We start from the raw sequence: 72,089 nt of genomic DNA, 5'->3' as shown, positions 1-72,089 counted from the left end.
TCTCTCCACATGCTCAAGAACTGTGTACAACTGGAATATGACTGGCTGGGGTTTTGGGGGAGTGTTAAATGATTCAGAGCAGTTTTAGCTCCCATCAGCAAACTTTCTATATTTTTGGCAGGCTAAACATCTTTAAAAATACTCTTTGGAAGAACACATTGCTGAGCAACCTCTAAAACTTACCACTAAGCAAGTGATTCAGTGGACTACTTCCATCGAGGTGCTTTACCTGCAAGAGAGAGTTTCTAGGCTTGTCCTTGTGCTTTGTAACTGAATGTCTTTTCTTGCGCAGATGATTGTTTCACATTTCTAATACCGCTCTCACAAATCTGTGTGTAAGCAAGAGTAGAGATATGAAACATTAAAATCAATATTTGACCACCAAGCAATGGGTTATTTTGAATGTGGGTTGCAGCTGTCCTTCATCTACAAGGGTACATGAACAAAGAATAACTACCAGTAACAATACATAATAGTTGCTGCCATGGAAAGTTTTCTGACAGCATAGAGATCCAACTGATAGTGCTGGTTTAAGTCTCTTTTTATTTGCCCTACTGTCATATAAGAAATGTGATTTTAAAAGGTAAAATCTTACCTTTACTCACCTTTACTTCAACCAAAGACTCTGTGAAGGTAATACTGGAAGGCAACTACTGAGCACAAAAAGAGGAAGCTAGAATTTATTTTTTTAAGTGACTGCATTATATTATATTTAAATTATATTGACTGTCTCAATATAATCTATGAATTGAGTGAACATGATGGTACAGGAGCATCTTGCATGATTCAAGTACTAAGAATTGTGTAAATTCAAACATGCTCGATGTTTTGAAAGTTATAAAAAGCTGTGAAAAAAATGGCAAAAAGCATGCTTTAATATTTTAAATAAATAAATTCAGGTGATTAGAGATTTTACTTTAAAATACAAATTTAAAGTGAAGAAAGCATCACATGAGCAAAAAAACCAGTATAAGCTAGACTAAAAAACTTGCATCTTCTAAACTCTCACATTTCAGAAGTGCTTAATTTAAAGCAGGACCTTAAAAATTGTCAAGCTTAGCTCAACAAATCTAATTATATCACAGAGAAGTGTGGTGCAATGTATAGTCAACATCAGATACTCTACATATCAGACCTGGAGACTGGATGCAAAGGGAACTGACTGGAAAAACAATAACCCTGTACTGTGTGTATGTATTGTTACAGTAAATAAAAACAGGAAGTGGAACAAATTCCAAAACCTGTAATAGAAGATACTTTGGTTCTGAACAATACACACAAAAAAAGAAATTTCTATTTAAGTGTAAATATAATGAAAAAATATTCATCTTGATATCAAGCTATTTGATCCATTAAAAGATGCACTGGAAAGTGAAACCCTTGAAGCATCAGAAAGGTTTTAGTTTGGTACACATCAGCAAAAGTCTCATCAAGCTGTGTTGTTTGTGCAAACCCACGCTTTTAAGGATGCACCTGCTGGACTTTCTAAAATTTCAGCAGCTCATGCTTCTAATGAACTATCTCCATGCAATCCACGCGTGGGCGTAAGGACTGACAGGAAATACCTGACCACCCCTAATATTTCTTCACGTTGTTACAATTCTTCTGCCTTCCCAACATCAAACTGTGACATCCTCCTGCTGCTGCTGAAGCCAGGATTCCTCTGACAACAAACTTTCATGTTTAAATACCACAGCAGCAGTGCTCTGCCAGATTATCAGATAGGAGGTATATCACAATCTTTTTTTTCCAGGATTATTTGCTTAGAGTTGTTTCACATACAAGGTGGGTGGGAGCTGTAGCTTACCCAAGTCCTGCAACACAGACAAATTTCTGTTCTCCAGTTTCTTTTATCAGCTCTTAGGCACCGGATCCTTGATATTTTTTTCAAGATATTTTACTGGGTTTTGGCTATCTTGGACCAACTTATATGCGGGTAATGTGATAGAACCATCATGTCATCTTGTCACCAAAATAAGAATACTTTTCAATGGTGGTAAATATTTTAAGCTTATTTTCATCCAGTGTTCCAACGCTTTGAAAGTCATATTGTTTATGTAAGAAGTTACATTGCCTCTTAATGTGCAACATGCACCACCTTTCCTCATAGTTTTTAAGAAGATCTGCAAACAATTGAAGTTCATGCAGCAATGATTTCCCCACATGAAACTCTGCACCTCTATGAGTGTAAAAATCCAAAAAGAGGACGCCAAACATGTTGGTCCACCCTCTGAAATCCTCTGTGGGACACAGGCCACCAGACCTGCTCTGTGGCTTTTGATTTTGTGTAAAAGGTACTCCAATTTCCACACATCAAAAAATATATCAGAATGTGGTCAAGCGAGTCTGTCAGCTCCCTTTCAACATGCCAAATTTTGCATACAATTCTGCTGAGTTCAACCCATGTTTACTGAAATAATCATTAATACAATGGAAGTAGTGACCGGAACTAAATGGAACACTTCGGCTGAACTTCCATTCAGCAAAGGCAAGGCAGGACTCCTGGCAACGCACCTCTCCTTAAAGTCACCTAGCCCAACTGTTGCAAAATGTTGAATATATAAAAATTTTCTTAAGAAAATATGTTCTTTGATGTTTGATTTTTGTATACTTTTAAGCCTAATCAACAAGAAGGAAGATTTAATCTGTGAAGCAGGGAGCAGCTAACAAGCAAGCTCTAAGTGATATCCACGAGTTAGACAAACAAATTACTCGTTGGTAGAATTGCCTTGTTAAGATTTAGGACTGGACACGTTTCAGTGGTCTCAGACCTAAGTGGAGGTTAACAAAACTTGGGAAGGATGTACCGCTGACAGAGGACACAAGGAATGCAGGATTTATGGACCACAAGGACAGTCGGCAGAACTCCCGAGATAAGGGAAGAAACTAATTAACGCAGCTCAGCAACTGTGCTGGAATCAGCTCCGACTGGGTAAAAGGTAATTCCGGCAGGGGGAGATGGGAACCACCGACTCACGAACCCCCGACCCAAGAAACCCACCCACCCGAGAGAAGAGAAAGACTGAACATGAGGACTAATTAGTATGAGGGGCAATCATTAACCAACAGTAGAACACTAATTATTAATAAGCGAACTGCTTATGCAACTTGTAGCCGGTGAACACTAACTCCTTTGTTTGCTAAAACGTACGACCAGCGAAAAGTTTTGCGAGTCGAGGCGCTCGGTTTGCGGAATTCCACCGGGCGCCCAGGGTCGGACTAAGCAACCAGCGCCCCTCTGGAGCGTGTAACCCTTGGCTTGCTGCGCGCCGAACCCGACTTCTGCCGACAACGGGACAGCAGCCCCGGGACGGGTGACCGCCCCGGGGCCGACAGGGAACCACCTTCCCGACCGGCACTTCCGCCTCGCGATCACTTCCAGGTCGAGAGGGCGGGTTCCGGCCGGGAATGCGGGGGCCGGCCGGGCGTCGCTGGGTCCCCGCCGCGCCGTGAGGGGCCCGCAGCGGCCCGGCCGCGAGGGGGCGCCGGGCGGGCTGAGGGGCCCCGGGCAGCGGCTCCCCGGGCACGGCGCTCTCGGCCCCCCCCCCTCCGCCACACGCGGGGCTGCCCGCCCGCGCAAGATGTGGGGGCGCCTCTGGGGGTTCCTGTACGACAAGTACTTTCGGTTCTGGCTGAAGTGGGTCCTGCGGCTGCTGACCGGGAAGTGCGAGCTGCAGCGCGTCCTGGGCGGCGCCGCGGCGGGGGCGCGGCGGACGCTGAGCGTAGGTAAATGGAGGGGCCGGGGCCGGGGCCGGGCTGGAGCTGGAGCTGCGGGAGCGCCGCGGGCAGCAGCGGAACCACGGAGTCGCTCAGGGTGGAAGAGACCTCCGAGCCCGAGCACTAAACCCCACCGCCGAACCGTGTCCCCAAGCGCCACGTCTGCAGCACGTCATGCAAAAATAGCACCGGGGATGGCGACTCAGCCGCTTCCCTGGGCAACCTGTCCCAGTGCCTGGCAACCCTTTCAGTGAAGGCGTTTTCTCCCAATGTCCAACCTAAGCCTACTCTAGGGTCGAATATAACGACCTGAGGCCGTTTCCTCTCGTCCTGTCTCGTTCCCTGGGAGGAGAGACCGGCCCTCACCTGGCCACAACCTCCTTCCAAGGGGGTCACAGAGGTCTCCCCTCCCAGGTTTCTGGTCTCCAGTAGGTGGGAACCAAGGCCTGTCCCGAGTGCTCTGTGCGTCTCCTGCACCGTGTGTTCACTCCTCCCTTCATTTTAAATCGGAATTTTAAATCAGAACGGCAGGGCTAGCTTCCTTCTCTGTTCGCTAAGGTGATTCCAGTGTCTTGCAAAAAATGAATGGGAAATCGTATCTTTTCCCCCAGGCTCTTCCCATCGCTTCGTGTATGTTTTTACTTACTAAAAAAATTCATACAGACATAAATGAATTTTTTGGGGGTGTGAGAGAGGAAGAGTGATTTAACTTACAATTCTGCTTATGCAGAATTTTGATCTGAAATAGCAATGGCAGTTTATGAAAGTACTTAACATTTCTCTGGTTTCACAATAGCTTGCAGAGGTGACATTTACACTTCCTTATTATTTGGTAATAAACACAAAACAATTTCTGAAAATAGAAACACATTGAGACATATTTCTGTTTCTACACCTTTTCAAATTTGTCTTTGTTTTGTACACTTAATTGATGTTTTAAAAAAAATCCAAGTCTATTTTCAGCGTTGTACTCGAGGGTTATAAAAACAACCTATGTAAATTAAGACCTTCAGTTACCTCATAAGCTGTTCATTTTAAGATTGAGTAATTTTTTATTATATGTTTTAAAGGGATGCAAAATCTTATAGTACTTATATGCTGCAAGAACACCTATTATCAATTATTTAAAACACTTCAATTTAAATGTGACTTTTTTTTGTATTGCAGAACATTCACTGGAATCATCAAAGAATAAGGTAAGAGATTCTAGGGATGAAACCTTAATAAAACCTTATTTCAGAGAGAGATCCCTGGAAAAGAACATGTGCATTTACTTTTTGAGAGTGGAGCGCTGTAGAGGAATAAAAGGCAGAGAGGAAAGAACAGCATTTTGGATTGTATGCTGGGGTTAGTTAAGGTTTCTCCAAAATAACCCCATGTCCCTTCAAATGTTTATTTCCATTGAAACCTCAGCTTGGTTAGCTCTGTCTCCTAATTCCAAAGCATTATTTCCTTGGCTGCATTTGTTTCGATTGGATTAGGAAGAACGTGTTTCAGTTCAGCAGTTGAAAGCAAAAAGAACCTAGACCAAGCAACTCTCCAGCTTTTCATTTATTCTTTATGGAACTCCTGGATAAACGTTGTTTACAGTCTGAAAAATGTATCGATTATGCTTTTATGTAATTATTGCAGATCTTTTATATGCAATCTGAGCCAGTTTATTGTAAACAATTGCAATGAATTGACTCTTCTCCTTTTATAGTAAATAACATATACAAGGCAGGGATACAGAAGATGAGAAATAATAATGAATTAGATGATTTCTGCATTCCTTGTGAAGTCATTTGCTGTGTTTGCTTCCTAGGTTTTAAGAAATGCTGTACATGTTGAAGAAGCTGAAGTTGAGAAGTGTGTCAGAGATGTAATGAAAGAAAAGAGAATTGAACAGAGAGATACAGGGTATGTTTGGAAACCAAACAAGTTCTTCGTGGCAGATAACTCTCCCTTCTTAGCATATTCTTGCAGTTGCTTAATCTTATGCAATATTTAAGGCATTCAACATGAATGTTTAGATTGAAACTAGAAAATAAAGTGTGGTTGCGTCCTCACCAGTTCTGAAAAATAAATTGCAAAGTTTTAATTGACATGGATTTGGAATTACTGCATCTCTGTTTTGCAAGCCCCTTCTGTTACTCCATATTTGTAACTAATACGATTATTGCATAGATTGATTACAAGAACTGTGCAGTTGCTTAGATACTTTTGAGAGACCACAGTGAGGCCTGATTAATGTTTGCATTCATTGGCATAATTAATTAGCAAATGAGAGGGGAAAATTGTGAGCAGTCAAAATTTTAAAGTTTAACGAAGTGCTTCTTTGAAAGTTTGACTTTAGGACTTAGAGAATATTTAGGGGTACGAGAAGATACAGGGGTCAGGATGATATATGGGGTCTTCTTGTGTCGTAGCAGATTTTAGCTACGTTTTGTGGGGGTTTTTTCCATAATTTAAGCTAAGAGATTGCAGCACAGGAATGGGCTAGAGATTTTTAAAGTATGTGAGATCCACGTGGCAGTGTACTTAATGAATATGCTGTAGTCTGAAGGATAAACATTAAGCACTTCCTAATTCTAGTGTTTACATTGCATTAACATAAGAAAGGTCTTATCTGGTAGTTCAAGCTGGAATTTATGGTTAATTTGGCCTGTTTAATAGCTTCTTTATGGTGTTTTGTTATTATTTCAGGTTTAAGGCAAATCTGCATATATCCTTATTGCAGATATCAGGTTATAAAAAACTGTATTTGAATGTGGAAAACCTAAGGAAGGTCCCATATGATTCGGAAAACGAAGAACACGAGGAACAGTTAATTGAGGTGAAATAATTTTAAAAATACAAAAGCTGTTTGTTTGGGTTTTTTTCCCCTCCAAGTCCAACACCTTGAATGAACTTGTTTGTAGTATTCTTAGCAACTGGCCTATTTAAAGCTCTTTTCTACTTAAAAACTGCTAAGCCATTATAGAAGTAACACATTAAAATACAACTTCAAAGCAAGACAGATTAGTAAACTAGAGTTGCTTGCACTGGAACTATTTTATGTGAAATCAGACAACAACAGCAACATGTAAGTAGCAAAATAGGTTTTTAATGGGTCACTGAATGCTACTTAAAAGATATTCAGCCTTATGCATGTGTCTAACTTTGTAAACCAGTAATTACTAAATTTAAAAAAAGTATTTTCTTGTTACTGCATCCCAGTCAATGTCAAAGACAATGATTTGATGCTGGAAGATAAAAATTATCAGTAATGTATTTTAGGTAACAATAAATAATAGCAACCAAATAACATAATACTGCTTGCGGGTTTATAAAATAGCTTCTGCTGTGCAAATATATTAGCATGTTATTTTCTTAGCACTTCTTAATTATCTCAACTTGCTATGCAAGTCCCGACATTGACAAGTTATGGATTCACTGAGCATTTGTATTTCAGTTTATAGCTGTCCTATCACAAAATGATGCATGAATTAATTTCTAAGGCGAAACAAGTATTTGTTTCTTTAGTGTTGTTACAGTGTCTTTGTCTGTGAAGGGAAAATATCACATTTAATGTTAAATGCAGTAATTTTCATGATTTCTGAAGTAAGCCTTTTGTGGCATGACTCCAGATCGCTGCTAACAGAAAAGAACAGCGTGCAGATTGTATCCTGGTCCTTGGGGAGGGGATTCTAACATGCAGCAGCAAGTGTTCTGAATTATGTGACTTGGAATGCTGTAGCAGCTGTGTGTAACATGGAAGCATATTTGTGCAGCTCTGGAATTTGCTGATGCCTCACGAGAATCTGAAGGCCAGAATCAGCAAGCAGTGGTGTGACATCGGCTTCCAAGGCGATGATCCCAAAACAGACTTCAGGGGAATGGGTCTGCTGGGCTTAGTGAATCTGGTGTAAGTGAAAAGAAGTATCTAATTTCTTTTGTAACTAATTTTCAGTATCCGAGTATTTTCTCTAGTTACTATTATCTCTAATAAAAACTGAATAGAAGCAAATAGAAACCATTATATTGTAAATAAACCAACATTTCTAGTGACTGAACATCTGTAATCATGGTTGGGTAAAATCAATAAGTGAGGGAAGGGACAAAAATTTGCCCAAGACACCTTATCTTTTGTTGTCATATGATAGATTTGGTTGGTTGTAACTAACTTGCTTTAAAATTTCACAAATAATCATTGCAAAGAAAAACAGCTAAATTTACATATCTTTGCTAAGCTAATTTGGATTATGGTGAATTTCATATTTGATGCTCAGATCACAATGATTTATTTTTTTTACAGTATTAGTTCATGCTGAGTATAAGTTAATTTACTGCCTTTTCCTTGCCTTTCATTTAGTGCCATTTTTCAGTACAGAGTACTATTCAGCTTTAGTTTAGAGCTACATATTTTAATGTTGAACACAATGGGTTTTTTATATGAACTTAAACCAATGGAAGATCCTGTTTTGCACTGACAGGTATTTCAGTAAGCATTACACCCACGAAGCTCGTCAGATCCTTTCTCGTTCAAATCACCCAAAGCTGGGGTAAGTCACTGTATGATTTTTTTCTGGCTTGTTCTGTGTAAGAGCTTATGTGAAGACTGCCAAATATGTGTCCAGAAAATCAGGAGGAAAATATTTTTTGTTTGTTTTTTTTTTTTTTTATTAAAGAATGAAAAAAGGGCCAAAATAGAAAGATGTAAGAAACCGAACACTGGAATCAATTTTGGGGTGGGAAACTGTGTGCAGTTTTATTTTTTTTTTCAGAATGGATTTGCTGGGACAAAAATGTTGCAAAATACTGTCTTTGGTTAACACAGTGAATGCCTTTAACGTCATAGTTTGCTTTATTTCTAATAGGCTTAGATTAGATTTAGAAATAAATACTTATTTTTGCCTTTTTACTGATTACGTGTTGGGATGGCAGAGATTCTTAATGTCCTCTTTTTTGCTAGGTTTCTGTACTGTAATAAGTATATACAAATGTTTTGTTCACCTTTAACTTTGTTTTTGAAAACTTGGCATATTTAAGCATTTAGCTAATTTTACATGTAAATTTACTCTCAGACCAGTCAGATAAAATAATCTGATCCATAACTAGTCCCCGGTTAACTCAGTGACCTACCAAGAACAGGAGTCCTTCGTGACTGTAAGTAGTATTACCCTGTGCAACTAGGTCCTGAATAGGATATCTGAGACTTCTTGCTCAATTAAATAACCACACAATTTACACAAATGAACTCATTTTTATTTTTCCTTCCTCCAAAACCACTTGAACTGTTCTTTAAGAATTTCTGTTATGTTTTCTCTACCATGCAACAAAAAACCAGATTTTTTTCAGCTTGAAGAGCAAGTTGCAACAGCCATTCCATTTATACTGTAACTACATTTTTGACATGCAATTTTTAATATCCCAGCAGATCTAAGGATTTCAAATGAGCAAGTTGAGGTCAACGTTGATGGCCTTACCATCTCAATACTGCCCCAAAATTGACTCTTACAGGTATCCTAAAGCAGACTGTTTCAGGGGACCTTTTAAGACTACCAATGCATAAGGTAATACGAGCCCCATGATTTCTGTTGCAGGTATTCCTATGCAATAGTTGGGATCAATCTGACAGAAATGGCATACAGCTTGCTCAAGAACGGTGCTTTAAAGTCTCATCTGTACAACATGGTCGCTGGATTGCCACAGATGGAGCACTTCCATCAGTTTTACTGTAAGTATCCGCAGCTCCTTTAGTACAGACTACCAAGGGCAGGCCTAGAGTTTAGGGGGTTTGGAGTGCACTTCCACCTTTTTCCCATTAGCCAGAGCAAGCTGTGTGTCTTCTTATTCTTGCATGGATATTGGAAATGCACCTGATGCTTAAACATTTTACTGTGGAAATGTACATTTAAGGGATAATTTGTGTGGCTTTTTATATATTAAAGACTGCAGTCCAAAACTTCAATATTTGCAGATTTAATTTTTTTATTTATTATTATAGCATCCAAAAGCTTGCTGTAACTCAGGATGGGACAGTCCTTGTTTTAAGGGATTGAAGAATATCTAAGGGATCATTCTAGGACTAGCTAGACCAAGGCAGGAAATTGTGGAGGTAATTTTTGCAGGTCTGTATTTTATTTTCTTCACAGGTTATTTAGTTTATGAGTTTGACAAGTTCTGGTTTGAAGAAGAACCAGAAAGCATTATGCACTTCAACCAATACAGAGAGAAATTCCATGAAAAAGTTAAGGGACTTCTACTGGATTGCAACGTGATACTCACCTTACAAAATACAACGAAACCATAACTCCTCTGCAGAACATGAGATTCTGCATCAAAAATTGAATGATGCATTTGGATTGAAGTCTTGTGTGTTTCACCAAAAACTGTTTAACAATAGAAATTTTTTTTACATTAAAAAAAAAGCAAAATTCAGTTAAGAAAGCTTGTACAATCAACCTCTGTTTACAGGTATTTATATGCTATTCTCCAAAGGGCAGCTTTTTAAGAAGAAAGTTAAACAAAAACCAGCCAACAAACCAACACAGAAAACAACCCACAAATCTCAAGAGCCTCTGGATCGCTTGCTTTCACATTTTATTTTTTAATTTCTTGATGCAGGAACATGAAGCAGGTATTTAAGCTGCATCATGTTTTCTATGAATGGGTTTCACAGTTAATTGTCTTTTAAAAGAGAGTTTAAGTTCAACTTTTCAACTTAGAACTTAAATTCCAACTTCTTAACGTAATAGTTGAAGTTCAGTTTGATTTTTAGATGAAATTACCCTGGTTTTAGACTTCTTGTGTTCTTGTTCAATTACATGTCATTATCATTCACTTGTCAATGTTAAATTTCTCTGTAATTAAGAGGTCCATGGAGGGGATGTATTTATAATTTTGGAGAAGAGGCTTAATCCATCACCATACTGATGTACTTCCTAGAAGTTACTTCTGGCTAAGGAAGTTTTTTATCTGTGGATTTGTACCAGCCAATTCCTGTGCTTGGCAGAAGTTTAGTTTGCAAAACAAACAAAAAGAACCACAAGTCATCAGCATGAGGATAAGATTCTCAGGCTAAAGCTACTCTTTCTAAAAGTATTCGTACTGTAAAAATTTTTGATTCTTTATAATCTGACTTCAGATGCTCAGGATGATTGTATCTGTTGTCAGCCCTTTCTTCTAGCAGCTAATGGGGTATTCTTAGTGGGAAGTACAAGAGATCTAGTTTAGCCCTTTTATAAATTTTAAAGAAAAACCTTTATTGCAGCTGCAGTCCTTATTTTGTGAAATTAAATTCACATCTGAGTACTAGCCTCTAACAAAGATGTGTTTTCCATGAAAGGGATGCAACTTTGGTGTGTTCCTTAACTTTTCCGTCCTCAGACAATCTAGTCAATAGGACTTCATGTCTATATTGTGACTAATTATTGCTTAGAGCAACTTTAAATGGATTTGACATGACCATCACTTCATTTTCTAAGAACTACTATTTAATAAGTGCCTTCTGCTTTTTTCAATCAGTCTTTTATTTTGATTCTGTAACCAAATCAGAGCCTTAGAAACTCGATTTATTTGAGAAAAAGTCTTTCACCACATACCTAAATAGCTCACAGCGGCACAAAATTTGTATGCTAATACAAGCTTTCATGACTTTATTTTTTTTTTTAAATCATCTCAGGTAAACTAGTTCTAGTCAATGACTAGTCATGAAGAGATTCCTGAAGAATACAAGCATTGAACACGAGAAGGGAAGAAAAAAAAAAAAAGAGACATATCCCTTTTTCTAATGAGTATTGTTACACTACATAAGTATGAAATATATTATAATATGTAGTACTGCATCTCTTGGAGATCATCAAAACCCAGTTGGATGTGGCCCTAAGCAGCCTGTTCTGAGGGACCCTGCTTTGGGCAGGAGATTGGATTGCATCAAAACCCAGTTGGATGTGGCCCTAAGCAGCCTGTTCTGAGGGACCCTGCTTTGGGCAGGAGATTGGATTGAGTGATCTCCTGGGTGTGCCTTCCCACCTCAGCAATTCTGTGAGTCTGTATTGTGTAACTAGTGACTTGTTGCACTGCCTCCACCCATGTGCTCTTGATCCCTTAAATGTTGGTCATCTCTTGCTTGTGGGAAAGCTCCTGGATCAGGGTAGACAGTACATGTGTAGGAGGTAACACAGTTCTGTTTTCTTTTTATGGTACTTTAGGTGTAGGAGAGAGTGGAGAGCGGCCTCATCTCACCTGTGTTGGGTTGGATGCTGTTCCACTTAAAAAAAAAAAAAAAAAAAAAAAAAGCACTGTGAAGACGCTCACAGGGAGAGTATTTACGGTTATGCCCTGGCTTGCAAACCGAACAGTTAAACTGACCAGATTAGATACAAAATTGACCGTGGGAAGCCCAGTTCTTTTGCTGCTTCCAGGTACATGGATCCTGTAATTCTCACCACTGAAAAGCTGAGATCCTGTGGAGAGCATTCTGCGATTCAGGTCCTGCAGTGAAGCTCTGTTTCTCTGACCCTTGCAGACATTGGACATGCCTAAAATCTGAGAAGGGAAGCGGAAAGTGGACTCTTTCCAAGTATGCTTTCTAGCCTCAGCTTCTGTCAAGTTTGTATTCATTAATAACTTCTGCCACTGCTTGTAGATCTCCTTTGCAAGCAACACGAGACTGAGTTTCAATTTCAGAAGTGACCCCAGTATGTTTAGCAGCAGCAGGAAAGGAGATCCTATTCTTTATTTTCATCTACTGCTTTCCAGCTAGTGAAAAGTTGCTTGAGCCATCTCTGAACACTCCCTGGAGCTAGGTTTGCAAGTTCTGGGTTTTTTTGGCAACAGTTGCAAAAATAATCTACACCCTTGTCTGTCCAGCATTGAAACTTTAACTGGGCTCCTTGTTCGCTGGGAGACTGACATTTAACTATTGCCGAGGCTTCTAAAGCCCAAGCACCAAGTTTCAGATTTCCTATCACACAGCTGAGATGTTTTAGTGTAGAATGTAGATAGAGCTTAGTGTGAGATGCATCTCTGTTAGCTTTTTTTTTTTCTTCTTAAATCAATGAGTGACCTGGGACTAAACTGTGGCAGTATACAAGGGGAAAAAGTAAACCCAACCATCATCAGTGAGTGAGACATACGGGAATACAATAGCTTGCATGTAGTAATTAGGGTGAATGTCTATGTTAGGCTCCAGTACACCTTCCCCGTAAAGAGTTAGAATTTGCATGCCCAGTAATTCTGTCTAGGAGTCACTCACTATATGTAGACTAGTACTGGGTGTCCCTGTTTGCACCAGTGGTAGGCTAATGGTATTATGGTGGTAGGTAGAAGATATAGGGGAAAAGGTAAAATTGTGTTTAGGGAAGGGAAGAGCGATGCTTTACTAGTCAGCGTTAATTTATGCTAACTCTGTAGTAGGGTGACAATCCTGAGGTTATGGAAGATGGGAAATGGAGGCAGGCCACCTTTACGCAAGGTTGATATAATCAATTTGTTCAGCATCAGAATTTGTTGCTCACAGGTTATTCTGAGAGCCTTAAAAACTCGCTAAATTCTCTTATTATTTATTAACCATCACGCTTTAAAGTACATACTGTCTTTAGAATTTGGAACTGCTGTTGGTTTTCTAACTTGCTGCCTCTTTAAAAGCATTCACTATGTGAGAGCTTGTACGCAATTTAAGAAAAAAATTCTAAAACTTAAGACAAGGTGGTTCTCTAAATCTTTTGGTGTTCCTGTAGCAACTGTTTAACAAACTACCTCCACTTTTGTTGTTCAAAATGTTTGTATGCTTGAAACGTGGTGCCACTCTGAACAAAATAATCTGAAGATAAGTAGTTTACCACAAGCAAAAGTAAAATCTAGTTTTTCACTAAGTAAACACCTTGCTTCATAAATAACCAACATGACTGGAAAGTGATCTGAAGACAGTGCTACTTAGAAAAGAAAATGAGAATGTTTTTAAACTGGTTGTGCTTCTGATACAGCCGTGTAAAGGATAGGCCGTTTTGTCCTAAAGGACAATTGGAAAAGGGGCCAATTTAAACACCTCAGATAAACAGTTGTGCATTTTCACTCTTTGAAAAACAAAACACGCAAACATCGATTAGACACACACGAAGCCCCAAGCAGTGGTTTTCCAGACTTTCCATCCCACTTTAAATAAAATTTTATGAAAAAAATTACTTAGCCTTGTTTTAGGTATTATCATAATGAAAAAGTTTGTATTTAGTTAGGTGGGCAGTCAGTATTCTTGAAAATACTGCTAGTGAACGCGTGGCGAAGATGTAACCTGTGATTTCTTTCTGTCATATTTGTGTTGCTGTAGTACAATGTTGACCAATTTTTGGACTGATGTTTCATGTATCAGTCTAGATACTGTCTGTCTTTCTCTAGGAAATTAAAAACAACCCAGCCCAAGACAGCTTGTGGGTAGTTTCTTCTTATCACACTGTGCTTAGATAGCTGCATACTAATAGGAATCCCTGTTTACCATGATACAAAAGCAATAATGTAAACTGTGATGTCTGTGTAATAGAGATGTTTACAATGGTAGCAAATAAAGAACGGGTTATTCCAAAATATTGTCAGCATTAGTGTGTTTGGCCTGCTAAAAAATGTAAGTTCTCACTTAGCTGTGCTCTCTGTTTGTGCACCTGCACTGGGTGGTGCAGGTTTTTCTCTAGTTTTTTCCTAGCTTTTTTTTCTTTCCTCTTCTCTCCCCTCCAGCTCCAAGAACTTGTTTAGAGGTCTCTGGTTCTTGTACGGGGCTTGCCTTTGTGCCTAGGAAAGTAGGCATTGTTAGGAAATAATACTACAGCACCAACTGTTGAAATGGGGGGCAGCAGAACATCTGTGTGCATGGAAGCTGAACTGGAAAATGCAGCAACAGTGGGAACAAAGGCCAGCTAGTTTTTAGATCAGCATCCAAGATACACACCTTAAGTCAAACACAAGAAGAAAGGAGTAAGATTTAAATCTGACTGTGAGATCTACACAAAAAGTGTTTGGTTTAACCTCTCAAGATCAGTCTGATACCACAGAGAAACATGCTTGCACGCAAGTCCACTTGGTATCCTACATCTAAGAGGAAATCCTGCAGTGGGAAAGTCTGAGTTTGACACATCTTGTGGATTTGGGACTATTACAGCCTGGAACTCCCCCGCATTCCTGGGAGACCAGAGGAGATGCTTCCTGCTTGGCTTAGCAGAGGGGCTTCCCAGCCCTCAGCTCACTTTGTTCTATACCCGAGTGGAAAGGTGGCAGCATCCCTTCTGTCACATCGTTTTGGTCCAGGCCACAGAAAGCATTGATTTTGCAATGTAAGAGAAAATAACACAGATAGGCTGCTGCAAGTGGTAGAGGTTTATTACTGCTTTTTTTCCCCAGTTCCTTTTAAAATCCTTACTTGAAAAGCTCTGTTTTGGGCTTTTAAAGAAAACCAAAAACCAAACTGACACACACCAAAAAAACCCAAAAAACCTCACAAGAGCAATTTTGTTTGAAGGACCGAAAAGTTAACTCTCAGAGGCAACTTGAAAAGTAGTTTTGTTCAGGGAAGCAAAACTCCAAGAACAAAATTTGCAAGCTGGAGAACAACTCTGGAGAACATTTTAAAGGAGAAACTCTCAAAACCCTGAAACATCTCAGTCCTACTAACCCCAAATGTCAGGTTGGTCACTTATGCAAATGGGACGAGGAAACAGTTATTCAGGAGATTTAAACTGACATATTGAGATACTACAGAAAAGAACCAGAATTAAACTATCTTCTGAAGTGAGGTGCCTTGAGATGTTATCTGCCACCATTTATCAGGAGCATCTTGCACTGCAGTTAAGACTAACTTCCTGCATTTCACCCCTTATATTCCCAGGTCTAAATCATGCTTGCACAGCAATGCTGCCATATCAGCCTGTTGCAGTTTTCTATTATTAGCTATTTTCCACTGCCACATTTTTGTTCTTATTATGTGCTCTCAGGCTGCCTTCTGGTTTTGCTATTGAATAAATCAGCATTTTAAATTGTGCTGGTTTTGGCTGGGGTAGAGTTAATTTTGTTCGCAGTGGCTGCTGTGGGGCTGTCTTTTGGATCTGTGCTGAAGGATCTGTGCTACAGGGTTGATAATACAGAAATGTTTTTGTTATTGCTGAGCAGGGCTCACACAGAGCCAAGGCCCTTTCTGCTTTTCACACTGCCACGCTGGTGAGGAAGTTGGGGGTGCAGGGATGGTTGGGAGGAGACACAGCTGGGACAGGTGACCCAACTGACCAAAGGGATATTCCAGATCATATGGCATCATGCTCTGTATATAAAGTGGAGGGAAGAAGAAGGAAGGGAGGGACCTCTGGAGTTAAGGTGTTCGTCTTCCCAAATAACCTGTGTTCGATGGGGCCCTGCTCTCTTGGAGATGGCTGAACACACCTGTCTGCCCATGGGAAGCAGTGAATTAATTCCTTGTTTTGCTTTGCTTGTGTGCGTGGCTTTTGATTTCCCTATTAAACTGTCTTTATCTCCACCTATGAGCTTTCTGGCTTTTACCCTTCTAATTCTCTCCCCCATCCCACTGGTGAGGGACTGAGTGAGCGGCTGTGTGGGGCTTGGTGGCTGCCTGGGGTTGAACCACGACATTGGAAGTCTCAATTGCCACTTGAACTAAGTAACACTTGACTCGAGACTATCTTCTAGTGGAAAGAAACAGAAATAGCAGAGGATAAGGCTCAGTAATAAACACAATTGCTTCACTTTCATTCTCACTATAATATGTCTGCATGTGCCTAATCTGGTGAGCTCTTGTCACAGACCAGCTTCTTCCACAGCACCAGCTGCTGACATCAGGATTCAAAGAAAGGCCCCAGACACTGGAACCTCATACTCTAGCTAAGCAAAAGGCCAGGATACTACAGCATGCTCTGCCATAGGCTGTGTTAACCCACCAGCTCATACACAATTCCTCAGTGTTTCCTCATTTTTTCCAGATGTTTTACTCTAAGCCCAACTAGTCCGTGTTTTTTACTAAAGTGGATACAACAGCATCAACTATCTTTTACTGTTAAATACTTAATTTCTGATAAAAGGCATCTTCTACTAGCATACCTTGTTATCACAGAATTACCAGTAACTGGAACAGACTCACGGCATCATGGTTGTCACTCACAGGGATGCCACAAGTTTGCAGAATAACAGCACTGGAACTCACCAAGGCACGTACAACCCAAACTGGCAGGGACTTGGTGAGCCGCATTCCCTACCTATTATACACTGGGACAGCCTCAGGTGCCTCCCCTAACCTACTGCTTTCCCATTTAGGCAGGTTGTAGGTTTACAGTGCTTATGCACCAGCTTCAGTTTGTTGCTCTGCGCATTCTGATGGAATTGAAAACTCTTCCCAACAGTTTCTTTTTGGTTACTGTATTGCACCTACTGTTGACATCCAAGTACCAGTTTCAATATGATGCTACAAGATTACAGATTAGTAGCACAGGCCCTCTGACAGGAGGAATGCAGAGGCTTGCAGAGTACCCAGCAGAGGAACCAGACCCGGCTGCAAAACCTTCCACGCAAAAAGCACTGCCTCTTTGCTTGTCCAACTGCTTTAATGACGCTGCCTTTCTCTGCCACAGTCCCTTACATGTCACACCATATATACCACACCAGCCTCTGCCATCTAAAGTTATGACACAACACCTGACATCTATTATAAAAGTAGCTAGCCCCAGCATCACTGTATAAGAACTCATCAAGTGTTTTTCTCTTTACAACAGATTTTATGTTAATTTTTTGCTAAGTTTAATACATCACATAATGACCTTCCTGTCTGCATAACAACAAACGTTCACAAGTCTCAAAAACAACCCTCAGCCCCAACACCTAGAATTCAAGAGCTGCAAGATGCTACAATGAAGGAAACAAATGCCACTGAACTTCCATGTATTATCAGCATTAACTAAGCTGAAAGACAGACTGGAAGAAAATTTTAGAAGAATATTTCCTTATGGTTTTGTTTGTTTGGTTGGTTTTGTTTTTTTTTTTTTTTTTTAATACAGAAAGCTCTATAAAATAGCAGCCCCAACTGAACTCTATGTTCACAGGTTAAAGAGACTGTATCTCCAAGCACAGGAAGCACAACGCATAGGTACTTGTAAAAAACCATACTCACTTTCTGTGTAGGACACCTGCACATACAGATTAGACTTTCAGAATACTCACATTCTCTCACAGGTTTCACATCACTGTATGCTGGTCAGTCAAACTCTTCTGTAGCTTTCCACTCACCAGCTCCCAGCCAGCTACTAAAGAACAGGTCACAGCACATGATGTCATCAAGTAGGCATCTGCCCCGTGGCTGTTTGCTGTGGTCCTGATCAGGTGAGCAGCCTTATCCAAAAAAACCTGGAGAAAATCGGCTCACCTGGCTGCTGCCTACAGCAAAACCCATCTTAAAGATGACCTGGCTCACACTTAGGAGCTTTGCTGACATGAAGGTAAGGAAGGCTACTAGAGCAAAAGAGAAAGAAGTTGCCTTGTAAAATGGCTCTTGTTACACCAGGAATCCACTTGTGGATGCCTCTTCTTGTTAACAGGAGTCATAACAGCAAATTAATTCTCATGGTACGTTGCATCCCCTGCCCTGTGGGTGGGGTGTGGAACAAAGCTGACAAAGCCTTCTGAGATGAACAAAGGTTTTTGAGCTTTCGTCTGAGTGTCTCCAGGGGTGTGTGGAAGGTTGATGGTAGGCTTAAATTCACTTTACCATAACAGAGACCTAAAAGAGAAATACTTCAGGGATCTGCAAACCCAAAAAGGTCAATAGCCCACTTCAGGATGTTAACTCTTAGTGCTGAAGACTTCCATTATAGCTTATTCAGCTGCCAGGCATTACAATAAGGCACCCCACTCTGACCTCGGTATCTTAAGTTAAAACAAAGCCACAGTGTTCAAAATGGTAATCAGGGCTTCAAATTAATGTCACTGTTTGAACTAATATCATTATTTGATACACATGTAAACTAATCCACAGTCTATGTGTTTTTTCCACAGCACAGACTATAGTGCTTTTTCATACTGCTACATGTCTGCATACTTGAATTTGTCTGTGTAATAAAGCACAACCACCTGCTTTTCCCTCTAGCATGACTTTAAGAGTTAAAAATCAAATCTGTGCAGAGTGTACTTTATTTGTTCACATTACCTATTTGTGGTTGAAAACCACTTCATCTGACAGTTTAAAAGCATTCTTTTAAAACAAAGGAATTAAACATAGCTTGTGCTAAAAAAATCTGCAAGTTACATGGATGCAATATTATACAGGAGTATAAAAAAATCAACAGTATTCTACAAAAATGTTCTCAAAACAGCAAATAAAGATTAGGCATGTAGGCATGATCCTGAACCAAACAAATATCAATTAAAAAACAGCTAACAAAATTTAAAAAAAAATCCTGAATTTCTGTATAAAAAAAGCAAGGATTCAAAGTGCAGGTGCTCCAGTTTTCATTTGAACATATTATTCAGTAAGTCAATACAGGATACTATTCATTTTATATAAAGTGACAGTGTTCTCAGTAAGACTTCAACATTCAGTTACATTATCTTGCAGATTTTTTTTCATTACTGCTACTTTACACTGTAGTAAATAAAGACTTATGCAATACAGGCTTTCATTTTCTTAATCTAACAAGGATATAATACGTTGGTGGTAAAGGTTAGTTTTAAGAGCTAAGCTATATTTGCTGTAGGTCAGCCTTAGAAGTAGATATATATATATATATTTTTAACTTTTAAAAACAGATTTCAAATTTTAAAAAGAGACTCTACCAATCTGTTCTGGGACCTGTACACACTGTCTTTGGAGCACACCAGCAAAGCTTCCAAGTCCACTGGTTAGGAATACAGCTCTGGGCAGGGTCATGCTGGAAATCTCTCTTTGGTGCCTGCAGGTGGGAAAGGGCTCTCTCTGCCAGGCTGAACCCAGAGAAAGGCAAAAGGGCTCTGCCCTCCATCAGAGCAGAAACCATCACATTTATCCACATTTGCCTGATGTGCCAGCTAGGTCTGGAATGGACTTCTCACTTTTACTTGAGCATACCAGTCTCAGGCAGAGGAAGTTAGGAGCCAGGCAGGTGTCACTGAAGTGGTCTTTCATATGTTCAAAAAAAAAAAAAAAAAAATCGAAGCATACATTAGAAACCTCTTTGAAAAAAAATATGTGAAATAAAATTATCCTTCAGGGATGTTGCCTGGAACTTAATTTCACCTGAGGTCCTTTTCAGGTTGACAGCATCCCTTTAAATTTTAGGTTCTTCCCATTCTGTTGATTTTTTTCTCCCAAGAACCAGATCTCTATATATGTCTATTTTAAAAATGCACATAAATATTGGCATTAAGTTTACATTTAGAATTTCAGAACTTATCTTTACCATTATATATTGACAGCAAGATTAATAATACACACACTTCACTGACAACCGTTATTTTTTTTTCTGTATTTTGAATAAAATTTGCATTTGTGTAACATTTCCCACAGAAAGAGTGATTATACTTCAAGATAGTTAAGTATGCACCCCAACATTTTCACATTAGTGAAAACAATCATGTTCTGAAAATACCAGGGCCTGTGCCAGGTACTAATAAATACAGAATAAGAAAAAAAAAAAAAAAAAGAAAATCAAAAACCCGACTGCCTTTTATCCCGACATAGTAGAGATTTCATAGTCACTGGCCGAGGTTATGGGTCTACCCCTCATCCTTACGTTTTTGGCATTGGTAATCCTAGCCATCATGGACACAGGCTTGTCAAAGTACCTCACCAGCGCTGGCTCAGTCAAAAGGGAGGCTAAAAATTGTTCAAAGGTGATAGCCCAGTCCCTGTCGATGCTCGTGCTCCTGCGGAGGGCAGGGGTGTGGTTGCTCCGCACCAGAACGGTGTCCTCACCGATGTCCTCGCAGTGCAGCTTCTCCTCCTCATGCGAGCCCGCACTCAGCACCGAGTAGGAGGACATGGAACTGTCATCTTTCGTGTCATCATCGGAAATGAGCATGGAGGAACAGGCCCCGTTGTCCCTGGGAGAAGAGTCGTCAAGCTTAATGTCTTCCATCTGCATGCCCAGGGCACTGTCGGGGCAAACGGCCTCCTCCTCGCTGCTTTGGAGCGGCTTGTGCTGCTCCAGGGGGTACTGCTGATGCTCCTTCTTCTGAAACAGCTCACTCTGGAGAGCTCTGCTGCAGCTGTTACTGCTGCTGTCTGCCTCGCTGGTGGGCTGCACGCTGAAGAGCTTGCCCACTTCCCCGATCTCCAAAAGCAAGCTGGTCACAGCAGCGGTGGCGTGGTACAGGTCCTGCTCGTTGGGGTCCTCGCTGAACATATTGTACATCGTCTTGCACAGCTCGATGAACTGTCCCTGAACACAGAGGGAGGAAACATTAATGAGAGCAGAAAATAAATGAGGCTGATGTCTACTAAATCAGTCTTAAAAGCCTGGAATTGAGGCATGACAATAGTTGGTGTGATTAAACTAAAATTGGAAGTAACCTGGGTGCACTCTAGAAAGCATTTTCAGTGACTGGGCAGACATATGTGTTGCAGGTCTCAAAGTTATTTACGAATAAACCACTGGATGTTTCGTCCAACAGATGACAAACATAATTCTCTGCAGCCACAGGAGGGCAACAGAGGGTGAGCAGTAAGACACTCAGCATTCATTTTGGTGGATTTTCTTGCAGGAATGATGCTAAGTATAACTAGGGGGTCTGCTAAAACTAATGAGAAATAATGAAAAATTAAGTAAGACCTGCAGCACTCTTTATGTGAGAGGGGTAACTTGGCTGGATGAAAGTCTTTGGAAATTCAAAACTCATGAATTAAATAGGAAAGAGATTTGCTCAGGGCTACCTAAACTAAGAATCACTGTTCTACAGGCAACAATTCCCTACATGCTCTGGAGGGAACATCTATCCCAGTGGGTCTCCTCCTCCCTACCAGCTGTGGATCTGAGGGGAATGAGACTGGCAGTATAAATCACAAAACATGAAATGCTTCTTTCAGGTTATGTGTATCAGACATTGTTAGCTAGCTGGTGATATTCAATGTCACATCACCCTTTGTCTAGAGATCAAATTAATGTTATCAGTGCTGTATGTGCGTGTCTCATTTTGGGGATGTTTTGGGAGCTGAATGCCAGCTTCAATATTTTGAAAACAACTAACTTCTGTAATCAGCTGACTGCTGCTCTATGGTAAAAAAGTATCTGCCTCAAAATAAAACCTTTGCTCGATGTTAAATGAATATTTATATATATGTGAAGAAAGTTCAATGCTAATGAAAAATAAGTAACTATCACCTGAATTACCTGATTCAGTTTGGGCAAATCCTTTGTGTTTTTGGCTTTGGATTTATTCTCTTGGCTCCACATTCTCAGATAATTCCGATTATCTTGTGAGCTCTTCTTGCCTGTTGTCAACAAATTACCCATAGATGCAGGAAAAAGTCCATGAAGAAACCTTAAATTAATACCTTTTTTTCCATTTTCAAAAGGAGCATCTTTACAAGAAACAAAAGATGTAACTCACATGAAGACACCACGCATACCTTTGTCTGTTTTCAGACTCACTGTAACAAACCCATCATCTACTCCTTGTTTGTTCCTGCTGTCTAGGCCAACAACTAGGAAGTGGAGGGGCAGGGGGAGAGAGAGATCAGTGTGGTTTTAGATACATATATAGTTTTCACGTGTACAGTGCAAAATATAAAAATGTTTACACTGCAGAAAATGCAGAGTAAAAATGATGGGAATAAATGATGTTTTTGGTTATTCTTAAACCTGCTGACATATTCCATTTAATTTGTAATATCACTTATAAGACTTGGACCATTTTAAAATTTTTTTTGTGTAGTACAATGTGTTACCACAACACAGACAACTTCTAGCACGATGTACGTTTGGTGATTATATTAACGCACCTTCTCTAGTCTCTCAGGACTTAAAATTGCCAGTTCCAGTCTATTAACTCCTACTCATATTTTCAAACAACCTTCCTCCCCCTTGTAACCAGGAGAATGGGCTATATTTTCCTTGGATCAGAGAGAAACTTCACATCAAATATCTCAAGAAAGATAAAGCCATTTAAGGCAACAGCAATGAGATGCTGCCTCTCATCAGGGCATGAAAAGATTTCGAACTGCTGAACTACATTTTGATGTATCTTTCGATTTCAGTTTCATAGAATATTTTTAAGTTCTGATCCAAATATATTGTGAAAGCCAATATATCCATTCTTATTCTCCATCAAGACATATCTGCTGGACTTATCACAAAACTACATCTATTACAAAACACTTGACGTTATTCTGCAAGTACTTCTGCAATGCACAACCCAGGGTGGCTCTTGGTGTAAACATGCCTGCACCTCTAAGGATATAAAATATAAACAAATGCTTCATACTTCCTTTTACAGGGAATACTTCACTTGCAAAGTTTAACCCAATTAAAAAGTAGCACATGTTCTCTGAAATGCATTACCTCATCTTTTCATGCCCGAGACAAAAGTTGCCTACCGTGCGTACACTCTGGTGTGATGTCTTCAAAAAAGTACTGAGTAGCTTCAAAAGCAGAGTCTGGCTCTTCTTGCTCAGGGGACGGATCTAAGGAATATAGTAAATACATTTCATTAACAATTCTGCCCTTTAATTAAAAACTAAAAGATATTTCCATTAATACATTTAGAATGTCAGTTTCTAGAAGTAAAAGTGTGAGGATGTGATGGGCTAGGAATCATCTCTTTTCAGCTTACAGGAAATGAACAGCTGGACCTGAACTGTCTTCTTCCCATATCCAATATTGTCTAAAAAGGAGCTGCTTGCCTTCAGAGGTTGGCTTACCCATCTTCCCCTGGCTACTCCACTACTTTCTTCTGTGCAGCTCAGCGTGTCCTAAGCAGGGTATGAACTCTTTACTAGCTGGGAACAGTCTGTCATGATCTGTTATCAGCTTACCAGTCCCCAAATACCAGAAGTTGCATTTTTAAAAAGAGATCTCTTCTGTTATGGTTCAATAATTTTTAAAGTATTTTTTAAAAGTATTTAAAGCCTTTTTTTTTCCCTGTTTAATTAATGAATCTCTCAAGCCTACCTCCAAGCAAAGCCAGCTGGGAACAATCAGGGACTCACGCTCAAAGCATATGAAGGTGAATGTCCTCCTAAAGCCTTTAGACATCTTTACCAGAGCATGTAAAGGGACACAAGACTTAAACCACCCAAGCAGTTGCAACATACTTAAAATCGCAGGTTCAGTGAGGACAGCAATAGGTTCTTTACGGCACTTGCGTGACAAGACAGAGAGGATACAGTTCCAGGATATAATTTTCTTCAGAAGCAAAATGGTTTTGAGATGTTTTCGTCCCCTCTCCACCCTAAACTGCCTCTCTCACTTAGCTGAGTCCAAGTTTGTACAGCTCCCTGGAAAACACATCTATGAAACCATCTGGAGCTTCCCTCTGCAAACAGTTGTGTCAGCCCAGAGGGGAAACCAAGAAGAAAGCCTGGGGACAGAAACGTGGAACCAGGGCATGCAGGAACATTTCAAACTAGCTTTGCTATTAAATAAAGTGCATTATTATGGCAACAAAAGTTGAAGAACACTGTATTTATGCATGGGGGATAACACCAACCCCAGATCAACAGGCAGAAGACACATATAAATGGCCTGTGCGTGGTTGGAAAGATAGAGGGCTGTGTGGGTGCTTTCAGACTTTCCAAATCTCCGTCTGGTTATGGTAGAAGATCTTCATTCTACTGCTGCATAAACAGCTACGATAATTCCCACAAATTAATTTTTAATTGGGAAAGCGAGTCATAAACAACTCTGCTCCAAATTCCTGTTCTCAACAAGACAACAGCTATTTTAGCATCATTTACTTACCAGGCAAAACGTGCATTTTATACAGCAGCTTCAGCTTCTCTGTAAGATCTCCATGGCATGCTGCACCTAAACAGCATTACATACAGTACATTATTACTCAGCATTCAATGTCATTTTATTTATTACTGCTGCAATATTTTGATTTAGAAGCTGCTACATTTACTCTGGGAAGCACTGTACTCCCTTTACAGACCAAAATCACAAGGCAGTCACTTGATATATAAGATTATACAGTCTGCAGTAGAAATAGCAAGAGAACACTTCAACCTTGGGTCCTTCATTAAATGCCTATTTTATAATGCTCAAAAATAAGCTATGGTCATGGCATTACCACCCAGAAGGGCCTCTGGCTGAAAGTTAACAAGACCTTTTTGTGTGGACTTCAAACTTTCTGATCTGAGGATCCAATAAAAACATCACAAGACTCAGAGCAATGAAACATTTACCTAAAAAAGGAGAGAAATTCAAGTAAACAGCATTTATCACAGCTGAGCCATGGGCTAAACTGATGTTCAGGCAATACTTTCTAGTGATTTATCCACATCAACCCCTATTCCTTTCAGGTCTACACTACAATTAGCTGTATGAAATCCAAGCGGTCTATTGTAGCCCCTCCTTCCAATTAATTAAATGGACAGTACTTAATTTTAAAGTAATGAAATAAGTGATAATCAGACTTCTTCATATATCTCACTTTTTGTGACATGCTATTCATAAACTAATGACTTAACCTCCAATAATTAGGTTATGCAGAGGTTATTTTACCTTACAGATGACCGTGTCAACTTGCCTCTGCTATGCAAACCACAATGTGCGGTTTGGCAAATACTAACAATCATAGTCTTTTGTAAAGCTGAATACTACAATAAATACTGATATTAGGCCAAAGGACTGAGCACATCTACGTTAGCCATTTTGCTTTCAACTTGGTGTTTTAAGTACAAAACCTTGTTATGTTCCTCTCTGGTGTACCACGCCATGCAGATAATGCTCTCCCTTGTATTGAAACCGTGTCTTAGCTTGTGCCTCACTGCTAAAGGCAACCTGAAATAACCCAAGCATGGAATTGCCTGCAGTTCTGCATCCTCCACCAACAGCTAAGGAAGCAGACACCAGGGCACAGGGTGACACACGTCGGCTGCTTGTTCCTCTCTCTGTCCCCAGATGAGAACTGAAAAAGCTCAGTTGATACTGCTTTTCACCTGAGATGTATCCGTGTGTGCTTCCTAATGGCAGGCCCTTTATTTCCTCCTCAAAATTATGGAGAGTATTGCCAGCAGGTCAAGGGAAGTGATCCTGCCCCCTCCACTCAGTCCTACTGAGGCCACATCTGGAGTGCTGTGTCCACTTGTGGGCTCCTCAGTACATGACAGACATGGAGCTCCTGGAGCAGGTCCAGCAGAGGACAACATAGCAACATAAAAGTGGTGGCTGCAGTTGCCCCTCTCTTGACCACAGGTGGAGGGGTGCAGGGTGTTTGTACAGCATTCAGCTCCCTGAAAGCATTGGAAAAGTGGTGAGGTTAACACTCTGTTTCTGAATCTGTGGTTGAAGAAAAAGTGCTTCCAAAAAGAACCACACACTCAGGTACTCCTTGCAAGACAGTTTTCATGGTGCTGACTTTTGCGGGAGGCTGTGATGAGTGCTGCAGTCAGCATCAGCCACTGGAGAAGTGGAAGAGCTGCACATTCTGAAAAGGGAGTATTTCAAAAACATGACAGGAGACAGGAGACCACTTTGAGTCTGCGTAGAAATCTCTCCAGCTTACTAGGAAGCAGAGTCAACAACTGTCATGCTCTAACCCAGTGTGGTACAGGGGTGCAGATGAATAACAGCTCATAACCAATATGCCTTTTGAGCAGCACAACTCCTTGGGCAAACTAATCAAGATAACTCCTTTAACTGAACTTACAGTAACACAACACAGAGTAAATGTACAGAAGAATATGCCAGGTTGTTCCATCTTTGCTCAGCTGAGGCCTTAGAGGCACCTGAAGTAGGAGGTTCTTAAGCTATTTGCTGCATGGACAGTGAAAAAGAAATGAAGATTCCCAGTCGCAGTTCTCTCATATCCCAAGGATTTCAGGCTGACACAGAAGAAAGGGGCATGAGATCACAGCACCGCCCTTTGATACCTCCTCTTCATGGAGCTCCCAGAAGAAGTCAGTGGCATCAAAAGGAGGTTTGGACAGAACAAATCCTTACGGTTACATGGAATAACACTATTGAAAAAGAGAGTTTTGAAACAGAAATTCTTCAGGTGCCATGGCTGCTTCAGACAACAACAAGTAGCCTCCAAAATGGGCCATGCCTAGGAAGTAATTGGATAGGACACTTCCTTTAGGAAAGACAGACTTGAGTAATCAGGGCCAGAGTTCAATTCTGCTGTTTGGACTCAGTAAGAAGAGAGAGGGCAGTGCCCACAGGTCAGCTCCGGAATGCCCATGCTTTCCAGGACAGCCACAAGGAAAAGGCGACACAGGCATCTACTGAGCAGATGCATCTTGCTCAAACAAAAGATAATCGCCATTTAGGATACTTTCCTAGCCAAGGCATATTGGGTTGCTGAGGCAGACTAAAGCAGCTGATGTTTGTGGAATTATTAAAAGCCCTGGGGCATGGTGAAATATGCTCAAACAGATCCAATGTTGTTTCTGTTGACTGCATTGCTCTTTCTACCATTCATGTGCTTCTTAAACAAAAGGGGTCAGCAGGGTTGACTTTTTTTAGAAAAAAAAGTTTTGAAACTACACCACACTAGGCTTAAGTTTCTGAAAAAAAAGTGGGTTTCCAGAACAAGCAGCTTTGATTATTTCACCCATTCAAGATTTTAATTCAGTCATGTTGGCTTACAGCCACATTTATGAATTTTATATTAATTTCTGTTCACAGTGGTCAACACTGGGCCCTGCTCTTATGACTCATTATTGGTTCCAAAAACTGCTGCCTCAGTCAAAAACTGGTTGATTGTTACTAACAGCACTCTGTTAACAGCAGGAATAGTTAATTCACGGGTCATCAAAAGGCCATTGAGTGTTACCTGGCAAACAGTCCCTCAAATACAAATCACTGCATCACTGGGGTTTTTGGGTGGTGTGAAGGCGAGGTGTGCAACCAGTTTTACTGTCACATAGCTATTTTGTACCTGCAAGAGAGCAGGTGTTACCTTCGCTGTACAGAGGTTTTAATGCAAGGCTGCATTTGGAGCCTTAATGCATAAGCATAGTCTTACAAAGAGTTGCTAAAAGCCAGATTAGGAAACCTTTTCTCTCTCAAAAAGGATCAAAATGTAAAGCTGGAGGAAATGCCAGGTTGCCATGAAATAATACATGACAGATGGTGAAATGCTGATCACTTAGAGGGAACAATTCCTGCTATATTCAAAAAAGGAGTAGCCGGCACCTGCCTCATCTTTGCTTCCTCATGTTATTCCTGGGGCTTGCACATTCCCTCTGTGGTGATACTGACTTTCATGTCCTGAAATCTGGCTTCTTCAAGACCTGTGTAGGCCATAACCTTCACTAGCAACACTCAGCCTTCTTCTCTGACCTGCACCTCCACTTTCTCCTTTTCAGGTGACTTCCATCCCGCTCTCAGTCTGCAGCCTTGGTTACTGAGTTCAGAAGGAATACAGGTAGTACTTCCCACTGCAAATGCTGTGGGGTGCTGATTTCTTCCCCTCACACAGGAACACACCTATGTGCCATGTCAGTAGACTTCTAAAGAGAAGGACTTTTATTCAGGGGCAAAATTAGCATCCTCACTCTATCCCTTCCCTGCCCCTTACATATGCACACAAGTTTCTCATGAATCTTCTTCATGAACAACTAAGGGAGCAAATGCTGCCTCTCTCTCTCTCTCTCTTTCCAGAAGCAGTAACAAATGGTAAATATTCCCATCTTTCTGGGAAAGCTGAAGGAACATATAATGAAGTGCAGTGTCACACAAGAACATACAAAAGGCTTTTCCAAAGGGAATACTCTGACTAGGAGTAATAACACCATTAAGCACACAAGCTGCAGTCCAGTTTTGTGTTGACAGTTAGCAGTGAAGGAAATCTTCAGATCCTAATGGATGTGCAGTTCAGGTGTCATCATTCTCCCAGTGTGATACACCAGTGCCCAGTGTGGATGCACCTACTGAGACCAGCCTAAACCCCAGTGGGAACCACTGTCACAGGCATGATAAAATGAACTGAACAGAAAAGTAACTTGTGCAAATTAGCATATGTTAAGCCCACTTATCTTATAGCTCATATAAGATCTGTGTTTCTGGAGGACGGGGATCTCCCCTTTAGAACCAAACCGTTTTGGTCACGTTATTTTGGAGGTGCTGTGAATGAATCCTCCTTACTCAGCCCAGAGACGAATTCCCGGAAGTTGATGAGCAAGTCTCCGTTTTCATCAAGAAGCCTGAACAAGCGGGCAGCCAATATATCCGAGTGAGTTCCACACGCCCAGGGAAAGAGGAGAGCGAACATCCCCTTGAACTGCTCGAAGTCAATGCGGTACTGCTCCAGGTACGGCAGGCTGGGATCGTGCCGGTCAGTGGCATTGCTGTTTCCTCCCCAGTAGCAGCTGGTCAGATGTTCTGCCTGAACAGGAGGTAAATACCATGAGATTGTCAGCACCTCTGTGAACAATTCATCATTATCGGTGATAATAAAAAAAAAAACAACCACACTTGTTCACATACATTCTTAAAACAGTGCAAGATAACAAATGTATTTCAATTTTCCTAACCCCTCCACTTCTGGAAGAGGTTTCCCCTCTAACCAGAATAAAAGACATCCCTCTATATAAAAAAAGGTAAAGCAAAACTTATTCTGCCTCCTAAGCAGATGAAACATGAAATTCCTGTTTTGAGCAGAGCAGTAAGCAGCTGTGACTTCCATATATACACAGGCTTGTTGTGCTTAGTCACCCTGTTCACTCTCATTACACAGTCAAGTCAGAAAGGGGAGTCCTATGAAATCTTTATTTAATCTCTAATCATATGAAAATAGATGTTTATTTGAAAATTTTTTGTTGAGCTACAGACTCTCAAAAATACTGAATAATGTACTATTCTACTGAACTCACTGAAGGTTCTGGAGCTGGTTTTGGCAGCACATATTTAAAAACAATTCAGAAGCTTAGAGAAAAAGATCCAAGCACTGCCCAGTGATCAGCCAGTACTGTCTGACTCGGTCTCACTGATTCCATGGAAGACTGAAAGAAGGTACTGAAGGATTTGGACAACTGCAAGAACTTGTCATTTACAGATGGGAAAACAGAAGGAAATAAACTCTTCATGGTGTGTATATATATATATAGATATGGTATATATATATATATATATATATAAAAAAATCTCTGTTATAGCAAAACAGAGGAAGAAAGCATCTTAAGATACTAAACATGAAGGTAAAGTTAAAGCATTTAGCTTCTCACCTTTAAATGTTTGGTTATAACAGCATTGCTGGACAATCAGCTTACAAGGATACATCACTTAGTGACACTAAATTCCCATGTAACACATTAAAGCATTAACAATGGCAAAAAACACCTATTGTGACTGCGAAAGTATCGGCTGTCTGAGACAACAGATTAAAGGTATTTCTCTGCTAAATTCCAAAACCTGGGTCAGGTAGAGAGAGACATATGTTAGGTTTCTAAAGAATGACCAAAAGCCTCTAAATGTTCACTTTTCAATTTAATGGTTTCCACCAGTACAGGCATTTTTTTCCATGGACAAATCATTTAGTGAATTATTCATCTCCTGATGTTTTAAAAACTCCTTGTGTTTTTTTTGTTCTTGTTGTTGTTTTGCTGCATGTTTTTGGTTTGGGTTTTTTTTTTTTTGGTTGGTTGGTTTTTTTTAATCAATATTATAGAAGTTAATTAACGTTTGTATCAAGATACCACAACAGTAACTCACAGACCTGACCTGGTCTTTAGAAAAGACACTATCCCATAACAAAAATAAATGTTTACTTTTCCTGCAGGCATATGATCTTATCTTCACTCGGCTTTACCTTGAAAAGAGCATATAGTTCCTCCAGTTCATCAATGGTAAAAGAAGTCTCTGTCACAATAGTTCGTACCTTTTGAAACATAACATTAACAGTTACAGACTTGAAATCCATGTGTCATTGAAAAACTACATTTGAATTTCAGAAACTGACTGACCTTAAAATTTGCAAAGAACGTTATTTCAGCACTTACCACATTGCGCTTTGTAGTATCTTCAAGGGTTTGGATGACTTTTAGTCTTTGTTTGAATCTCATCTGTTCAATTAAATCCGCTCGGATACTTCCAAATTTCTTAAAAGAGAAAAAGTAGTACAGGATACTCTGTGTATTAATATTTGGAATATTTAGCTTGTCTTTAATGTATTTGAGAAATAAATTCGATTATATGATATACCACAAATGAGACTGCTGTCAAGGCATTTTTTTAAGACATTACAAAGTTATGAAGGCTTTAGGAATCTACTACCAGATTTTATTTTTCCCAATAACTGATTTTCATTTGAAAAGGTCTTTATTAAATTTCGAATTCTCGCATTTCAAACTGTAATCTCAGTAGCTAGAAACTTCCTGCCTGGCAAAACTCTATGAATAGATTGTTTCATTACTCCACCTGCAGGGTTTTATTTCAGCTTGTCCTGGAATGTCTCATAACCATGACAGAGAGAGGATATTTAAACTAACTTGATCTCTACTGGCTGGGACAGTATAGCAGTCCTTACATTCTGAGGATCTGAAACCAAGAATCAAGAATGCAAATTCCATCAGGAAAATATTCTTTTAAGTACCCAAGTCTTATTTTCAAAAGTTTCTTTCACAATGCACATAACAGTGTCAGGGAGCACCTGAATACAGTACAAAGGCATCATAGGGGAAAACCCATTAGGAATAATATTTCTTATTTTCATAAGCAGAGAATCCCTAAGATTCGTTTTTGTAGAAGCATTATAAGCAGAAGTTTCTTGACACCCAAAAATACTGGTAACATACTTAGAATGGCACAGATGATCAGCAGGAACAATAATGCCAGACATCAAGTGCCCCACATGTAAAACTATAAAGAGGTGGCAAGAAACTTCCATACAAGACAGATTTATATTTCCAGTGCAAGTGCATCTACACAAGCAGGTCATAATTTGCTGGCACATTCTTTTATGATCAAACTAATGCCAAAGCTGCATTTATCTATAAAGGTGTTCATCTTTATCATGTAACTTGTGAGTAAAAAGATGCTTAAATTGCTTTGAGTATGCTGCAACTAAAGAAGTCCTTTCACAAAAATGGAATCTAGATAAACATTCATGAATACCAAGCATCACAGAGGTCACAAAACCTTGAGAGCTATTTTGGCTCTGAGACCACATCAATTCCAGCAATCAGAGTTTATTCTCTGCTCCTGGTGTCAGATTCGAAGGTCTGCCCACATCCATAAAACTAAGACACATGCAGCCTACAGAAAAGGAAGGTTGCATGCAATTACCATCTGGGAATGGTCCCTTGCCCATTTTAACTTTCAAATTGCACAGGGAATTATTGGAAGTGTGTCACCTCTTTTAAGTCAAAACTGTATCAAACCTTAGAACAGCACAGATCTTTGAGTGTCAGCTGTTTGCTTAAAGTGGCCAAGATCCAGACACTACTATAGACACAGCTTAAGTCTTTAAGGCCTACTTTCTTTTCCAAACTGACACACAAATCAAATGAGTTAAGCACGTCACAGCTCTGAAGAGGAGTCTACACTCCATTGGCAGCTAGTGAACTATGCACAGGCTTTTAAAACTGCAGAGATTATGCCTTATTTCAGTCACCTCTATTATGATTATTATGATACTAGGGTCTATGGCTTCTGAATTAAATGCAATATTGAATGAAAAGATTAAGAGATTTCTTAGTAAAGTGTATTTTCAGTAAATTAAAAAAAAAGTACTGGCAGAGTAAAACGCACTTGTTATGTATATTCTCTTATTTCAAGAATGTTTCTCCTTTGAAGGCAGAAAGTCTGCTCAACACCATTGGTTAATTATCCAAGAATTCATCTACACCACTTTAGCTTTCACTGGAGACTTCTAATGCATCTGGCATGATTACCTAAGAGTCAGAGCACGATGGAAAGCAGCTCTTCATAAAACAATCCAAACATTGTGCTTTTGCCAGTGCTATCAAGTTGTCAGGCTCATCACATTCCCATGACACATATCATAGGACAGTCTGTAGGGTTTACCCCTTTCCTTGGGGGTGGAGGGTGTGTGTTTGAGGGATGGCAAAAAACCCATTTCCTTCAGCTGTAGGTCTTCCTACTTTTTTGGAAAAAATAAATGTCTAGAAGACGAAGATGGATTAAGATGGTTACCTAGCAAGCACCTTTAACACTTTGAATTCTAAAAAATAACCATAATATGATCACTTACTTGGTATTTCCCTCTTTGTAGCTGTAAGAAAGCTAACAGTGAATTCTCAGTCCTGACTGCACGTAACTAATCGAGAAACATTACAGATGTAACAGATGCTTTCAAGTTTTTTTATCTTAATAATATACTAATGAATTGTTGGGGTCTTTTTAATAATCAAATCAACTAACAACAGTGACTCTCCTGAAACTGATTCTCTCTTTGCAATCAACTCCTGCTTTCCTCTTAGTTCTTCACTCCCCATGCTGCTTGTTTGCCTAATTATACTGGAGCACAGAGGGTTATTTAGAAGGAGCTACAAGGTTCTGTGCTGCAGAAGCCCCAAGAAGACAGACTGGCTCTGCAGAGTTAGGTTATTCGTCTAAAAGCAATTAAGCCAATGCATGCAGTCTTCATGATAAGGAAAACAGAAAAATACAATGGAAGCAGAATTTCACATAAATGTCCTTCTCTCCATTCTAATGTTGGGTGAACAACAAGAAATATACTTTGATACACTTTGCCCTTCAGCACAGAACACACTAAAGATCACCTACTTCCTTATTTAATAGACAACAAGCCAGGGGGTTTAAGAAACATAGGAAGTGCCTCTGAAAACGTCCTATTTCTAAGTATGAACTGACTCCTAGAACTAAAAATACTTGTTTACCTTGTCTGCATGTCAACTGAAGGAAAAGAAATTAAGGAGAATAAATCTTTAAAGTTACTCCTTAAGTTTTATACAGCTATGTCGGTGTACGTCAGAGATTTTTTACTGATGGCTTATTTTTAAAATTTAAGGACAATAAAACCAGTTTTCAGATTACAATTGGTTTTGCAGGCTTTGTCCTATGCTTTATAGATATTAGTTATTAGAAATCCTTTCATTTGAAATTTTTTCAGCTTTGGTAATAGTAGAGAATGTAGTGGCCCATGATAATAATCAGCACTTGCTGAGAGGGAACAAACAAACAAACAAAAGAGGTAAAACAAACAAGACTCTACTGATAATAGGAAGATCTTCTGAAATCTTACAGATTTCACTTATATTTCTGATATTTCAGTTTGGAAAAGCATGAAAAAATGAGATAAGAATTAACCTTTCTCAAATCACAAGTTTAGCCTTTTGTTTGTAAATTATTTTTTGGTTGTGGAATGTTCAACTCCTTTGAGTCCTCAGGTTTCTGAATAAAACATCTCCAACTAAAAGTTTTGGTTAAGAGAAAAAGAAAGTCTAACCCCTCTCCCTTGGCCCACTCCAGCCTTCTGAGATGAGTCTGTATTTCTTTCACGTTCTTTCAGTTTCCAGCAAAGCCAAACTACAGAGAATCAAATTCCTCTGTGAAGCAGAAGCTGTGTGCGTTGGCAAGTTCCTGTTAGGAAATCTCATCCTACCTCATAGGAAGACCTGATTAGTCTGAAGATATCCACCTCAGGATAAGGCTCTACATCATCACTGAGCAGTGAGTGAAGATGAGGAATGGGTGGAAGAGTGCTGTCCTTATTAGTTACACTGTCCAAATATCTGGTGGGAAAAAAAAAAAGGAAATGAGAAGCCCAAGATACATTTTTATCTCCCTTTCTGAGGGTTAACAGAATAAGGATTACATCTGGATTATTAAATGTAAAAATTATCAAGCTGCTCTCTAATAAGAGTAAGGCTGTACTAATGAAACTTATCATGAATAAAAATTTTAAAGTTTCAGCAGCATCTTGAAAACTAAGCACCACTACTAAACATGAGGAAATCAGAGGTTGCACTCAGTAATATTAGTTTGTATTAAATGACTCAAGCTCCTCTATTTACCAGCCTCCTGTTTCACTGAAATCTATTCATTCGAGATCCTACTTAATTCTTCTGAGTTCTATTTAGTCCATTCCCAAAACAATTTCCCTTGGCATCGAGGCTTTATCTTAGTAACACTTAAAAGGTAACAGGCAAGAAATGAAGTAACAAAACCTGTGCAATTAACAAAAATAATCTAACAAATTAGGTTTCTAGAACCAGGTTTGTTAAGTTTATTTGATTGTCTTGAAGAATTTATATCTTGTTGGTCACTTAACATTATTCTAAGATAACATAAATACTACCTTATAGGGATGAGAGGGACTATAAGAACATAAAAGGTTTACATATATCATACTGTTTTAAATTTAGTATTTCAACAAAGAAGACAAACCATAAAAGTAAGCAAAAAGAAAAATAAGATTAAGATACTTTATTTTCTATAATAAATACCTTCCCAATACTGTCATGGCTTCTCCATCATCTTTACAGTTAAGCAGCTTGTCTACATTAGCTTCGAGGACAGCGAGTGCTAATTGAAATATCACCTTTATTCCTTCACAGAAGAAACAATCCACAACCACCACTGCACTTTCAAATGGCATTACACTGAGGAAAAGAGTGAGGAACCAGGACAGGGAAATAGTGGAGATTACACCCAGGTCCTGCATGCAGTCATAAAGCTGTGGAATGTAGTCACGAGCCAATTCTTCAAAGACACCCTGATCCACCAATGCTCCTGTTCAAAATAAATAAAGTTGAATGGCTATTACTTTGGGAGCAACGGACACATTGCCATTTACAGGAGGAAAAAAAATATACATATGTTCTACATATATATATATAAGTACAAAGCCTAAAAATATTCTACACAATGCTTACACACATTTTCTCACTTTCAGATAAATAACAGATTTCACTACACTACTGAGCTGTACAGACAAATTAAACTGTAATATGGTTTATTCTGGTTTAATTATATACTTCACAATAGCTAACAAAGGGTCAGTTTGGTCTAGCACCTACAGAAGTTGACAATTACCATTATTAATTGGGATAAGGCCTCAGCCTCACCTGTTGAGCGAGGCCAGGGTGACTGTGAAGGTTTGGAATTATTTCAAGAAAACCCCATGTTATACATTTTTATGCCATAACATCAGTGTCTTATGCAGTGCAGGAAAAATAATTTCTAAGGCTGAATGAGTATTTCAAGGATCTGTTAGCTACAGTAAAAACAGTTTCCATGATAAATTGAAGAGCCACTACCACATACACAAGGAAACTCATCTGACAACAGCTTTCAGATACCTGTGCCCTTTCAAATCAATGGTAAACAGACACAAAGACTTCTACTGCAAACTGCTAAAGCTCCTGTTTCTACCTTACCTTAATTAGATAACTGGATCATCTGAAATTCAAATTTTAGCCTCCCATCTCTTTTTAATTTACTTTGCTTAAGCCCACTTTAGAATGCTGTCTAATCCTAAGTGAAAAAAACTTGATTATCACAGTATGTGTTTAAGGAACTGCTTCTGTGCTCCTAAGCAAGCTGTCTTGTCACCAGCATTCACAGTTGTATCTATGCCACACATACACGTACACATACATTTGTTTCAGTACAAATATCACCAATTATTTTTTGTACTGTTTTTTTCAGAAAATGTCCCCATGACATACCAACAACCCTTGTGTTGTAGTAGTCAGGAAGCATCCGTTCACACAGAGCCACCAGCAGCCAGAAAGCTTCCTCCTCTTTTGCATAAAGGAGGAGCACTGAAGTGACAATATTCATAGCCTAAAAGAAAGAGAAACGTAATTATTCAATACCTAGAACAGTACCTGGGAAGGTAAATGGTTAGGAAATTAGCTACATCACCCCCCGCAGACCCCAAACTGTTCAAGTATTTCCCTGTAAAAACAGAAAAGACAGTGTTCTCCCAGTGCTCAAAGGAAGGCTTAAGAAAGCCTCAAATAAATCACAAAAAATTGTTAGTTGTTTTCCAAAAAAAAAAAAACAATTAATAAATCAAGATTTCTTTTCCTAATCAAGGGCCAACTCAGATCTGCAAACATCCCATTACATTGATACTGATACTATCTCATAGGTGCTCTCAGGGAATCTGGGTCTGCTGCAGCCAAAATACCTCCTACAGCACTAATGACGGTCACTGCTCCAGTACTGCTTGCAGAGGCAGCCTGTGCTGCCCATGCTCTCTGCTCCCATGGAAAGGTCTAGACAGAGCAGCTGTGAGCTCAGACAAACGCCTGTAACAGTGTCATTCACAAACAACCAGGGCACGGTGAAACATAAGTGCCTTGCTGTTGCTCACTCTCCACATCCGACTGGATATGACAATTTTCTACAGCCTGTTTGACTCTATTTCAAATATCACAGCACTGTACAATGACCTCGAATTGTTTGCTTGCAGCCTTTGACTAGACTGCTGTTAGTCTGAAGAAATGAAGTATTTCGGTACTATTTTCTTCCCAGTTTGTCTCCAAAGGAATTAGCTAATCATTTCAAATACTCTAGCATTTTAAGACTCCAGTTTGATCATTACCTGTCTGAAAACACAGCTGAAGCTCCAAACTATGTTACAGCTCTGTCAAAGTCAATGTTATTCCTTTTATCTTGTCTACCATAAATGAAATACTTCAGTGCTTGAATTCTCACTAGTGTTCTGAATGCCATGGACCAAATCTCAAGACTATTGATTACAGTGAGAGCTTTAGGAACCAGAACTGAAGTGGCTTTCTACTGTTCCCCTATTAAACAACCTTTGCAAATGTTGTTGTAGCTATTACTTAGTATTACATTTGTTATTAAATAATTTATGATGGTGTCAGAACTGCTTGCACTTACGTTGTATCTAGGAGTCTTAACAGTCAAACATTAATCAGGCTTCTTAATACTCATGAATTTAAGTTTCCTTTTTGCAAAAATATGTAGGAAGGCAAAAGAAAAGGCCCAGGTGAAGAGCCAAATTTGTATAGCAAGAAAGAATGATTTAGGACCAGAAGCTAAAGTGACCTGAATCACAGGCATAAGAACACCAAAACCAGAACTAACCAGCATTAACTCTACGCATACATGGTTGTGGCTCACAATGATGAGATATATCCTCTAGGGTGCTTTATTTTTTCACAAGTGGAGACTTATACATTGAATAACTAGGTAAATATTTAAGGCTTGAGGTTTTCTTCGTTAAAAAGAAAAGAACCTTTCTTCATGGTCTATTTAGTCTATTTGTCATTTTCTGTAGATGCTCTGTCCAGTTTCTAGACTTATGGGCAGAACATGGAGAAAACTGCCCATGTCTCAACATGTGCTGCTAATCCTGCTGTCAGAGTAGCTTCTTGTGTCAAATCCTCTGACCTCAGCACCTCTGCAGCACTGTGGTGTCAGTTCACAGCATTGTCCACATATCAGTGCACTTCACAAAGCTGAACACCCGTGTGCACAGCTGAAGGAACAGGAGTGTAAGGACAGAAGTGGAATTCCAGAGACCAAAGGAGTGCAGGGTGTTTCAATTACCTGACAATATCCTATGTTTGGGTTTCTAAAAGCATAAGCTGTCAGGACTCTCCTTAGAGCAGCAATACCCATCTCGTTCTGGAATGCAGGGTGTTCTGGGAGGGAGCGGTGCAGATCCCTCTCTATCTCTTCTGTAGCAAGGTTGTATTTTCCCATCGATTTCTCCACTAGGTCCTCATAATAGCCAGGATGAGTGGCCATTTCATTAATGGCTCCTGAGAGCGGGAGAACATAATTAAAACCAGAAGAAAAAAGGAAAGGTTGGCAGGTACAGTATTCCAACACGATGATTTGCTGCCCTTTCCTCTCATCTCAAATATCACCAAGCATCTCAAAAGCAAATATGAAATGTTATTTCGGTAAAGGTGATTAAAAAAAAAAAAAAAAAGGGTGTGCTTATCAGCCCCTCTTTGTCCTCTCTTCTAGAGGCATTTTTATAATGAGGTTAAAAAAACAGGAAGAAGATAAAGCCTGTCTCTCAGCCAGAACAAAAAATGAGGCATGAAGAACAAACTAGCTATGCAGTCACATGGTATCATGAGCTCCCTCTGCGGCTAGCTGTGGGTTTGGCTATCCTAAATAACCCAAAACATGTCCCTCTGAGAAAGTTACTTGCCCTGAGAAGGGAGTATATTAACGTTTGGTTCAGAAAGTATGATAGATCAGCCAAGAGCAAGAGACAGGAACTCATGAGCTCTATTCCTGCTTCTTAAAATGACTCTGTCATCTTGGGCGGGACACTTAGCCTGTCTTAGGGATACCATCGGAGTTGCTATGAGATTTCATTATTGACTTTAAAACTTCACTGGAAATGAAAATCAAGCATCAGTAGCACAAAATGGAAAATATCAATTATACATACACCATGAAAATTGGTCCGAATAGGCTGATAATCAGGCACAAAAGAGAGCTGTGCATTCCTGTGCATATTTTCTGAAAGCATTTGTTTAATGCCCAGCAGCGCAAAGATGTACATGATTAAGCATTGTTCGGGAAGAAATAGAAAACAAACCAGAAAGCATCACATAAAGTCTCTGGCGAGCTCATACCCTAAATGGTGTAGGTAGCTGTGGTAACTGTCTCAGGGTAGGGTAGAGCAAGAGAAGGCATACAGTAAGTGAAAGATTATGAAGAAAGACTGAGGTTGGATCAATTTCCACATAACTAATTAATAAAATTTTAAAAATTACTAAAATTCTTCAACTTTAAAAAAACCTCTAAGGGGACACAGATCTAGAGAATCCTTTATGGCACAGAAGATGTACAGAAGTATTTTCTCCCCATTTTTCACATAATGGGAACACCTAATAAAATGATAAGTTTTTTTGTATTGTTAACAAAAAAAGAAAGTGGTTCCATGCAACATGCGTGAACTTTGGAATTCCTTGCAACAACTTGCTGTGAAGGCCAAAAGCTCAATTGGATTCAGAAATTACTAAATAAATGGGAAATGTTGAACATTCAGGAGGTCCCTAAACTGCTGGTTTCTGTTAACACAGTGTGCATTCTGCTTTTTTATACTCTTCCCTAAATTAGTGAGCCTGTTTGAAGAGAGGGTATTTACTGGTCTAAGCAGAACTCTTGTCTAAACCTGTCTGGTGCCTGCTAACAATCACAACCTTACTTACTCCAAATATTTTCAGACACTTATTATCTGCTCCTTTAATCATCCTTGAAATCTTTTTGCCCCCTCATGCTTCTGCTTGTACCCCACAGTCACATTCAAATGAACACCTACCTGAAAAGAGCAGCCAAAGTTCCCCTCTCATGCTTTCTGGAATGCCCTTCAGCACAAGGTCTCTGGTTTTCTCCGTACGATACATACAGACTCCTTGGCCATATTCAGCAAAGTGAATCTTCCAGGCCTGTTCCTTCAGGAACTCTTTAGCCTAAAAGCAAAGGAAGGCAGGCATAAAGATGCAGCCCTTCTTTCCAACACTCTGCCCCACTGAAATCTTAAGTGCTAAAACGCCTACAATGTCCTAACTTTCCAAGTGAGCAAGAAGAAACTTGGCTGCAGTCCACTTTTCTTCTTAGAGGGTTTCCTAGTTTCTATCCCAGTAGACCTTGCTGTTAAGAGAATATTATTGAAGCAGTTGTACTAAAGAGCAGGAATACAACCTCTCCTTGATTTAATCCAGCTTTGCTTTCTTTTCCTGTGTAGTGAAATTATTTGTGCTGGTAAAACAACATCAGGTTCAACGCTATATTTCTGTGAATTGTACTGCCTGTTAGCTCTGGGTGAAACTCTTCTAGGTCAGAAACATGGTTTTTAAAGAAAACATGCTCTGACAGCTTTTTAAGCCAGGTACAGCACTCAGGGGCGCATTTTACCAGTTTAGGGTTGAACTCCTCAGGTGACCTCCGCCGATACATGGTCATTAAAGCTTGAGTTGCTGTTGGAATGCCGTTGTCATTGAGGTTGAACTGTCGCTCCCCCTCCGACTCAGAGCTCAGGCTTTTGTGAGGGCTGGCAGACACCGAACTACTTGATCTTGTGAACACCTGTAGAAAGCAGTCCCAAGCAATACAGAGGTGGGAATGACCCATTTTACCTCATTTTACTCTAAAAAGTTATACATGCTAACAGTTAACAAACAGTCTCCCATGTAGAGGCTGACCATAGGACAGCAGAAATTAAACCAGTTTCTCAGTAGCTGCCCTGAAACAATATCAAATTCTATAATGAGAATTACTATGGCAATGTTAACTTCAGGTAACCCTGGGCAACTGAACCAGCTCCCTTGACCTGCAATATTGTTCAATTGTTAACTCCACAGGTGGCTTCATGACTGTCCAGAATGTAAGATTTATACATAACAGGTATTTTTATATGTGTGTGTACACATATAAACCCACATATTTATATCTGTATTTATGTTTATACAGACATATACAAAATAAATTCTTTTTCCCCTTGATTAAAAATATGTTCTACAGAAAAATTTTCAACATTATCAGACCGTGATGTGGAAAAAAAATACTTTAAAAAAAAAAGATTTTCTGATATCTCAAACATTTTTGAAAATGTATCACAATAAAATCTCAGAGCAGTTCATACCAAATGCCCGAAATTTTAAATAGTAGTCATGCATGTCTACATATGTAGTCATATTACTAAATGTAATGTTTATAATTCAGTAGGTAGAATACTTAGATCCGTTTAGGGCAAAAGGCAAGACAAAGTTTCAGCACTATACGTGCCTATGTGCTCTGGCATACAACTATAACAACAGAGCAATTATCCCTCACCATCAACAAAGCAAGTAAAAAAAGTTTCTATTAAGATATACACAGCAAACAGGGGAGGGTTATTCAGTGCAACACTAAGGTATGGCTTAGTACAGACTTGGAATGTGAGATCTACCTGCATAAAACCAAAATGATACAACCACAACAATCTTTTCTGCTTTGAGATTATGAACTACTAAACCCTTCTGGATTCAACAGATCTGATGAGGTTGTTGTATGAAGCACCTAAATTTCATATATAAAATCTGGAATTCAGCAGAAGGTTTGACATTCAAAGTACCTAAGAAAAGTGTACTTTATCGTATCTTTCAAGAACCATTTACTCTGCACACACATTAATAAGGGGGGGGGGCATTCAGAACAGGGGCATTTCATGCCCAGGACAGGGCAGGGTTTTTTTCATAGTTCAAATGTTCCAAAGTTCACTAACTGAGCACATGCAAACTTGCTCAGCTCAGACGTTTTCAGAAGAATCAAAGGATGGGATTTAGCAGCTTAAGTCTTGAATAAAAGGAGTTTCATATCAAATTATAATTTCTTCAAATTATTAAAATTCCATGATTACATTTGACTTGGACAAGTTAATAGATATTAAAAGTATAATTCAATTAACCAATTAATTATCTACGACACTTTCCAACAAGAAACACTGTAATTTCAGAATGTGGCAGCAGGAGTTAGAGTAGCTTTTCCTCAGCAATTATGATTTCTCTCAGGTCTAACATAAAAAAATAGATACCTTAATGGTAAAATTTTAACACTTCAGTTTAAAGAAACTAAAATGCATTAACACAAAAGAGGTAACATTTCTGTGTACAAAGGTTTAGCTTTTTTCCTGGCTCCCCTCTTTCCACACCAGTTAAAATTCCCCTCTAGTAAATTATTCACATACCTCATCATCTGAGCTGATATAGCTTCCAGAAATATTTTTTTCCAAGTATATTTTTGAAGTGGTTTGTTGCAGAAAGTCCGAGATCCTCTGTACAAGAAAGTCTCTGTCTTTCAAGTTGGCAAAGAGGAATGTCATTCTGTTTTTTGTGCTGATTGACAGTGGGCTGGGCAGCACGCTGGAACTGTCTGCCTTCTCCACTATTGTCACCTAGAGAGAAACAGGAGCTACAGCTTATGATCTTTAATTAATCAAGTTGCTTGGTCTAAGAAACCACCTTAATTCAATAAACCCATGCTGCTTCTGCCTTTGTATCAAGTCACTATGGGACATCCCTCTGCATGGGAAACATGATTTGTATACAAGGATTTACAAGCCTGAAAGATGAAGGCTGTCATCCCTCAAACAACTGCCTTTAGTACAATCTCCAGCAAAACTCCTCTGCATAACTTAGTTTATACTCTTCAGGTTTTATTTTAAAGGAAGCAGTAACACAAATTTCCGTCTTTGGGAGGCAGATCTACGGGCTTTTTGTAGGACTTCCAAATCCCTCTCCTGCTTCTCAGCACCAGTATAAGCTGAATCAATGAAGACTTCTGCTTACCTTTCATAGTCAATACATGTGAATAAGCCATTTTTGAGACAACACTGCTGTACTATTATATCCTAGCTGCATACTGCGATAACAACTGTCATTTTAGCTGTATTTTCACAGTACACAGAAACTTTGAACAAAGGGAAACTAACCCCATGTCTCCTCTTACAAAGGAAAGCATCTAACTCTGTAAGGTACAGGCTCCTGTTTGGCCTTCAATTGTCGGCAGAGCGGTCACTCATCTAACTGAACTCCATCCAATCTGTAAACAGTACTCGTACAACAATCTGTTGAGTACAGGGAACTGATTCCCTAAGCTTTCAGTAAATCATGTTAACACAAAGAAATGTCAGGGATAAGTCACACACAGCTGATGAATAACATAACAGTTGCGTGTTCTAAACGTCACCAATTATTAGCCTTAAAAATAAAATCAATTGATCAAGATTTTGCAGTTCATACACTGAGCAAACACAAATCAGAACTGTAAATATTGCTTTTATGACTTTAAATGATGTCTTGGGTAATGAAAACTAACTGCCTTCAGCATAGAAAGTTCAAACATTTCAGTTTGCTAGGACCTTTATTTTTGCTCCTTTTTAAAACATTTTTTGAAACAGAAATCAATGGCAAGACTTTAGTGCTATAATATTAATATCTTTCTAACTAAATGGATAGAATGACCATTTTCCACACACTTGCTTTGAAGATGTATTTAATGACTGCAGTGCACAGCTCAGGTGCTAAATCACTTCTCCCATCTTCCCACTTCCTTTTATTTTTCTGTTAACTACAAACATATTTGTTATGTTACAGGATCTTCACTAACATTAGTGAAATTAGTTTAAAAAAATTATTTTTCTTTTTCACTTAAAAACTGTTTGAGCACAATCAGCACAAAAGACAGATAAGTTCTAAAGGCACAGGACAGACATTACAGCAAGCATGCTCTGCTCCACTTATTTCCTATTCACACATCTGAAGTGCTGATCTTAGAGAGTGCACCTACTGTAGGTGCAGTGAGCAGTGCAATCAGCCACCAAAAATCATCTTTTCTGTCCATAATTTCTGAATCAATGCTTATTCTCTCAAAACACCTCCAGGATACCACAGAATACAGGAATTAGGTTAGGGTCTAACTCAAAGCTTTAATTAAATAGAAAGCTTTCCTTTAATTATTAAGGGTACTAATCAGTTGTTCTGAGGAATGACATTACCCCGTGGGTTACTGTTCTCCTTGCTGGTGCTGAGGCTTTAACCTGTTCACACAAAAGCACTTACATATTCCTTCAGCTATTTCTTAAAGCTTTAGAACTGCTTTGAATCCTGTGCTGCTGTGGCTGTGGTTATCAAAAGCAGTTGCTGAATCGGCATCCAGGAAAAGAGGCCCAGCTAAATGAAGACTTGGCTCTCCTCCTCCACCACTTTACCTGGAGGACCATTGTTCCCACTGATTCCCAGACAAACAGTGCAACCATAATTGAATGTCTGATCTCAAATAACCAAAGCCATTGCAACATGCTCTCAAGAAGCTGTGCTTCAACATTTCCAAACAAATACTGCTTTACTCTTAGTGATTTGTGGGGGGAAACAGTGCCCTGAAATATTCCACGGTTCTTCAGTTAAGCTAAACTGTCCTCGGTTGCATCAGCCTTGCTACTACTTCCAAAACTTTGCACAATTTTCCATCAACCCACAAATCAAGTCAACCATAAAAAACCTTCCCAACATAATGATTATTTTATTGCATCAAACAAACTCTTTACTGAGCATCTTCTTGAAGTAATCAGCTTTAAAAGGGAAACACACCAGTTTGAAAAATGCTGACAAGTATTTTCCATATACAGGAATAAACAGTTGCAAATCTGCATGAAAAGACAATTCAAAACTTCAGGATCTTTTTAATCTTTTTACATCTGACAAAAGCAAATCTTGTCTGTCAGATTTTTTAAAGAATTTTCACTCACTGATCTAGGAAAGTTCACAGTCCATCCCTCCCTATAAGGCACAAAAAATGTACAGTGGGGCTGTAAATCTGAATACAAATTATGGGACAGAAAGGACCCACAAGGGTTTGTGAAAACTGACAGAAAGAATTCCCTGTGAATTTTAGTAGTATGAATCACAAACTAAGATACACAGCCATTAAATATTACTTAGAACACATCAGAATGGTATGCTCACAAGAGATTAAAAGGATCAAAAGAGGTTTTTCAAAAAAAAAAAAAAAATCAAAGTTAGGATGCAATATCCAAGAAGACATTGCTTCATTATTTGCCCTACAAATTTACAAATACAAATATTTACCTCTCGAAGAGGGATAATAAGGCTGCACAAGTTTTCTTCTTTACTAGTAAAGCAAATGTAGTTTGTAGAAACAAACATCTGACCCAAAATATGCATTTTGTTGAATGGAGTCCAAAGAGTACAGTCTGTGTGTCCATCTAATTTCTCATCCTTGGGAAGTCGGAACAATGCACGGTATCTCTCACTCTTTGCTCTGGCATCAAGATCCCTGAAAAATCCCGCAGAGAGACTTTCTTGTTTTAAGAAATACATAATAAATTTTAAGATATATTTTATGCAAATCATTGCAAGTTACTTGCAACACACAACTCAGCTAAGCATGGAGTGTACAGCAAAACAGTGGAAACAGTTTGCATGTAGGGGATGTACAGTCTTCACTTTTGGAAGGCTCTAAAACTGCATGAAAAAAAAATAAATCTGCCATGAGTGACTTAAACACTGATCCTGGCTTCTCAGAGGGGAAGGACTGGGTGAGCTTCTTATATTCAGCCCTACTTTCTGAGAATATATACAGTGAATCCATTTTTTATTAAATAGTAATAAAAAATGTTTCTTTGAGGCTTTTTTATTAACTTGATGGAATCCTTAGGGTTAGAGTTTGTTAACAATTTCAAGCTTTAATCTTGATAACATATTCAGTGCAAAACACTTACTATTAAGAAAGACAAACCCCAGGGATCTATTGCATGTTAGATGTCACTAAGTAGTGAGAAATATAAACAAGCACCAATTATAATTCTGTATGGTTCACTAAAATGATCAACATATAATGAAAAAAAAATTAAAAAGGAACTACCTAACTGCAGTATTATACAAAAGAAGCAGAAATATTTTCCAGATAGTTCTTCGTCCCTTAGGATTTTATGTCAATTTTTGTAACTCTGTAACCTTAAAGTAAGTTTTATATAGAATTCATTATCTAGAGTCATTTTTCAATCCCAGTTTTAGGATCAAGTATGAATGTCAGGCATATTTCTTAGTAACACTTAAATCACTTATTACCTTCCCCTAGTGACATAAAATGGCCTTAAAACAGATACCTAATGCAGCTAGTGTGGTGAGATACTCTAAAGAGCTTCTGAACAAACTAGAACTTGGCTCTAGTTTATTTTTTACAATAAGTTCCTATTCAAATGTTTTTTCCCTTTCCTATTTCAACAGGACACAAAGTAATCATATTCAAATAATTACTCACATTTTGCCACTGCTGGAATAAATTATTCTTTTTGCAGTAAATGACAGCAACATTAGAAAACTTCTGGACAAAATCCTGGAAGTAAAAAGGGTTGAGGAGGAACGAATGACTAAGAGCCAGTGCTACCTACCGTTTTAGTGCAGATACTTTTTTTGGGGATTTCTTTTTCAGTTTGGGTAATGACCTGTCTTGTTCAAATCCTTCATTGTCCAAAAGCTGTCGCATAGCTATATTGGCAAGCTGTTCCATTAGTTTAAATGTCTCACTGATATTAAGGAATACTGAGAAGAAATGTTCACTTGACCTTGTGCTCACTTTGATCATATCAGGGAAGAGCAGTGTAGCATTCTTTTCAAGTTGAGTGATGTCAACCCAGCGGATAACTAACTTTGCTGAACAGGAGCAAACAAAGAAAAAACATTCAGCACAAAAATGAGCATATTCAAGAGCATTTATCTTCCTCTTCCTGTGAAGTGCATTCAGATGAATTCTCCTTGCATCTTGAAAAGTTGGGAGCTCAGCATAAATAGACCCAGCTTGTACAAACAAACTACTATCACCCGCCAAGCAGCAGATAAAACAGTTTAAATACCACTTAATTCATTTACAGAACACCACGCAAGCATTACAATGCTGGCTAATCTAATGTAACTTATCATTGCCACAGCACTTGCTCAGACTCTGATATGCTCTTTTCCTATGGAAGCAAAGAAAACAGTCTAAGCACATCAGACAGGCTTGTGTTATTTTTATATAATTAAAAGTTTGAAATATTACAGCAATGACAGATCCTTTGGTTTTTTTTCCAACACCAATACAGGTGGTGTACTTAAAATGGAGGCTAAATCTATATTTACAAAAAAAAAAAAAAACAACAAACAAACAAACACTCAAGAAAACCCCCCAAAAAAACACACAAAAAAAACCAACCAAGGATAAAAAGGAAAACCAAACATTCATGATCGGGGACTGATCCATTGCCCATAACCAAGTACTGTAGATTCTATTCACCTCCACACTGCTTTGAATTAACTCCCTCTAGAGCAGACTGGTTGCATCCACACTGTGTAGCTCATTCTGGGTCTCCTCTGAGACCTTTATGTTCTGGAGTTGTACAAGACTGCATGTGGCATTTGGGGGTTGCAAAGTCTGCCAGAGGAGTATTGCAGGATTGTATAAGAGCAGAAGGAGCCAAAACTGGTGTGATCTCGTCCCTATTCCCTTTCGGGCACAGTCCTCGAGGTGAACCATGTCTCTAAGCAATGTACAGGTATTGTTTTAGAGAGAACTACTTTGAGAAATACTAAACAAACAAGGGAACAAAAGCGTGCAGTGAAGCAGGGTGACAATCAGGGAATTGCTCCCTCCTCCTCTTTTCCTCATCAGTGCCTTTGTACCCCCAGCATTCAGCAAGTGAACAGTAATAAACTACAGAAGATTTCCTAATAATTCTTAGATGCACAGGTTACCATTTCACCGAAAACATACCTTCCCTGCCCATAAGGAAAGAGTAAAAGCAAAGGTGATTAATGCTGAGATACACCCAGCCCTGACGGGGCACCTTCCCCTTCCAGTAACTGCAGGAGTAGTAGTTCACCAGTTTCTCTTCTTCTGGCATCCCAAACAGCTTGTGAAATTTCACTATGGCTTCCTTGAATTTTTCTGTATCGTCATCCTCTTTGATGCCATTGATTTTGTTGTACTCAGCGATGATGCCCTAGAGTAGGGAGTGAGAGAAGCACACATCATGTTAGTTGCCACGGGGCATCAGATATCCTAATTACCATTCTGACTTGTAATATTTTCCTCCTCCACATAAATGTGCTCCCTGGGATAGGATTTCACCAGAAAATTTTTTTCAAAAGGGAAAGAAAAATAAAAGGAAAAAAGGATCTGTTATTTATCAGGGAAAATACCAAACAACTTCTCTGACCCCTTTCACTGGACCTTGAGTAAAAGAGGAGAGCAAAAGGAAAAAAAAAATCTTCTATTAGATTAACTGTCATGATGGAAAAATTATTCCCACTTTCAGGTGCAGACAAGCTTCATGAAATTTGAAGTGGCAACTGTCTGGTGAAAAGCTGCTCTTGATATCTTGAAGACTACAGTTTCTTCTGTTCTATGCTGAAGTGCCGGTCTATTCACTTATTTTTCTCATTTCTTTTATAATAATCTCTATTGCCTTTTATATTAAAGTTATAAAATGGAAACTGACTGTTTGCCTTCAACTTGCTCTGTATTTACATGGAATGCAGAATATAAGAGAATTCACATTTAGTAACAGAAGGAGTATAATACTATTTTTGAGTAATGTTTAGTAGTATAAGACTAAATTCACATTTAGTATTTGTCCAGTTCTAAGAAGTAACAATTTACTTAAAGGATTATATTTCACAAGAGAGAGGTCTTCTCATATGTTACCATGACCATCTATAGCCCTCAAATCTGAGTCACTAGTAAAACACAAGCAAGGATTCTTAAGACAGTTGACTTACTACATGAAATGTTAAAAAAAGAATGAAAGAAAGCGAATGCTTAGAACACACACCCAGTGAGCATAGTTATGTTGCTTATAATCAATCTTTTACCAAGTATTTATCTTTAGATAATTCTTAGTGCAGATAAAGTACATTTTACCAGTATAGCTACTATCTCTCCTACGAAGAAAAAAAGAAGTTCTGAGAAAACCAACACCCTCATACACCCCACAACCAACCAATCAAATAAATGATCCAGCAACCCCTTATGCATGAAATGTAAATGCCAGAACTAACAATTTAACTACACAGAAGAGGGGAAAGAGACATTATTAGTACACAGGAAAAAAATTAAGCTTTGCACTGGAAAAACAGTTACGTAGAAAACTGTCAAAGTTTAAGACAAGCAACAGCACAATTAATTTTAGAACTTAAAATGTCTGAAGCCTTGCCTATATATTTACATGGGGGGTTTTTCAGATCACAGTGCTATAGCTATGTGCACTAATCCCAGTTTCCCAGATTTTTACACACGTTACTACTTAGCATCTGGTTTTCCTTCAAAGACACAGAGCAGCCTAGGGACTACCAGGTCAAAGCTGTTTAGAATTCACATCAGTTTGCCTTCCAGAGTCACATTTATCACAAACAATATTTACAGTAGTATATACCCTACCTGTATTTTTCCTCTGACAAATGTATTTATGTCATTCTCATTTTCAAAGATTGAAAGAGTTTGCAACAAATGCTGTTCAAGCCATTCCCAGTGTTCAGTGATCTCCTTCCTTGAGCAACCTGTACATAAGAAAAAAAAACAACAACCAAAAGTAAGAAAAGAAGTATTTCACCAGCGTCAACATCCTCTTAATTATAAACAGAAGACTCTAAGAAAATGTGCCAGTAATTGGAGATGCAGGATTTCACTACATGCCATCCCTCTGGAAATTCCAAAATTTTCTCCCATTGTATTTAATTTCATAATAAATAGGCAGCAGCGTTCAAGACTATTCTGTGAGAAGCACAAGTTACTTATGTCAGTATCATGAGCAAAAGCCTCCTAAATGTAGAATTGTAACTACAATGACACTGAGCTGCCTAATGTGACAACATTAAAGAGTTAGAAAGGTATTACCTGCATATTTCAGGAACTGACAAGACAACCCCTACAACTGTATATTCTAACACTGGTTCAGAAAATCTCCACCACTAGATGCACCTACAAATTACGAAACTCCTGACAATTCTACTACAATGTCCCTTCCTCCAAAGAAGAGTGCTGAGTGACCTATAAAAAATCTGTACCTGTTAGGGGAAGACAATTGTTAGAGGTGATTTATTTTTAATGATGAAATAATAAACTACACTTTGATGACCCTTGTTTCCTTAGGAGATCAAAAGGGATCAAGTGAGACAACTGATACTGAGGAATCTGCAGATATGTAGTCTGTAAAGCCTTACAGAAAGGGATGAAAAAGCTTCATGTATGAACTAGTGTTCATAAATGCAAAGCTTTGCTTCTATTTCACTTCAGTAATTACTGATTAATGAAAAAATACTTCATTATTACAAATGGATTGTAATAAATATAACTTCTATTTTGATCCTGTTCTCAACATCTTCCAGATAAAGTCATTGGTGCTCTTCAGGATCTCCCTGTGCCCCCCTCCTAGAAGGAAGAATAAACCCAAGTACTCAAAAAAAATTGCCCCCCACCACAAAAAAAGTATGTCATATCAAAAATCATGTCAAAATTAAGTAGTTTCAGAAAACAAACATTACATATTCATAGAGAACCTACCAGCTAAATAATGCCTACAGAACCCAACAAAAAGAGGGGCTCATGTGAAATAGCCATTGGAAAGAGGTTCAACTGCAACAAGTTGCTCCTAATAACTTCAGCTTCCTTCAACAGCAAATGATGGGAACAATATTCTTTGTACAGCATATAATCAGAGCTTTAACACAGCTCCAAGAAGGCAACAGAATGCAACATTCTGTGCAACTTCCAGGGGAATTTCACAATTCTAGTTGTAGTACGGATACATAAATGATGTTGCAGAGCAGCCTCCATATGTAATCAATATTTCAGAACCACAGGTGCTTCTCCTTAAAACTACTGGATGCAACCAGACCTTTCTGGAACTCAGGAGGTGGTCTGAAGACCATTTTATTTCTTCTTGGCTTTTACACTGTTGTAAAAATCAACCATGAAATGCATGAGCTATGTATAAAAAACTAGACTGTCATCAGAAAAACTGCTTATCTCTTGAAGATCAGTGACAAGCAGTGCAGGCACAATATCATGATGAACTATTAATTAAAGCTGTCTATTTTAGGTTTGTGGTTCATCAATTATTTTTCATCACTTCTTATGGACCTGCTTTGGTTGACTATTCTCGACCTGAGAACTGAGATGGATTCTCAACAATCCACCTGATTTTTACCACCGCTTTTTGTCCCCACTATATTACTATTTACTCTCCCAAGTCTCAGCAGATCATGAAACCAGCACAAAACCTACACCCCAGTTCTCATCAGTTCATCATCACAGGCTAGATCTTTCTCTTTGTTTTGTTCACTCAGGCTTAAAAAATGCTTTTGCTGCAACGTTTTAAACTACAGGTTATTTTCTCTCCACTACTGGCACGTTTTTGCCTATCTTAGCGTATTAAACTCTGCAGACACCAAGGTCAGTGGAGAAGGAAGGGGAGGAGGTGCTTCAGATGCCAGAGCTGAGGTTCCCCTGCATCCCACGGTGCAGCCCATGGTGAGGCAGCTGTGCCTCTGCAGCTGGCAGAAGACCACTGGGATGCAGAGATCCACCTGCAGCCTGTGGATGAACCCACACCGGAGCAGGTAGACGTCTGAGAGGAGGCTGTGATCCTGTGGGGGGCTCATGATGGAGTGGGCTGCTGGCAAGGACCTGCTGACCCATGGAGAGAGGAATACACACTGGAGCAGATTTCCTGGTGGGACTTGACTAATATCCCCAAGTGGAGAGAGGATGAGAAGGGGCAGTTGCCTGGCAGGTGAGGTGCAGTAACAGCATGAGCAACATGGGAGTGTCTCTCAGTGTCACAGTCAGGCTCCCAACACATAGGTTGGTTTGTCTAAGGTAGGAGGTGTAGGTACAGAGGGAGAGTGACCAAGTTAAGTTTTGAGAAAAAAAATGTAAAAGTCATATAAACACGCTTTCAAACACACTCAGAAGTATAATCTCAGTTTTGTTTCAGCTGGTGACTAAGAAATAGGAATGGCGTAACTTGAGACAGTTGATGAGGCTGTCATGTCCAGTTTTCTCTTCCAAGAAGATGTACTTCCCTGAGATGCTTGTTAGTCAACCTGAACTGGCTGCCATTAACAAAATGCCCTGCAAGAGAACCTGAAACACTTCAGGGAGCCTAAAATTGTTCTTGCCAGTAACTGCAGGTTCAGGAATGGACTGGCAAAACCTCAATTTGCACAGAGAGGGAGGACAAAATAGTTACAGGTAAACTCAACAACACTCTAAACAAAACTTGTTAAACAAAACACATAGGCTTTTCTAAAAACCTTGTCGGAGGCATGTAATAACAGTTTAAGGCTGGTGCTTTAAAGTAATCAGTACCTCATTTTTGTTTTCACATGTGTAACTTCTATGAAAATGCATATAAATATTATTACCACAAAAACCCCACAGCAGTTCTATACCTGAAAAGCACACAAAGCCATTGTATAAATGACTGATTTTATAGCTGGGTAAGGACCTAAAAAAGTTCCTTTCCAACCAGAGTTTACAAATATCAACACCATTTTCCCCTTAAATTGAGCACTAGCAGATGGGGAGGGACACTGATGTGGAAACAGAAGGGCTATTGCAATATGAAAGGCTGATCATGTACAGCATTTTGGATTTCTAGAGCATTAATACGCTTAAAATTGATCTTGCAAAATTACCAATAACATCTTTCCAGTATAATTCAGTAGACAGAAGTCTAAGTCATGACACCTTTAACACAACACTGCACTGGAGAAAGGACTGCTAAGAAGCCTCTTCTCCAGAGCTATAAAACCTAAGATCTATGAGCTACCATTCTCATACAGCCTAGATCAGTAGAGTTAATACCTAAGAAATTACCATCCAAAATTAATTATAAATAAATCTTGTGTGTAAACATAATGTAAATAACCATTTCAGAGCAAACAAACCCCCTTGGATTACTTTCACCCTTGGAATAGTTTTGTACCGAGCAAGACCAAATGTCATACAGCATGAACAAACAAGGAAACAATCACATTTCTTTGAGTCAGTCTGTACATCTACTTGCTGAAGATGGAGATTATTTCTTTACTGAAGACAGAATCACGGAATATGCTGAGCTGGAAGAGACCCACAAGGATTACTGAGTCCAGTTCCTGGCACTGCACACGATCATTCCCAAGATTCACACCATGTGCCTGAGAGCATCGTCCAAACACTTCTTGAACTCTGTCAGGCGTGGAGCTGTGACCACTTCCCTGAGGAGCCTGTTCCAGTGCCCAACCACCCTCTGGGAGAAGAAACTTTTTCTAATATCAAACCCAAACCTCCCCTGACGCAACTTCAGCCCATTCCCTCGGGTCCTGGACCTGGTCACCACAGAGAAGAGATCAGTTCCTGCCCCTCCTCTTTCCCCTTCCTCTCATGAGGAAGTTGTAACTGCAGTGAGGTCTCCTCTCAGTCTCCTCCGGGATGAACAGACCAAGTGACTTCAGTCACTCCTCATACGCTCCTCCTCAAGGGCCTTCACCATCTTCACTGCCCTCCTTTGGACACTCTCCAACAGTTTAATATCTTTCTTACATTGTGGTGCCCAAAACTCCCACAATATTCAAGCTGAGGCCGCCACGGTGCAGAGCAGAGCGGGACAATCCCCTCCCTCAATCGAATGGCGATGAAGAATATGACACATTTCTGTAAAAGGAAGAGCTTACAAGTACCAAATAACCAGCACTTCCCTTAGGGAACATGGAAGGACAATGCAGGACAAATCCGAGTTGCATAGCTAAATGCAGCCAAACTACTTAGTAACCCATGTATTTTTAACAACCCTTGATCAGTTCAGACGGAATTGCTTTAGTTGCAAATTCATAAAAAAACCACACTGCAGAGCCTTAGGGAACCCTGGGCCGCTCAGCTTCAAGGTTATGTAGATAAATTATTTGCTTTCTGTAAAATTTTACCTCCCTGTTAAACCCACTCTATTCCCCTCAGGTGACAAGACTAAGCTAGTACAGTCTTGTAATTTAACAAAAATAACTAAGCCATCAACCAGATATTAGGAGACTAAAAATTCAAGAAACACTCCACTAAACAAAAATCACAGATACATACATTAACTACATTACCAATTTCAATTAGGGCTAAGACTCATAACTGAAGAGCACGTTTATTAATAGTAGCTTAAATGTAAACACAGTACCATATTTTTGCGTAAAATCCACAATATCGGTCACAGAAGAGAAAAAAAAATTCCCACAGTTCATCAACACCATAAATTTCTACATGAATGGTACATTCATTTATTCTAGGGCCATAATTCATCTGCCTTCCACTTTATGCATCTGGTTATCTGAGGACACACACTGTAGGTATAAAATTATAGTCATTGCCTATAGGCACCATGCAAAACAACCTACAAATATATACTTAAAGAAAAGTCATATGGCCTATTTCCAAAGTTATTTTCTTTGGAAATGAATCTGCAAACAGCAAGAAAACTTGTGTCCTCAGTTACCCCCTTTCAAGTTTATGGGAAGGAGGTGGTTACTGATGGCTGCACATTGACATCTGGATGAAGGGAAAAAGGGATTGTATGTGCAACTACCTCTATTTGTGCACCAATAGTGTAAATAAACATACAGGCAAGTACTTTTAAACTTCTTTCTCATGACTGAGATCCATGCAAAGCTGACATGCATTTTTTACGGTCACAGCAGAGTAGATGACAGTACAAAGCAAGCAGTTAAATGAAGATTAGGAAAAAAACTTCATAATATTGACAGTTTCATTAATATCAGGGTTTACTATTAGCTGTCACAAAGATAAATTATGTCATATGAATTTTAAAATCCTGAGAGAGTTAGTTCTAACAGATGTAGAGGGGGGAAAAGGCTGTTTAAATTGATGCCTTCTTTTAGGTCTGATACTATCAAAAATAACAAGAAATACTTGTGCTAATAAGAGCCAATAAAAAATTTGCTATTGGATCTAGAATGTGACACAGGTTTGATATGTCCTTCATCAGACACACAATTGATAGTTTAATATAGCTCCTAAGAACAGAGCCTGCTCTGAACTATTTACATTGTTACATCTATAGCAAATCTTCATCCATTCCTCCTCCTCTTCCCTTCCCAAGAGGGGATTTTTCTGGAGGAGAAGTCATCCAAATTATCTAAATGCCAAAATTTTTGTTGAGAGAATGTGCACTGATGAGACAGAACTGTTAGACCAGAAGAGTCCTAGAGCTTCATTAACTAGTATTTCTGACGTCAGGCAGTGTTGAGGGTGCTGGAGGTTACCAGGCCATTCTCATCTGCCCTCTTTTCTCAATTTTCTTTCAAATGAACTGAATTTTAGCTGTTGCCTAAAACAGCTGCTGAGACTCTTGAGTTGGAGGTGTTGCATCGAAAAGTTACCATTTGTTAAGCTTGAAACTATCAAACTGAGGATCTGACTTTACAGGCTTAGCCAATCAAAGCCAAGAGACCTTCATCTTCTGCATTCAACTCGGGACACAAAACCAGCAAACAAAACATGAGACCAACTACATTCTCTTTAATGCTACTTACAGTTGGTACCTGACCACAGAAAGAAGCATTTAGTACAGGATCTGATGCATTCAAAAATCCTATTTAATGTATGAACATTGTTTTTATAACTCAATTGTTTTCATAACTCAACTGTTTTTCAAAACTCAATTGTTTACACTGTTAATGACAGAAGGAGCAGTCTTACTGTTAGATCTACCCAAGTTGGAGCATTAATGACCAAAACATACACTTCTGTATTTAACTCTAACCTAGCTACTATCTTGCTGGATTTCTAAGCATATCACATTTAGAAGGACCACATCTGAAATAAACATCCATGAGGTAGGCATCCCTGGGATCTAGATGGTATTATCCTGGAGGAGACTGAGTTCACACCCAGGAAGTGCTATCAGTGTGTATGTACGCAGGTGAGCGCTGGGGCTGCATATTTTTCCTGGTTACCATTGCAAGGGAAGCCAGGTGCCCTGTCTCGGTAATTTGGGGCCTATTACTCAGGTACTCCTCCCACCATCCTCTCTAGAGATACCCCACCACCCAGGAATGCTGCACTTTAGAAGCGCTGCAGGAGTGAGCCACGGGCATGGAGAAGAGCATGCAAGAACAAGGAATGGACACTGTATTGCTTGCCAGGGTACACCCTTGGGAGATGAAGAGTGGGAAATAGCAGAGGCTTCTGTCCCTACTCCATAGCCATTCCTAGTTTCACTCAGTTACTGTGCATAACACACACACACTCTGGCATTCAAGTCTGACTATTAGAAGCTTGTGAGCATCTCAGTTTCACCACTACAGCAGGTTTTCACCCTGACCCATTTATTTGTCCTGAAACGACTGTGCTCAGCAGGAAGGCTGCTCTCTAAGTTATGTGACACAGTATCCAGGAAGAATAAAAATCCACACGTCAGTGTATTTGTCCTTACCACAGGCAATAGTCCAATAGACCAGGGAGTCTGGAGCTTGGTAGAGGATTCGATATGGTGCCACTCTGGCACTGGAGTCCAACACGACATCAAGAGTACCCACAAGGAGACCTATGGAACAGGAAATTATGATGAATAAACAGTGATGGATCATGTAATTCCCCAGGAGGGGGGTCTGCAGCCCCTACCCATTTCATTTCACCCTTCATGGCAAAATGCAGACCTATATATTCATTGCCATGCTTGTTGTCTCACGTTGTAAAGAGGAAAAGTGACCCAAGAAGGAAAAATCTTCCGTTTCAACAGGACTTCAACTCTTAAACGTACCTCAATTCTAGCACAAAGACAAACAAATTGAAGCAAAGCAAAAGGTAGTTGTGTTATAAAATCATGTCCACAATTTATTTAGTTCTTTCCTGTGTTTCATACACTGTTGGAACCCTTGGGAAAAAAAAAAAAAAAACACCAACCACAACCCTCTCCTCCAACACCAACAGAAAAAACCCAGACAATACACCCTGAAAGGTTCAAAACTGGAATGTCAGCTAGGAAAAACTAAGACTTCCAGCAAAAATAATTTTGCTACTTAACAGTCTGATTCTTCAGGGTAGAAAGGATCAAAATGCCTTAGAGTCAAGCTGTTTTTCAGACGAAAGGATACTAGGGAAAGACAAAGCCATACTGTTTTCCAGAAGTGGCTTTCAAAATTCTTTGCTACTGAGGGGGCCATCAACAGTTGCATACCAAAAGCTACCAATAATTCCTAACTATATTTCCACAAATTCTTGATCCTTCTTGTATAATAAACGACACACAAAACAGAACTCTAACCCTCCAAAACTCTCTCCCACAAGAAAGATTGATTTATTTTTGAAAGACATAAAAGGTTTCCCCCTTTTCACCTCCAAAAGAATTTCTCATCTACCCTGCAGAGATGTCAGATTTAAATTCTCATGTTGAAGTTCCCAGCAAATTGTTTCAATTGTTTGAAAAAAATTTCAAACACATTGAAAACAAATGGATGAAGTTCTGAAGATTTTTTTTCCTGCAAATATTTATTAGGGTTTTTTTTGTAAACAGCTGAAATAAACATTTTAAAACACTCCTGATAAAGTTTCTTCTCCTTTCAAGTGGTTGTTTTCATCTTTTACTGTCATAGTTTTATTAGTTCCTCATTCTCCTCTGTCACAACTGGAACAGAAGACTCTTTCCCTCGCTGTTCTTCTTTCAGATTTGCATTATGCATCACAAAGAGAAAAAAGCACTACCCGTTTTCCATCTCAGTAGATCCCTTAAATCTGAGCTGAAACTGATACTTAGAAATACCCTGCTTATCAGTGATTTTGTATTTCCCCATTTTATGTTTTTTATTTTGTATTTATTTATGTTTTTGTATTTTGTTTTATACAGATCTTCACAGGCCACATCAGTTGTAACCTCTTTCTGCCCAATGCATTCATATCCACCACTTTTTAATACAAGAATTCTAAAATACATGAGAAACAAGTCTGGACACAACATGAGGACATTAGTAAGGTGTGTTACAAAGCTATCTGCTGATTATAGGATAGGAACAAAAATATTAATGTAAAATATCCCAATATTCTTTAGTCTAACTAGCTTTAGCCACTCCTATTGCCATTTTAATCCCTCATCTCTCACACATTTTGATTACTGGTGTACAGTGAGAAGCTGCCTCTGAACAATCTCCTCCCCCAGTCCTGCTAGATACACCCTGATTCCCTCCAAATTCAGGAAAATTAAGTAGGTTATAATGGTAATGTTACTTTAATTTTTTTTTTTTTTTCTCCAGTTAAATATACTCTCCATCTGAGCTTCACAAACCCAGTATGGTCCTGGTCCAGAACGAACATGACTGCTTGAACCAAGGGCAAAGATCCTCAGACACTTCAAGCTGCCAGTGAGCTCAAGAGTTCTGCTCAGCTGGAGTGCAGACCAAGCCAGACACTACACTGCCTTCATCCTCTGGGTTTGCTGCAAACATAGCAGAATTAAGCAAAAGATTCTTTATACTTTTCAGCTTCACATGACCACTGACAGTACTAAATATGCACTAGGCATGATGTAATATCTAAATAAAGTTGTATGCTGGCCAAATGCAATCTTCTCTGAGCTTACAGAAATGCTGTTAATTCCCTGCATTCTTTAAAAATATGCTTGTTTCTCTCCTCCTGCTGTATTTCCAAATTTGTTGGTGTGTGGGTGGTCCTGCCAACAAATTCTGCCCCTAGTTCTTGGAGGGCACTGCAGCTGCGAAAACTGGGATATGCAGGTAAGATCAGGGAGTCAGAACAAACCTACTGACTTGGTGCAGAAATGTCAAGTACAGAAGAGTTTCCCATCCTACCTCCTTTTCCCCTGGATATGGGAGACAGGAGAGGAACAAGCCCCCAGTGCTACCAAACATTGTAAGATAGAGTATGTATCCAAGAAACGTGGAAAGCACTATAAAAGAACCCAAAAGACACTAACAAAAGAGACAAGCCAGCACTGAAACAACAGATGGGAGGTAGGAAAGGAAAACAATACTTTGCAATGGTGCAGTAAGTAGGTGTTGCCCTGGGGTTTTTCAGCAGTGGAAACAGGACATGGAAATAACCGTGTAGTGAGGTTAAAAGAAGGAAATTCACAGAACTCCAGAAGATCCCACGGAAATTCAAAATCTAGCTTACCAAGATAATTGTAACAGAGAGTTTATCAGGAAAATCTTACTTCTATCATGAAATAGCTATTTTGACAGATAATATATGCGATATTTTTTAAAAATTATGTGGTTTTATAACATTAAAATTGGTTAATATTTCCTTGTGCAGTCATGCAGCTACACCTGCCTGCCCTCCTTTAGGAACTGTTCTAGTTTGCATTGTTAAGTCAGCATTGTCTTTTTGGTTTTTGGATATTTGTTGTTTGGTTGGGTGTTTTTTTGCAATGCAGACATGTGATGCAACCAGAACGAAGTCACAGCATTTCATGCTGATGATCTCTTTGGGGACTTTCAACATGAAGTAGAAATGAAAATTAAAAAAAAAACAACAAGACTGTTAACAGCATTTTAATACTGTTCATTAATTCTTCATAGAGCAAGTACCTTTTCAGATGTGATTAAGTAACTGAAAGTTTCTATAGAAACAGAACAGAAACAAGGAATCATATTCCTTAGATTAGACAGACCCTTGGGCAAGAGCCAGTAAATTACCCAGGCATCAAATCACATGACTATACTGATTGCAAATTTTTTCCCATTATTTCATCAGGTTTCTGACTACATACTGAAATAAGGGAAGAAATTCCCAATGTAAGAATACTAGATCTGCAAGCCCTTGTTGAAGTGTGATATTTTCATGAGTAAAGTTTTAAAGTACATGGTATAATTTGCAGGATTAACATTTGTCTAACTTGTGGCAGCCCCGACCCTGAAGGCACTAAAGCAAAAGCAACCATATATCGAGGAACAGTCCCATCAGACACACTTGCTAAATTTCTAGAGTAACCATACCAATATAGGGAAAAGGGGGGGATAAAGCCTTCATTTTGTTTGGCACAACTTTTTTTGTATAGTCTGCTTCCTCTTTCGCAAATTTGAATTCTAAAGCAAAGGTCCACAAAATTTCTCAGTATTCTCTTTCTTTTCTGTAAAACATAGACATTAGCAGAGGAAAACCAGTGATATGCAACACCTGGCACCAGGGAATACAAAGCCACAACTGGCTGGGGGCCTGGGCAATTGCTCTTGCATCATGTTACTGGAAGGACAACCAATGCGCTAGAGGGAATTACTGGAAAGGGGTTTAGTTACCTGATGCAATTTGTGCTGAAGGAAGATATCACACTACATTTTACTTATCTGACCACATTCAGTGGTGGCTCACATTTAGCCATAAACTGGAGGGGGAGCCTGTAACCACTGTAGAAAGTGTACAGACTAGTAGTCTGTATTCACACAATAAATTATGATGTACGCTACTTGTATCCTTGCCCTAGCAACCGATTTTCAACCTGTTTTTTTTCTAGAAGGGATTATGATCACATGAAGCCTGACCTCCTGCATAACACAGACTCCTTTTAAGTCAAATTATTTCTATCTCACCAAAGAATATTTTCCAGAAAGGTAGGTCATTTTGGTTTGAAAACTATGCCAATTGCTTCAGCCAGTTCAGATTTTTCCAAGCACCACTGCACCCCCTGCTCTTGGGAGACCAGCATTCCACATGACTTACAGTCCAGACTGATTACAAACTGCCCACAAACAGTAATGAAATCAAGGGATGATCTGCTGTAGAATCAACCTGGTACACTGCAAGTTACCACTGAAAGCACACATACTTTTGAGTATGGGGACTCAAATACCTGTAATAAGTCACAATGTCTGTGAGTGCATATGATGTGGCACAAATCTTTGCTGCAGGAATATTTCTTCCTCTTTACTTGCTTTCTTTTAAAGTAGAACTAGTGATTATTCTTTTATCTTTCACGAGGAAGTTGCTTTGTAAAACATCGAGTACTTGTGTTTTTAAAGGAAAAGGGAGTTTATGCACTGTACACATGAATAATATCTTCTATTACCGATGGATTTTCTTATGACAACAGCAACCCTCTTTCACAGAAAGTCACACTTTAATTTAAATAAAACACAGACAAAGACTAAAGAGTCTTTATCACCTTTCTACAGTCCCTCTAACAGCAATGTTACAATTATATCTGTGAGCCTTTGGCGTTTTACCTGCTAAAATAGACTGGGTTCTCAGAGTAAATTGGATTACATATTCAGCAGTGAGGACCTGGGTTATGTACTACCTCTAGCACACCTTACTGAAATACCGAAGCCAATGAATTACAATAAATAATGACACTTCAAAGCTTAAGAGTTACCAGCAGCCACGGCTTTGTTGCACAGCAAGCACCATGAAAACGCTCGGGATGGTATCAGACAGTGATGCTTCCCACTCAGCTTTAACCTCAGAGCAGAGGTGCTTTCAGCACACCCCAGTGATCTGTGATGCATCCACTCCTCAGTGACTCGAGGGCAACTTGTATCACACCTTGCCCAGAGCTGGAAGGAGGTCACTCTGCAGTTGGTATCTGTTTTTGAGCAATGCTGCCATGCAGGAACACCCTCCCTTCCCCGAGATGGCCAGATTACAAATGTGTTATTCACCTGGCTCCCAGGAGCAGAACCCTGCCCTGCCATATCCTTCTTCCACATCTACATGAATACAATCTACAGCCTGACAGTCTCTCAGGACACCTTCTGATAGGAGATTTTTATCTTAAAAAATGCCTAAACAAAGAGCATACGTGTTTTTAGCACACAGAGCAAACACAAAACTATATCCTGCAAAAGAGGTGAGATATAGCACAGGTCAGACAGACTCCTGGAGTCATGCTCATGAGCTATCCCTCAAATAGTCCTGTGGATGCCAGCAGCCTATTTGTGTAGGAGCTCAACACTGCAACTACCAAAACTTGCGACGTCACATGTGCTATTAGTAAGAACTTTTCAAAACAGGCATCGTGACATTCCAACACTGAATCAGAAACACGCTGCTTAAAAGGTTCTCAGTATTTAAAGTATGCTGATGATGACTCCTCCTCTTTCCACTGAAGTGATGGATACATAATGAGCTCTGGTCATAAACCTGGAACACCGAAGGGACCTATTTAGACTGTAGATGTCAGCTGATTTCCAAGAAAGCCTCAATCAATAGGGTTGATTTAAATCATATTTGTACCACGACCATTCAGTTTTATATTGATTTAATGGACAATGAATAAACTCTTCCCAAAGTTTAAGTATTACTTCCTGGACTATAAAAACAATAGCTCATAACTAAATAGCTAAAACATAGAGTATAAGCTATTGTTTTTCCTAGTAACTGTAATGAATCATTAGTCTTCCATTCTTTCTCAAGGCAGCTCGTGATTAGCTCTCATTTGTTATTACAGGATGAGATCATCCAATTACTTCTCTGTCAAAACTCAACCTAGAGCAACAATCTGAGCTCCATGGATAATACTATGGACAAATCCTTTTAACAGGGAGGGTCAATTCTGTTTGGTTTGATTTCATGGGAAAGCCTATATGAGTAGTAAATACTATACATCACTCAAAAATAACTACAGTGTTAAACTTTCAATACCAGTAATAATACCCACAAAAGTAGGAATATAGCCTCTTCACTGTGAACATCGCCCGTGAAACTTTATGAAGGGTTATACAGGTTAGGGATTGTTTAACAGGTGTTCATTCACATAAACAAAGGAAAAATAAATTCTAAAGACTTATTTCATAACTATCTTCCCATGTGGGTTATACAGCATTTGTTTACATGGGCATGTAACGTGGTATCATGAAAAAGAAATTTTTCCTCTGAACATAAGGTGTTGAAACTAAGATTTGTTTTCTCCAGTGTCTGCCTTTGTTGCTCTCTCTTTCTACTAATGCAGTTCTATAGAGCACTGATTTCTCCAGCCACCATTTCCTTTACACACAACTTTTCAAACGTGTTCAGTGCAATGGACTTTGGGGATGAACTGTCCCTCTAATGACATTTAGCCAGAAAAGCAGCAAAGACAGTAGTTGCTTTTTTTGTCTTCAGACTGATGGACACAAATGAGGGAAGATAGAAAACCTAACCACCAATCGTAAAAAAAAAAAAAAAAAAAGCTCAGGAAGGGTCAGTGTGATGATCTTGATGATCTGCCTTGACTACTGAGGGACAAAGCAGTAACAAACATTAAAGCTTTCACCCAATCTACAAGTTTAACAATTGTGATTGAATTAGATTATCTTCCAAATATGTTAAAGTGATCAGCAATTGAACGACTACCATAATAGGAGTCCCAACAACTTGTGACCATCCCTGTAAAAAATCTGTATCTTAACTCAAACCTAAATCTGGTTGGGCTTACACTTCCAGCTTTCAGAATTTTTGGTAACTTCCTCTGCTAAGCTGAAGGGCCCTAAGCAGTGTAAGTGTAACCACATTTGTCAGTGTTACCTACTAAACAATAGTTAAAGTATTTCAGGCTTATAAACCTTTGCTGGCTTTCTCTGCAACAGAGAAGAAACCAGAATGTTCATTACATTCTGTATCTATCATTACATACTGATAAATGCACACAAAGTAAAATAATTTAAAAAAAAATAAAAAAAAATTTAAAAATTTCCACTGAGGCTCAGTTTTGCAGATGATGAAAAGTCCAGGAAAAGAACTCACACAATAATACATCCAAATAGTAAGTTCTCACAAACCCACCAGACTTGAACTAAAACAAAATCTACCAAACTTCAGAAAATACAGACAGATGAGCACTGACAAGACACGCTGGGCAGCTACAGGTATGCCAAGGCTTACAACACAGAGTAAAACTGGTATTTGGACAAAGCCTCAAACAAATAATCTCACAGTCCCGAAGAAGATAAATTTTATACTACTTTTGGTTTGATATAAACAATTATTCATAAATTTGTAAAAAAAAAAAAAAAAAAAAATTAGGAAAAGCAATGTCATGTATCACTGACCAAAGCAGCAGTGAAGTCACTAAACTTCACTCAAAACTAATTATTTAAAGTATTCCATTCTCTCAGAGTAGCATAAGTAAATTAAACAGATTTCATCCAAGACCAAAATTTAAATCAAGTACATCTGCACCAATATATCATTCAGAGAAACCATGTAAGACTAATGAACAAATCGAGTAAGAATGAGCCCTTTAGGGAAACAGAAACAAAAGCAAAACACCACCAAATAAAAACAAACACCCCCTCCAAAAATAAAAAACCCCAAGAAGAACCACCAAACAAAAACCCCCCAACAAAGCAGAAAAAGAAACAAAAAAACATCAGCACTGCTAACCCAAGAAAAATTACTGTAAACTGAATCTAGTCAATGAAATCGATGGTATAAATTGAGAACTGTAAACTCAGCTTTGACTAAGAAGGAACAGTTCTGAAGCACAGCATGGTCAAATACAAGCTAAACCTGAAGAGAAGCAATAGTTTCAGAAAAAGATAATGTTAATTTCTAACTGTTCTGACTGAATATCTGCATATAGGTGAGATTTCAATAAGCTATGAGAGGAGGCGCTTTCCCAGGGAAATGAATGATGCTGAACAAAAATATCTTAGTAATTTTGGCTAACAAAATACCGGAAAAGGCAGAGGGAAAGCTTAAGATAGGACTGTGAGGAAAGAACAACAATAAAAAAAAAAATTTAAAATTACTAGGTGACACTAAAACTACTGCTGTAGAACAAATTCATACATCCCTACTTGGAAACTTCAGGAAAAAAAAAATCAGAAATCAGGCCTAGAAAATACTTACTAATATTCTTCTGAAAAGAAGACAAATGGAAAGGTTTTCAAGAAGTCCTCCAGAACCTAAGCCTACCTAAGTACCAGATTTAAAGGCAAAAATGTGAATGAAACTTCTGAATATCAACACTGATCAGACAACAGAAGGATGACTAGTGATCAAAGAGGGAAAGAAAAGCAAGATTTCAGCCAAATGCTTAACAGCTCTTTATACATTTTGTATCATCATACTTCAGTAGCATCGGTGGAAGGGACAACTCCCATCCATTACAGCAAAAGCCATATGTAGTGTGATACTGTGATGGATAAAAACAAGTAGAGTTCACAAATTCTGGGGAAGAACACAGAAAACCGAGTGGATTCTGCCTATGCCAAATATTTACAAGGAGAAATATTGTATGACAACACATGTGTTTTTACTAAGCTCCAAAAGCATTTGAGTATATACTGGCATACTTTGTGGAACCATTTTTAATTCTGCAGAAATTGAAACTGCAGAATTGAAACTATCGAGGGCCCAAACCTCTGTGAAATATGATATATTCTTACAAGGATGCATAACTGGACAATGGAGTGATGGAAATATGGAAACTACTCACAGTGTAAAAGGTGAAGTATCATTCAAGAGAAGTCTTTGACCAAGAAGCATTACAGCAGAGAAAGCAAAGCTACACCAAGCAACATCTCCAGCTCTGTATCTGTGCAAACAACTCCCTTCTGCAAGGACTGGAGATCAAGAGAAACTTCAAGTAGGAAGTGACACACCTTCCAACTGAGGAACTGGGAAAGCATCTGGGAATTCAACAGAAAGACTGGTGAATCAAACAGCAGTTCAACCCTAGACATCTGCATGTTCTCTTGAAATGGAAATCCACTTCTGTGAAAAAGCAAAACACACCCACAGCAGATCCCAAGGAAAAGCTCAGAAGCATCAGAGCAGATTTGGGATGCTGCCAAATGACAGAGCGGAGCAAAAGAGACTGGTTTCCACTCCATGAGCTGAAATGAACATGAAAAGCTGATAGACAGGCTGGCCACCCCTATTCGTTATGCTAATGGCATCCATTTTGATAAATACTACATTTGAAGTATCAGAAAAAGCACATGCTTTCTATTCAAATGTACCAAGTTTGACATGCACAATCTTAGCTGCTTGAGTCAACAAGGGCAGAGAATGCCAAGGTTGTTAAAGCATGTACCGTCCTTTGTTCTGGCAGATGATATACTGGCCAAAAGATTTTCTAAACCTTAAGCATAAAAACAGGTTTTCAAGCAACCTCGTCCTCAGCCCTCTGAATTGACAGGTTGAGAGCAAGACAGAATCTTATCTCCAAATTTGATCTACTAATTGTGTTGTCCAGCAAGGCTGCAGAAAAGTCTTTCAAGTTAGAACACTGTCACAGTATTAAAAATTGTATTAGATCTGACACTGAAGGATCACATAAGCCAGCCAAGTTCAGAACCTCTCCTTTCTGCCCTTCCAGTGTGGAAATTAAACAATAATTCCTTTTGCAAAAATATCTGGGGAGAAAGATAGTACTTTATCAGATTCTTTTATCATCAGAAGTCAGCAAATTTCCATCTGCTCTCTTCTGCTTAAACATTTGAATCATCTTTGGCAACATCTCATAAACTTATAAACTCCTACTGCATCTCTCACGCATGCACTGTCCCAGCTGTTAAGTATAAATATACCCAGTCTGCAGAATAATTCACTCCTAAAAACAGTTCTTGCAAGCTAAGAACAATTTATTTGCCTTGGGATCCAAAGAGATCTTACAGTAACACTTAAAATGACTCAGAATTCATCCCTATTTCACCCACAAATGTACACACGCAAAAGGAGCACAGTAGACATAAGATAATTGTACCACTAATTGTAGAAATAAGATAATTGTAAGACTCTTAGTCTCTCTTCCTGTAAGCTCCAAGTGAATACATTGCTCTGCCATCCACTATTAGTCTTACTAACTCCTTTTAATAATGTTTCCAAGTAGAAGAGTTTGGCAAACATTATCCCAGCGTAGCAGAAAGCAGTGAGACACATTTTTAAACCTATTTGTCGCATCTGAATGCAAGATATGCTTAAAAACATGAGCCTTTTAGTTGTTTATAAACTTTATGGCATGTTCAAGATCCTTACATCCATGAAAGTAATACTATCATGCAGGGCACAGAGGCGAAATGATGGTACAGATCTGGGTCCATGTTCTCTCCGAACACCTCTGCTTCAGTTGATGCAGGCTGCTGTGCAAATAAATACATCAGATTCCTCTGGAGAAGGAAATATTTCATATAGGCCAAACTACCAGGCTACCCACGGAAGCAAGCAGAATATATATGGAGAGAAGGTTAAAAACATTCAACACCTTTGACAAAACTAATAAGAGGAAAGAAAATCCTTTTTTCCCTGTTGGTGAACAAAGGGAAGATGAAGCTCTCAAGCAAAGGTCACAGAGAAGCAAAATACAGGCATGGCATTATGTGCAATGCACAAAACAATTTAATTTAGGAGAAAGTTCATCAACCATTAATTACTTTTAAAGCATCAAAATACATTTTTTTGTTCTTGTCCTGGAAGATTAATGCAATGATGCAAGATAATGTGAATTTACAGAACAGCTATAAAAATCCAATTTAAAATCCAATTCACAAGTCTTTCCTATTCTACTATTCTTAAAAAGGAAAATAAAACCCAAGCAATCCTTCAGTTAAGGCATGCTTACAAAAAAAAGTCACATTGATGTGACCAATGCTGACATAGACACAATAATTTAAATGAGTACAGACTTTACTTCAGTAAGACTTCTGGCAGAAATGCTGTAGCTCTTAATAAACTATTGATCAAATGCACTTTATTAGCAGAGATGACCCCTATGGACTCACTAATCAGCACTGCCTTAACACATAACAAGATCATCCTAATTCTTCTAACTTGTTACAATACAATATTAAAATAAGTGGAGAAAACGTTTCCGATGTCCAAACAAATATGTAAATAAGAGTGTTTCTCTGTTCAACTGTTACACAAACCAAAGCCAAGAGGAGAGAATCAGAGAAAAAAGGGCCGATTTTTTACCCCTTCCCCCAAAGCAACTGATACTCCTTTTCCTGCAAAGGGTTGCAGCGCTCAGAACAGATCCAGGACAGATAACACCAGTACTGTTCTTCTGCTACAACACAAAGCCATCAGGAATTACTTTCACCACCTCCAAGGCTATATAAAATACTTGGGTTTAGACTGAGATGTGTCAGAAGACCTGAAAGATGAGGCCTTCCAGACTTTGGTGACTGCAACCTTTGTCCACAGGATGGTAGTTAAGTGATGGAAGATTGGTAACACAGAGACCCTGGCAGACATTTCATGCCTTTCAGAATCACAGCATTCCATTCACCTCCCAAGAGGTCTGCCCCCAGCCTTCCCTGCCTCATTCTCACTCACCCACAGGAAAGCACTTTATTTCTTTTTTCAGCTGCATTACAGAGCAGCCCTACCTAAAGTTCTTTGAAACCTAACGTGATCACAGATGAAGAGAAGGGCATAACGTAATCACAGATGGAGAGAAGGGCATCACACTTAACACTGATCAGTTTGCTGATGGGGTAGTTTCACAGCAAACCTAGATTTGAGGGCTCTGCCAGAAAAATCAATGCTTCTCATTGTCTGCCCACTGCTTAAGTTACACAGTGAAGCCATGTAATGCCATCAACCCCACAGTCTCATCAATTTGAAAGTCAATTGTCATTCTACAGTTCAAGACAAACGACTTCAAGAGTCAATAATGAACGAGTACAAGTCAGCAAAAGTTAGATCAAAAAATAAAAAATAAAGGACAGCTGTATTTACATCCTCTATTGCATATGTGAATTCAGACCATCCCCACCACAGTGAAAACTCCAACATACAGTATTTCTAGGTAGTTTCAAGGACATATAAGCTGGTTTCCCACAGAGCAACCAGGCCAAATTTTATACCACATTCATGGGTGGATAACTTTTTAGATTCTCTCTGAGCAAATTTCAGCATTACATCACTACAGAAAGGACAATTAGGGAGGAAAAAAACCTAACCCACCATTCATAAAAGGTTCTTTTCATTCCTGTTTCCTCACTTTGGATCAGGCAACCTCTACCTCTGTGACAAGAACAGTATCATTATCATCTACAGAACTTCCACAGGGTCATCCTAAATGCTATCATTGCTGCAAATTAGGTATCATGTTTACCTTTTTGGCAGATTTATTTATTCTGAACCCTCAGAACCAGCTAGGTCCCTCAATACCTTGCTTTTAGCCAGTCTTTCCTACCGGCAACAATCCATTGGCTTTCTTGGCCTGCCTTGGCCCTCAACGGGCAGATCATAGCTGTCAGAACCACCAATGCAAAATTCCAGTATTTCCATGAAAAACAAATTATCATAAGTTCCATTTACTACTGTGCCTGCCAATCTGTGATTGGCCTGCGCACTCTACATCCCCTTCTTTCTTTCTTTCCTTCTTTTATCCTTCCTTCCTCTCCCACCTTCTATTGACCACTGTGTCAAAAATTCTTGCCGTTTTAGCACGTGGTCTAACAAGTTCCCGTACAGCCGGCTCCTTTAAATACTGACAGCACTAATAACTTAATAATGGGGGATTAATTAGTTATGGTTTCGGCAACATACTGGAAAAAGTACAACGTTTTTCTGTCTCTTCTCTGTGCAAACAAACAAACCTCGTGGAAGTTGCCTTGTTGCTACTACCTCAATGCCACTGCTGCTGCAATTCCACGCAAAGCACAGGAACTAATAAAAGCTACATGGAAAGCAGTTTTCAAAATATCAGGAATTTTGCCTTATAAACAGTATTCACTATATAAACTCCATTCACATACTAAAATAATGGATACAGTGCACAAATATTTACATTCCAAGGGGGAGGGGAAAAATGCAGAAACAAAGACTGAACTATTTCTGTATTCTGAACTTCTACCAAATGCTGCTGGCTTATCTGGCTTTCACAAAAAAAACCTGCACATTTACGAATCCTACTCCCACTCAAGGACAAAATCTTCAAAAGTGATCTCTCCATCTGTACAGTGGTATCACCAATCAGACTATTATATATACAACTGCAAGAAGACTTAGGTATATATGCACTATGCAAACAGGTTGAAGAGAAAACTCTAAATTCTCAAAATGCTGCCTCAACAACTGAGGAATGACTGGAAAATAGATGGGTATCTCAAATGATCTCTAATTCAAAGATAAGAAAGGCAGAAGAATACCTTGTCAGACGTTAAGAGGCCAGGGGGTAATCCATGAAAGGAGAGCCTGAAAAGAAATTCTCAGTAAACAGAGCAGGGGTGAACTTTTGAGGCACAACATGTGTTTTTATTGATTTGACAACCCTGTACATAATACAAAAGATTTTAAAAAATAATTAAAAATCTACAGTCAATCTGGAGTGGCTGCTGGTCTCTTCCCACACAAGAATGAGGTGGTTTATCAACACACAACACTGAAGACCTTGGCAGTCTACACGAAAACACAATTCACAGCGATGCTTTAGTTCAGATTATAAATTGTTTACAAGTCCATAGAGCATTCAAAAACTGAAGAAACACTTAATCTCCTGGCAAATATGTACAGGACCTTGAGTCAAATACAGATGTAGTCCATATGTTTACTTTGCTTAGCCTGAAGTACGAGTTGTCATGGAAGTGGGTAAAGAAGAAAGCTTAGGTTTTCAGAGAATGAGTTTGACTATTCTGTAACAATTTAAGTACCAGTGGAAACACCATTGGGTTCTGTATCTCCAATACACAAAAACGTACCAATGGAAATACCATTAGGCTCTGTATCCCCCATATGCAAATGTGTATATACATTGCCTAGAGAAGGGTGGAAGGTCTTGACAAATGGATATGCACAGTATTATTGAGACTTAGATGTTTATGATTCAAACATCTACAAAAGCTTCTCCAGTTGCCAGCAGTCGGAAACAAAAGCATTCAGGGAACATACTTCACAAGGACATCCTGGAGAATATGGAGAAGCCGAAGCAAACCTCTTCTAATTTATGAATTACAATACGGTCTTCAAAACGTTTTATAGAAGGCGTGTTTAGAGGCTCAACAACAACACGCTCCCGGAATCTGGGCAAGTCACAGCCCGATGTATGGAACCATTGGACACCGGAGCGGGGGGGTGGGGGGGGTGGTCACCCCACAAAGCTCCAGTGCGTAAATCCTCACGGGAATCTTCGCGCATTCCAGGCACCTAAGCATCGACGGGGCGCCCCCAGCCCGGACACCCGGAGGGCGACAGGATCGGGGCGCGCCCTCCACATCCCCGTGGGACACCCCGCACCCCGGGCACCGCCCCGCCCGGACCCCTGCCCGCCGCCGCCGCCGCCCTTACCCGCCAGTCCCCCGCCGCCGCCATCGCCGCCGTGCCCCTTCCTCCTCTGCAGGATGAAGTAGGGGTTGGCCCGCTCCGTCACCCACAGCGCGTTCGCCAGCAGCACCTCCTCGGGGTTCACCCACATGCTCCCGGCGCGGACAAAGGCGGGCCCGGCGGGCTGCGGAGCCGGCTCACGCTCGCACCGCCCGCATCAGGCGCCACCATGCCCGGCCGGCGCGGCCGACGGCGCAGCCCCGCGGGCACCGGCGGGCACCGGGCGGAGGGGCGGCGGTGGAAGCAGCAGCAGCAGCAGCCGCATAGCCCCCCGCTGGCCCCCGGCCGCCTACCCGCGCTCCGCCGGGCGCGGAGGGGCAGCTGCGGCGGCCCGGGGCGGCGGCAGCTCCCGCCGCAGCGGTGACATCAGCGCCGGCCGCTCCGCGCTCCTCTCCCGCACAAAAGCCCGCGGGAAGCGCCGCGCTCCCGCGCCGTGCGCGCCCCCGCTCGCTCCGCCCGCCGGGCGGGGAGCGCGCACCCCGCTCCCGCACCTGCGCGCCCCGGGCACGGGCACGGGCACGGGCACGCGCACGGGCACGGTGCTACCCGCGCGCCCCGGCATGGATCCGCAGGGAC

The 72,089-nt window shown here is 39.5% G+C and overlaps 2 protein-coding genes across 2 annotated transcripts; one reads left to right on the top strand and one right to left on the bottom strand.

Annotated features, from left to right (window-relative positions):
- The first annotated feature begins 3,522 nt into the window (after positions 1-3,522).
- ELMOD2 (ELMO domain containing 2) lies at positions 3,523-11,475 on the top strand. Its single transcript, XM_027885695.1, has 8 exons — positions 3,523-3,726; positions 4,885-4,913; positions 5,522-5,616; positions 6,403-6,532; positions 7,470-7,603; positions 8,172-8,240; positions 9,282-9,415; positions 9,834-11,475. The coding sequence occupies exons 1-8, from the start codon at positions 3,582-3,584 to the stop codon at positions 9,989-9,991; spliced, it is 894 nt and encodes a 297-aa protein (XP_027741496.1). The 5' UTR covers positions 3,523-3,581; the 3' UTR covers positions 9,992-11,475.
- Positions 11,476-18,834: 7,359 nt separating this feature from the next.
- Positions 18,835-71,868, bottom strand: TBC1D9 (TBC1 domain family member 9). Its single transcript, XM_027885680.1, has 21 exons — positions 71,478-71,868; positions 56,743-56,853; positions 49,704-49,822; positions 48,039-48,267; positions 46,681-46,942; positions 45,356-45,563; positions 42,457-42,663; positions 40,647-40,817; positions 40,051-40,201; positions 38,313-38,527; positions 36,455-36,572; positions 35,231-35,516; positions 34,387-34,516; positions 30,800-30,898; positions 30,610-30,678; positions 28,947-29,187; positions 24,594-24,659; positions 23,231-23,317; positions 22,265-22,339; positions 22,026-22,126; positions 18,835-21,077 (listed from the first exon to the last, which is right to left on the bottom strand). The coding sequence occupies exons 1-21, from the start codon at positions 71,602-71,604 to the stop codon at positions 20,364-20,366; spliced, it is 3,786 nt and encodes a 1,261-aa protein (XP_027741481.1). The 5' UTR covers positions 71,605-71,868; the 3' UTR covers positions 18,835-20,363.
- Positions 71,869-72,089: the final 221 nt, after the last annotated feature.

This window comes from Empidonax traillii, unplaced genomic scaffold (genome assembly GCF_003031625.1).
Source record: "Empidonax traillii isolate 1590-97213 ecotype Southwest subspecies unplaced genomic scaffold, ASM303162v1 scaffold170:size2694500, whole genome shotgun sequence".
Taxonomy (NCBI): domain Eukaryota; kingdom Metazoa; phylum Chordata; class Aves; order Passeriformes; family Tyrannidae; genus Empidonax; species Empidonax traillii.
The sequence above is the reverse complement of the archived record's forward strand: the minus strand, read 5'-3'. Positions and strand labels throughout refer to the sequence as shown.

What these genes read in the sequence shown, in the direction of transcription:
- ELMOD2 (XM_027885695.1), top strand. Translation starts at nt 3,582, where the DNA reads ATGTGGGGGCGCCTCTGGGGGTTCCTGTACGACAAGTACTTTCGGTTC. An exon ending in CTGGGCTTAGTGAATCTGGT is followed by an intron (nt 7,604 to 8,171) that starts GTAAGTGAAAAG and finishes TTGCACTGACAG; the next exon opens with GTATTTCAGTAAGCATTACA. An exon ending in TCAAATCACCCAAAGCTGGG is followed by an intron (nt 8,241 to 9,281) that starts GTAAGTCACTGT and finishes TTTCTGTTGCAG; the next exon opens with GTATTCCTATGCAATAGTTG.
- TBC1D9 (XM_027885680.1), bottom strand. Translation starts at nt 71,604, where the DNA reads ATGTGGGTGAACCCCGAGGAGGTGCTGCTGGCGAACGCGCTGTGGGTG. An exon ending in TTGTCAGAGGAAAAATACAG is followed by an intron (nt 48,268 to 49,703) that starts GTAGGGTATATA and finishes TCCCTACTCTAG; the next exon opens with GGCATCATCGCTGAGTACAA. An exon ending in ATACTACAAAGCGCAATGTG is followed by an intron (nt 30,679 to 30,799) that starts GTAAGTGCTGAA and finishes ATGTTTCAAAAG; the next exon opens with GTACGAACTATTGTGACAGA.